Source organism: Acipenser ruthenus, chromosome 2 (assembly GCF_902713425.1).
Source record: "Acipenser ruthenus chromosome 2, fAciRut3.2 maternal haplotype, whole genome shotgun sequence".
Classification (NCBI taxonomy): Eukaryota; Metazoa; Chordata; class Actinopteri; order Acipenseriformes; family Acipenseridae; genus Acipenser; species Acipenser ruthenus.
The window spans coordinates 66,215,336-66,276,283 of NC_081190.1; the positions used below are offsets into that span (position 1 = coordinate 66,215,336).

A 60,948-nucleotide genomic window follows, 5' to 3' on the forward strand; every position below is an offset into this window, starting at 1 on the left:
TGGCTATACCCAAGCATTCTGTTTTCATTTCTGATTGCTTCCCTGCATTGTGTGGTTCCTGGTGGTGATTGATCTATTACAGCACTGAGGTCTTTCTCTTGGTGTGCCTGTTCCATTTATTGCAAGAAGTTCCTAAGAGGGGAATGTGTATCTTCTTGCTGTTGTCTTTCAGAGCAGTGGGCCGTGGCTTTCAGAGTGGACCAATGGCCACATTCAAATTCACTATTACCACCTATACTCTAAAAGACGTGAACATGGTTCAGAAATGTAATCATATACTTCCTTTTCTTATGCACTGGCTAAAAACATCAATTTATCAGCAATCCATCAAGTCTTTTTCACAAAACATCAAGTCATACTTTATTTAGGGACTGGTTAAAAGCCTGTTTTGATCAATTGAAAAAGTTTTTGTCCAGTGTTTGTTTGTATTTTTTACAGTAACATACTAAAATGTGAATGGTAAAAGTGAAACATTACCTACTATCTGTTCATGAGGTGAAATTATTATTATTATTATCATTATTATTATTATTATTATTATTATTATTATTATGATTAATTTCTTAGCAGACACCCTTATCCAGGGCGACTTACAAAAAATACAGGTTAGTGTTAATTTGTGAGGGACATATATTGAATTTTCTACAATATGTACATAGATTTACCAAATAAGTCAAAACACAATAAACAAATCATTCGATAAATTAAATTTAAAAAAAAATCACAACATTATACAGTGATACTGTAAGTATCAGTTTTATATGCAAATTACAGTAAGATATTATAGTAAAAGATAAATGTTAACTACAATACTGTGATGGATGTACAACCACGGACATGCTTACTGTTGCCATCCATGTAATTACACAAAGGCAAACACAATAATGACAGTATTTGATAGAGTTAATAACTAAAATCTGTGTGGGATTAATTTTGTATCAAGCATATTCAAATAATTGTTTTGTTCATTTTCATTCTTTTTTCTTTAATAACCCAACCCTGTCCTGTTTCTTATCTCCAGACTAGTTTATATTTCTATTCCCCTTTTGCCTGTTTAACATTACAGTTTTTGTTTGTAATCATCAGTAATGATGACTTTGAAGAACATTTTGTAATTTGGGTTCTAAGAGGAGATTAAGTGCTTGATCGCTCTTTAATCGTTTTCACTCCTATACAGTTTAAGGGTTCATAAACAGTGCAGTTCGTGAACTCTGTCATTTCATACTTCTTCTGACCTGCGCCTGTGAGACGTGCTATGCTAACTGCACTAGAGAAGGGCAGGTGCAAAACATTCTTTGCACACCTCAGGTGCCCATGGCATTCATTTTGTATTGTACAGTCTGAAGAGGAAACCTGAAGCCAACAGCGCAGTCAAGGGGGCTATCTCCAAATCTCAAAAAACAAAGAAACCCTGTTTTCGGTTTTTGTTGTCATTTAAATGCCATGTGGTATAGCTGCATATTCACAACATAGATAATCCGATGTCAAGTTATTTTTTGGCAATATTTTCTGCGTTCATAAACTCATATATACTGAATGTAGTGCAGATTTTTTTCAGTGAAATAAAAACAGCTTTTGGATAAGCCACCCAAATTAAAGTGTTATTGCACTAAAACCAGTGGAATCCCAAAGCTATATTAATGTACTATCTTAAAATATCCATAAGCTTTTAAGACCTTCTAAATCACGTTTTATGTAGATTAGGACATAACATTTTTTTGTTGTATTATTTTTATCCAAGATCCAGAAAAAGTCACTGGAAGAAAACAGGATAGCCCCTTGTGACAGAGGACGAATGATTCTTGGTGTTAGATCTACCTCCCGACATGCGAGGCAGCTGCATAAAGGGAACAGAATACCCTGGAGTAAATGGCACGACAGTTTATTCCCAGGATTAGGTGGAAGTCAGCCATCTAGAAAGGGGGCAAAGCTACAGTATATGAACTCAATGACCTGGACGGGAAACGGCGTGGCATCCACGGATTGGAGGAGCGGATGCACTCGTTGACCAAGGGGTCATGGGTGACGTTATAAAAAGGGGACTGTGACAGGGTGGCTGGGCAGAAGCAGGAAGGAAAAAATACTGACACCAAGTACTGCAGATTCAAAATAAGACGCGGCGGCACCGTTTTATTTAAATAATACAAAAAATAAATAAAAGGTTTAAAACACAAAACACTTGCTCACAGAGCGAAATAAAAGGTTTAAACAAAACAAAATCACGAACACAAAATAATAAATAATACCGGTCAGGCTGGGCAGTAGCCTTCACTGATCCTGTACATTATTTTTAAGTTTCGTTTTCTCTCGCTCCTCTCGCTGTCTCCGCTCTCGCTCCTGACACACACCCACCCGGAACATGGAGAGCTGCAGGCTTTTTACACCGTGGCCGAGGGGTTTAACTAGCTGGCAATTATTCTATTACCCCTCGGCCACAATCTGCATGAGTTTAATTATTCCTGGCAGAGGACGAGCACCAATCTCGCCTCTGCCAGAACACGTTTTAAAATAAAAACAATAATAAACACACAGCGCTTCGCCGTCAAATTTAAATACAAAACAATAACAAAACCTGCAGCGCTTCGTCGTCATATATAAATAAATCATAACAATAATAATAATAATACAACAAAAGAATAAACTGCACAGGGGTGGAGGGGGAGACCCCATTCTAAAAATAAACAAAATCCATGTACAGGGCTCCTTGCTGTGTTACAGGGACGTAGTAATGTGATCTGTTCCTTTGTGAATGGTTAAAATAAATGAGCAGAAGGAGAACCTGTGTTGTGAAACATGTGTTTTGCTTGTTTTTGTTTGTCGTTAATAATACTGTGTGTAATTATTTGGACGGCTAACACGATCCGGAGCTGTCACCAAAAGCCAGCACTAAACCCAGATTAACAACACTGCACTCTGTTTTCACTGAAGAACTGTATTCACCACGAGCACTAGAGCACACACTGTGGAATGGTGTTTGTGTTTGTGTATGTGTTACGTGTGGGTAAACTAAAAACAGGACTGTTATTTCTGGTCCAACCTGTGGATTACACATAAGCAATATACGCCGCTGTATTGCTTCATTACCATTGTTATTATTTACTGTTGTTTTGCCATCAGGCCATTGGATTTAAAAAACCATTAAACAACATTGCACCTGGATTATAATTGTCCGTCTGTCATTGATCACCTGCACACTGTTAACCACTTTGCCACACCCCTCCATATCAGAAGAATGGAACACCTAACCAGACAATGGAACATCAAACTAGACAACACCATTTTCACTATTTTGATTGTTCTCATCATGTCAGGATTATCAAGATTATCATTCGTGTTGGAGAATAACTTGGGAGAGCTTGTTCGTCTGTGAAATGTTAAAACAATTATGACTTTTAGATCTGAGATCTAGCTATGTATCTGCCTAACTCAGAAACTATATTTGGATCGGTCATTTGTGCTTAATGTGAAGCATGTATTGTCCTGTTTTTAATGTTTTCCCGTTGTATTAAAACTCACTTGTTCTGTGACTGAGAATGTTCATTGCTTTGTCAATTCTGGCACAAATGCTAAAAAGAGCAATCCATAATTATAGACAACCTTCTGAAAAGACTAACAAAAATACTACCCCTTTCTGATTTTTGTAAAACACGGAAATCGAAGCAGATGTACTTGCAGAGTGCTTGATCGCTGCTTACTGCAGGACCACTGCACATCTCTTTGGATCTGCAATATTGCTACCAAATTGTGTAAGTCTGCAACATTTAGTGAGGCATCTAGAGCAGGGATTCTTGGCTTTACTGGCTAGTGACCCTGTGAACATGCACAGGTATAGAGGTGAGGCAGTGATTATAAACAACAGTCCAACAACCGTTCAATGATCAAAACTAAGCTTTGTTGTTGCTTTTAAATAATCCGACTAACTATACACAACAATGTGCACAGCCAGTCCAAACCACGGGGTTCAGTCCTGAAATAATAATACAATAACACACACTTTAAAACACCTACATGATCACCAGTCCAACAGTGAGTGCTCCAGGTGCAAGTGGTGTTTTGAACAGTGAACAGTGAGTAACAGTGCAGTGCAGTCCAGTCCAGGTTTGATGCTGGCTGAATAGCGACAGCTCTCGGATATTTAGCCGTCTACAAAGACAAACACAGGCAGTTAGAAAAACAAACAAAACACTTAACACTATTTATTATGACCGCTCTCTCAACGGGTCCTGGGGCACTTCTCCTAAATACCATCCGTCATGCTCTCTTTCGGTGGCACGGCCAATCGCGTCTCCTCCAATCCGTGACTGACACATCGCTTACCGCATTAAGGCGCTGACTTCTGGTATAGTGGCCCCGCCCCTCTTTCTGGATGGCTGGCTTCCGACTGACCCTGGAATGAACTGCCATCCATTACAGGGCACTCTGCTCCGTTTATACAGTGTCTTCACAGGTTAGGAGTGAGATTGTTGATTAGGATTCATTTGCTCTGTCACAGGCCCTCATTACTTTAGGCTACCTAACTGAGGACCACCCAGGTAATCTGCTCCTAATCAACCCTGTAGAAATGTTCATTTCAGGGTGTTAGGAAATATAAATGAAGCTTATAAATGTACACCAAGGTTACATTGAAGATAACCCCAGGTATCTACAGTATCTACAGTTTTTTGTGAAAGGACAAAATGCAGAAAATAAAGAGATTTCACTACACAGACTAGTAAAATAAACTGTCAAACATTCCTGTGGATTTGGGAGTTGTTTATTCAACATTCTTATTTGCGTGGCTTCACCACTAACAACATTTAAAAAATAAAACCTAAAAACAGCAGCTTTAGTACTACAGCAACAACATAAAAACAATCTAAATAATAACAATGATAAAAAAAGGCCAGTTATTTGTGTGTACAGTGTTCCAATATCAGGTGTGATTCTGTAATAACAAGCAGGAGAACAGTCCCAGTGTGGACAAAGAAACAAAGATTTTCTGAAAACAAAGCAATCAGTGAATCAAAGTGCAGGTGCTCCAGAAGTCAATTCCGTAGCATAATTTCAATAGACTGCTAATACAGTAGAGCTATATAAAGTGACACATCGGGTACAGTATGTAGTCAAAACACAGAAGTACAATTCAGATTTGATACAGTCCTAAACATACGTTAGGGTTAATCTGCTTCTAGGAGAACAGGTGTAGATCACTACATAAGAATACATTGCCTTACATGATCTAAGAGGTTATTAGTAATGTACATTACTCCATAAAGTACAGCAAGCTGATTTTGTATAGTATAGATAATAAAGATTTTTAACTGATGGCATTTCCTTCTCTCCAAAGATAAACATTAACCCTCTATTACCTTTTTTCTACCTGGGCAAGAGCATCTCTTAAAATTGGACAAACATTTGTTAACAGTCAGACAATACAACTGCCTTTTTTGCACTTAATAAAATAGTGTCAAACGTCTATATAGCCTATAAATAAAACAGTTTCTCAGTTTCAATACAATAACCGACATCCAGGATTTCAGTTGTCTTACAGCAGGTGAAACAAAACATGGCCCACTTACATGAAAATACCAGTGCCTGTATGTGCATTTGTGTCATATTCATATCTATTTAGAAAAGGACAGTCATTTCCTTTTACCAAGCATATGATTATCTTTTAACCAGAGAGGGTAGAGATCTCATAGTCGCTAGCGGACGAGACCTGCTTCCCAACTTTCCGAATGTTCTTGGCATTGGTGATTCGAGTCGTGACGGCCACAGGCTTCTCAAAGTAAAAGACTAAGGCTTGTTCCGTCAGCAGGGAAGCTAGGAACTGCTCGAAGGTGATAGCCCAGTCCTTGTCGATGCTAGTGCTGTGGGGCAGGGAGCTGCCGTGGCCGCTGCGCACCAGCACAGTGTCGTCAGCAATGTCCTCGCACTGCAGCTTCTCGTCCAGGTCATGAGAGCCGGCACTCAGCACCGAGTAAGAGGACACGGAGGTATCGTCCTTGGTCTCGTCGTCCGAGATGAGCATGGCTGAAGACATGCCGTTATCCTTCGGGGACAAGTCCTCGAGTTTAATGTCCTCCATCTGGGAGCACAGAGGCTGCTCACTGCCGCTGCAAAGCTTCGATTCCGATCTTTCCTCTACAGCCAGGCCAGGGATGAAGGCATCTCTCTGCTCGCCAGGGATGAAGACGTCTCTTTGCTCAGTCTGCTGGTTGTGAGGGTTCTCTTTAGTCGGGCACAGCGGGGGGTGTGTCTTGTCTGCAGGGATGCAGAACAGTTTGCCCACCTCGCCGATCTCCAGCAGCAGGCTGGTGACGGTGGCAGTTGCATGATACAGCTCCTGCTCATTGGGGTCCTCACTGAACATGTTGTACAGGGTCTTGCACAGTTCAATAAACTGCTCCTACAGGAAACCAGATCAATACCTTCTTATTAATGAGACTCTGGAAGGTTGGAGAAAATACTCAGTATATCACTGTCGGCAGTAAATAACCTTGTGCCAGCATGGTAAAAAGATACACTTGTGATAAAAAAAAAAAGATATATTAAGTGAGATTATCTCTTCGATAGGAACAACTGATTTATGAGGGCATATCTTTACACATTTTAAAATGAGCTTTAAATAATATTGCTTATGTACACACAAGTCAAAACATTACAACAAAGTTAAGGGGCAAGCCATGTGAAAAATTACCTGGTTTAGTTTAGGCAGCTCCTTCATATTTTCTATTTTGGACTTAGCCTCTTGATTCCATAATTTTAAGTAAGTCCGGTAGTCCGGGGTGTGTGTCTTTTTAACTGCAGAAAGAAGCACACCAATTTATGGTGAAATGCAGTGGGGCTGCCATTTCATTAAATATAATTGCAGTTATCTAGTTCCTGTTAAATGTTCCAAACAGTGTTGTAGAGATCATTTGTGTATAATTTAGCCATAAAAAAGTTTTTGCTCAAAAGAGCCACCTTCACAACAGTTTGGTATGTTTAACAGACCTTTGTCAAGGGAAAGTGTGTTTGAGGCATGTAGGCTTTTGATGTATATAGTTACCATGTAGGCCATGGTAACTATATACAGTCAGCACGCACATATCCAACCCTATAGTTGAGACAGTTAAAAGAGAGCGACGCATATCTGATTATTTCATTTTGGCCCGTTCCAACCCTTGTCCATTTTTCAGGGAACACAAAAAAGATACAATGTCAAAAATACATATCTGAAAGAACTGTGTTTTAAAATAAGCAGGCTTCCATTTAGATGTACTATAGTTGGTTTTGTTGGTACAGTACTATATTTTCAACAGAAGTATTTTAATTCAGAACGATATGATTCTGAAAATATCACTTGCCAAAAGACGACTGTGGACACGTGGACTGTAATACAGTACAAACTTTTAAATCCGGTACGTACTGTAGCAGTATGTAAAATTTCTCATTAACGACCTAACAGCAAAATGAAATCAAAATGTTACCCATGCACAGAACTGTGTAAAACATAAAAGGCAATGCAATTTAGCAAAAGATAAAAAGAAACCAACACAGTTTCCAGAATTAAAACAGTATCCAAAGTCAGTATTCAAAATTGCAGAATACAGTGCTCGATAAGGCCCTAATGCCACAGTTCACTTGCAAATGAAAATGCACAAAAGCAACTAAAGATCACAGATTTTTTTTCTTTAAATACATCACAGTATCTAAAACTGTTTAATGATTAATTATTACATTAATATCTATCTATCTATCTATCTATCTATCTATCTATCTATCTATCTATCTATCTATCTATCTATCTATCTATCTATATATATATATATATATATATATATATACACAATGGAGATTGATTTTATTCTTAATACAAGGAGGGTAAAACGCTACTGACGTGTATCTGAGTGTCGTATATTCGAGTGTTGACTGTCTACATTGTTCAGTGTGGAGAGAATTTATTTTAAAGCACGGAGCTGAAATGTACAATATAATTTTCTTCTTAGCCAGAGCCTGTTTCTACTCTTTAATTTTATTTTGGGATATTTTAGGCTTTAACTTGTTAGAACATCCCAATAAACTTTTAAAAATAAAATCTTACCTTTCTCTGTTTTGAAGGTGACGGTTACAAAACCATCATCTTTATCATTCTTAGATCTGGAATCAAGTCCTACGACAAGGAAAAATCTATATTGTTTAAAAAGAAATGTGGCACACACTGTGGCATACACCCTGATCCCCACTGGTATTCCTGTACTTGAAGTAGAATATATGTGATTAAATGTAATTCCATTTATAGATGTTTATACAAATACAGTAAATTTGTCAAGTTAAAACTGAAAATAACACACAGTTCAGTGTAACAACATTTAGTTGATATAACCGTTATATACAAAGCTAATTTCAACATAACTACATCAGAAAATAATTAATACTAAAGTAAGCTAAGAAATAATAATGCTAAGCTCAAGTTTATTGATAACAGATTCAATATGAACAAAGCCTACACTATGTCTTGCCCTGCAAACAGATAACAACACTGCAGTTAATCGTGAGTGACTGTTAACTTGTAAACCATGAAGAGGCTAAACAAAACTTAAAAAAAAAAAAAATACAACTTGTGGAAATTAACCAATATTACAAATTAGCAAAGAACTGAATGAAACTAAGAAGGCATTTAAGTTGTGAATAAAAGCTCCTTTCAAATGGAGTTACGAGCAGCACTAACATTTATCTTCAGAAAAAACTGACAAATATATACACACCGTGCGAAGTCTCTGGTGTGAGATCTTCAAAGAAATACTGAGTTGCTTCAAAAGCAGAATCAGGTTCCTCATGTTCAGGGGCTGGCTCTGTGGCATATGAAAAGAAGCACCTAATTACATCAAACCTGCACGTTACTGAAAGGCAACAGTACATACTGGATTCACTTTACAACTTCAATATAAAGTGTGGATCACTAAGGGTTTAAAGGGCAGAGCTAATAAAATAATAACAGCAATTCACTTTGTAGGTCTGACATTTTAGATTTGCATGTGTATTACATTTTTTTCACAGCCATTTAGAATAGAAAAAAATGTATATATAATATTGACAACAGAACTGGCAGAAGGCACAGGTGTCGTTGTCCATCCATCAACAGTTCAAAGCACCATTGTTCCATAGTCCAATTTCTGTGTTCTTGTGCATATTTTAGCCTTGTAGTCTTGATCCCCTTTCTTAACAGAGGTATTCTTACTGCAACACATCCTTAAAGTCCTGGTTTTTAGAGTGACCTTCGTACTGTCGATTTGATGGACAACGACACCTGTGCCTTCTGCCGGTCCTGTTGTCAATTCAACGCTTATCTTCTTTCTACTCCTTAAGGATATTATCTTCAAGTATTGCTCATCCTTGTTAGACAGCTTTTTGGGTTTTCCAGTCGTGGGTTTGTCAATTACAGATGATGTTTCTCTGTACTTGTTGATTATGCTTCGGATACCACACCTTGAAAATCGAGTGAAGCGAGCTATTTCACTCAAAGTGTTTCCTTCTTTATGCAAGTCAAGGTTGTTATAATAGCAGAAAACACAATATATAAATAAATCAGTGCTTGGAAATTCTGGCCTGTGATTGGTTAAAACCTCATCATAGGAACCACAACAGATTGAACTATTGCCCAACATCCCTACACCACAGGGCAATAATCACCCTCTGACATGTGATTGGTTCACATCACTGTCAGCCCCGCCCCTTTTCAAAAGGGAACATAGCGCCCTTCCCCTGCACTCCTCACAACAAGAGAAAATGGCTGAAAGTGAAACAACTGCTGAACAGCGATTCTGTGACTTAACAGAAAATGAATTACAAAACATACTACAAAAGATGCTCCACTATGACCCTCCTCATTCATTCTAACTAACTAACTAACATACATATATTATATATATATATATATATATATATTATTTATATTTATATATATATATATATATATATACACACACACACACACACAGACGTGCTCAAATTTGTTGGTACCCTTACAGCTCATTGAAATAATGCTTCATTCCTCCTGAAAAGTGATGAAATTAAAAGCTATTTTATCATGTATACTTGCATGCCTTTGGTATGTCATAGAATAAAGCAAAGAAGCTGTGAAAAGAGATTAATTATTGCTTATTCTACAAAGATATTCTAAAATGGCCTGGACACATTTGTTGGGACCCCTTAGAAAAGATAATAAATAATTTGATTATAGTGATATTTCAAACTAATTAGTTTCTTTAATTAGTATCACACATGTCTCCAATCTTGTAGTCAGTCATTCAGCCTATTTAAATGGAGAAAAGTAGTCACTGTGCTGTTTGGTATCATTGTGTGCACCACACTGAACATGGACCAGAGAAAGCTGAAACTTGCAGTCTGGAGAAGGCACCCATCAAACCTGAGACAGCTGGAGCAGTTTGCTCAGAGTGGGCCAAACTACCTGTTAACAGGTGCAGAAGTCTCATTGAGAGCTACAGAAAACATTTGATTGCAGTGATTGCCTCTAAAGGTTGTGCAACAAAATATTAGGTTAGCGGTCCCATCATTTTTGTCCATGCCATTTTCATTTGTTTTATTATTTACAATATTATGTTGAATAAAAACTCAAAAGCAAAGTCTGATTTCTATTAAATATGGAATAAACAATGGTGGATGCCAATTACTTTTGTCAGTTTCAAGTTATTTCAGAGAAAATTGTGCATTCTTCGTTTTTTGTGGAGGGGTACCAACAAATTTGAGCACGTCTATATATATATTATATATATATATATATATATATATATATATATATAGTACACAAGAGCCAGACTACCAAATTTATAACACACAACAAAAGCCAGATTGACACAGTAATTTGATGCCATATGTACTGTATATGGCAGTCTAGTCAGGATGGTGTGATATGCAGTTCTTAATTCAAGTGTATGCAATGCTGGAAACCTTCCAATTACCCAAGGTTTTCTGCATTCAGCCCTTAAAATGATTTTGTTAGATGCTCAAATGCATACCCATGATCCTGAAATGGACTTGATTAATTATAGCCTGCTGTAGAGTCAGACATTCATTTGGACCCTAGTCTGAAAACACTCAAGTCAGCAAGGGCTGAAACATTTTCAGCAGACATTAGTTTATACCACACCAATGATATGTGCATGAATATAACATCAAAAGCCAACACACAGCAAGAGCAGGCTAATTTCCACTGGGACTCGTGTATCAAACACAAGAGAGCAATTTACCTGTTTACTATGTTTCTAGTTCAAGGTTTCACAGATTTTGTTTGAATTACTCTTGCTCTAATTAAAACAGGCAGCACAAACCAAGTGTTTCATTAGCATAAACAAAATCTTAACCACTCTCCTGTTGTGTGGCTTTCATACAGTTTATATTACATTATAAAGCATATGTTTATTGGGCCTAAATATGTGTATAGTGTACATACTAGCATATCCACAAATATTTTAATGTCCACATACTGCAAAGGAGGTTTAACCAAACCAAATATTCAACATCCACAAAACATGCAGGATCTCTATTTCTAATTTATTCCAAACTTACATCTCCATTTGTAGCATAATTTAGAAATGATTTAAACGAAAGAAGGTCACTCCCTTTGCTTCACAGCTAAAGCCACAGCAGTTTGTTAAAACGATTCAATAATTTGGGAATGGAATGTTGCACCCCTTCCCAGTTCTAGTTACGTTTATCGGGTTTTTACTTACCAGTCAGTACGTGCATTTTATACAATAGCTTTAGTTTTTCAGTCAGATCTCCGTGACACAACACACCTACAAAATACAGATACAAATACATATTTTATTTTAATATGAATAAATAACATTTGTATAACCAATTCCTCAAAGAATATGCATCAGTTATGGTTTAAGGAATACCAACATAACCTGCCAACCTTCTCAACAGTTAACGTCAATGTGAGTAGCAGACTTTATTTAACTCATGGAAGAGTGTTAGGAGTATTGTATTTTATTGTATACATTGGGAGAAATCTGGGAAAACAAATTTGCAAAACATTCTTTGGATGAATTCTAATGTAAAATGGATTCCTCATGTGTTGCAGCTGTACACAAGAGAAACTGCAGGATAAATACATTGGGAGGAAAAACTAAATTATTCAAAACCAAATTTACACAGAAGGGAAAAAAACATCAAGTCTCAACTATAAAAATATAAGTCTACTGTATGTAGTTTCTGCAGTTTTCAAGACAAAAGTAGACGCTGCAATATCTAACATACTTAAACCGGTGACAAACTCTCTGAAGTTGATGAAGGAGTCGCCGTTCTGGTCCAGGACTCTGAAGAAGCGCACTGCGAGCGAGTCGGAGTGCACCCCACAGGCCCATGGGAAGAGCAGTCCGAAGAGACCCTTAAACTGCACCAAGTCAATGCGGTACTGCTCCAGGTAGGGCAGGCTGGGGTCGTGTCTGTCTGTAGGATTGCTGTTTCCGCCCCAGTAGCAGCTTGTCAAATGTTCAGCCTGCCCAAGAAAGGAAACAATATACAGAAAAAATGTACCATGGAAAAAAAAAAAAAGCTACGCACATTTCAATTTGTTGAAAGGTGTTGTTTCACTTGAATAGGCAAAACATATGAAACATATATAAGTAGAACAATCTAAGACTTTTTATGTGAACAGGTTATATTCATTGTTATATCCAAAGAATTTCATCTTTTCACTTATGTTCAATTATTTATGCTTCAGCATTTCTTTTTTTTTTTTTTTAAAGAAAAAATTAAGTAAATCTCAATACTGCAACTGTGAGGTTACATGTTGACACACCAATTATTCAAGTGCTATGGCTATGTGTTGTTTTAAGTTTCTTTGAACTTAATACAAGTAGAAATATTACTGTCAACCATATGTAACTTAAAACGTACTGTGCATCAAATGTATAACGCACTGTAGTCTGCTGCACTGTATACTTAAGTATAATTATTTTTAGAAGGGTAAAGCTTGAATTAAGCTTTCAGACCCTTCATAAACCCATTTCATGTTGACATCTAACCACTATGCAAGACCAGACAGTTCCTCTGTCTTTAGGCAGGGCACATGTACAACTGTCAGGCCACATGTACAACTGTCAGGCCTGGTGAGATGCAGAGTCCCAGACACCAAAACCAGGCCAGCCAGCAGCTGTGTTTACAGGTAACCAGTGTGAGGGAAACGTAAGGAGACTGACTGACACACACACTTCATCAACCAGGCACAGTACAAACACACACACACCCCTCATCTAAGCACTTACTAAACTGATATCAATCTGCCCTTTGTCCGTATGTGACCCAATAATCATCCTCTACAAACTGTTCCAGAAATTGGAAGTGCTAGTGCACTGAAAGCAGACAGCCTGTCTGAAAGAACTCCAAATTACAGAAAGAAGACTCCTAATTAAGGAAGCATACTGTACACCAATTACATTCCAGTGTCACATATGGCAACTCAAGAAGGAGGTTCACACAGTTCCATTTGCCCTACATTCATCTCAGTACCAGGTACGATAATCAGTGGGCTGTGACATGCCACTCTAATGTCCTAATCAGAAGCAAAGGAAAAGGCACAATTACCAATAGGGATAAAATCATTGTATTTGTGTAAAACTATCAAGAAGCTATTAAGAACAATATTTTAATGGCTGGTTACTGGATCTTAGTTAGTTAGTTCTTGTTAGTTATATACTATTGCAAATTGTTTATTCCTCTCAGAAAATGTCCCTTTGCCTTTCCACTTGCTTCAAATGTAACCTGTTTTCCGTATTTCATTTTCGACCCTTTTTTACTACAGTGTACCACTGTGTATTAGTGAATCTATTTGCATAAGACCTGTGTACAGACAGCCTTCCATTTTGCGTCATATTGTAGGCCTGACTTGTTTTTCTATAAGCAATCATTGTCAGCACAAAATGTTCAAAGAAAGGTATTAATCGTATGATGTACTGGTGCTCTATCAGTTTTCACATAGTTAACATTTCTTTATTTATTCATTTTAATTCTCAATACTGAAATTGCATGGTGAGGTTAGATGTTGTCACACCAATTATTCAAAGTCCTATTGCTAGATGATTGGCTTTCAAATATATTACTATATATCGGTATCAGTATCAGTTTATTCTGTTAATTCTGACCAAAAAACACCAAAAAACAAAAAGCACACATGCGCAACACAGCTTGGCTGTTGAATTCAAGGTGGCTACCACTCATGGTCATGGGTATCTTATATGGCTTCTGATGCTTTCCTAAAAAAACATTGTTGGAAAGGTCAGGTCCTCCACAGAGTAAATACAGAATCATGTTTGAAGCCAGTCCAAACATATTAGTCAATATAGATTACCTTGAAGAGGACATACAGTTCTTCAAGCTCATCGATACTGAATGCTGTTTCAGTCACAATAGTTCGTACCTAGAAGTAACAAAAAAAAAAATCATTACCATCCAAATCTCTTTTTGCTCAGTTTTGCACAATTCAATCAGACTCTCAAGTTGTTGTTCAGACTCACCACGTTGCGTTTTGTGGTGTCTTCAATTGTCTGGATCACCCTCAGCCTCTGTTTAAATCGCATCTGTTCAATTACATCTGCCCTGATGGTCCCAAATTTCTAAAAAAAGAGAAAAAAAACCCTACTGATTAGAATTGTGGGGGTTAATTTAATATAATACACCAAAAGAATTTCAGTAACACAAAGCTTGATCTAGCTATCTTGCTGTGTGAGCGTATGGCAGAGTTCAAAATGTTGCCACACGAGTGGCGCATCCAGTAAAGGCACTGCGTGGAGTGCAGAATGTGCCCTATAGCCTGGAGATCGCAGGTTAGAATCCAGGCTATGTCACTGTCGACCGTGACCGGGGATTCCTAGGGGGCGACGCACAATTGGCCGAGCGCCGCCCAGGTATGGAGGGCTTAGGTTGGCAGGGGAATCCACGGTTCACCGCACACCAGCGACCGCTGTGGCCGATAAGGCGCCTGCGGTTCTGCAATGGAGCCATCAGATCTGTGTTGTCCTCCAGCACTATAGGTCTGGTGGCCTCGCTGTGGATCCGCAGTGCGAAAATTGACAGATTGGCAGGAGCACGTTTCGGAGAACGCGTGTTCCAGCCTCCTTAGTCGCCAGGGGGTTGCAGCGGTGAACCGGGATGCAAATAACAATAGAGCATTCCAAAGTGGGGAAAAAAACTGAATAAAAAAAAAACATTGGCGGAGTAAAAAAATGTTGCCACAAAAAGCGAAACAAATAAAAAATACAAGGCATGAACAGTGCTTTGTTTTTAAGGTTCAAGTGCCTTGTTTGAAGAAAATCATGCATCATTCAGGACTTATGCTATTTTTGTCACTGTCATATTTTGCGTCACTGTATCAGTTACAGTTAGTATACAGCATTTCAAACCATTTCTTCACTTGTTTTACACAAGGTATTTGTATTTGCTTATGTTAACCATGATTAGATTTTCAGTATCTTTCTTGACAGTTCAATAGATGGATAAAGGGAACATATTTTAGGGGTGCAATCCAAGTGGTGCAAATTATCACTCACCTTCATTTTTCAAATAGGAAGGCCTGCGTGAACTATCTCATCCTACAACTATCTACGTTTACTGACAACAAATTCACTTCAGTGCAGTGTCAAAACAAACTAAACTGGTCATGTAAAATAACCAGCAAGAAACACTAGTGATTAAAAAGAGTAGCTTAAATTATCATACTTTGATACTTTTTCATTAAAAAAAAGTTGCTTTATTCCTTTTAAAAGAAAAGAAAGGGTAAAATGTTACAAACTAAGTGAATCTGGCCCAATGATTCTTAAAAACACACCCTGAATGGAGTTTGTGTGAAATGGAAAGCCATAATGTAATTGTATGTAAAAATAATGTGATATCTTGTAACAATTGTAAGTCGCCCTGGATAAGGGCGTCGGCTAAGAAATACATACATACATACATAAATAAATAAATAAATAAAAATAATAATGTACCAACGTAACTGCTATCAATTAACCCAATTACCTATGTCTTTTTACATTTCAGTACATTTTCAGATATTTGCATGTCTTCATTTACCCATTCCCAGTGCCCAGGATCTGCATTGTTGTATTAAGAGATTACTGAAAATATTATTCAGCATCCAACTGCCATCATCTGCTCCAAAGACCCTTATATAACAGGATCATTCAAGCCCTGAGCATGTGATTAATGCCTGTAGTCTGAAAAATATCTAAAGATTAGATTGTTTCCCCTATTTTCAATTCCAGTGGATAAAAAAAACAGCATCGGGTTTATTCAACTGATCTAAAGACCGACATGGTTTAAATCATTGAAAGAAGGAGACTTGTGTGAAACCCAACATCTAAACGTAAACAGCGGTTGTATTTAGATCTTCCACTGTTTGAATAGCTCATTTTAAACTCATTCAGAAAAATCTTGGTTTAATATCTAGGACGTTTTTATGTGAACAGACTATATTTATAGTTATATCCAAAGAATGTAATCTTTTCACGTAGTTATATTCAATTATTTATGCTTGAACAATTTTTTTTTTTTTTTAAAGAAAAAAATGTAGTAATCTCAATACTGCAACTGTGAGGTTACATGTTGACACACCAATTATTCAAGGTGCTATGGCTATATGATGTTTTAAGTTGCTTTGAATTTAAAACAAGCAGAAATGTAACCTTTAACCATATCTAACTTAAAACATACTGTGCTTCAAATGTATAATCCACTGTAGTCTACTGCACTGTATACTTATGTATAATTATTTCTAGAAGGCTAAAGCTTGACTTAAGCTTTCAAACCCTTCATAAGCCCCTTTCATGTTGACATCTGACACCGTGTTGTTCATGTTGAAATCAGAATTGTGTGCAATTGTGATTTGAGTGTATTTATTTGGGTTTCATAACAAATATTGTTTCATCTTTTTTTTCACAATTGACATAGGTGATTAAAATGTAAAATGTATCTTGAAAAAAGGCAAATAATCTACATGCAGGTAAGGCAAAAATTGTGCAGAATAACCTGTAAAAAAAAAATTCCAACACATTTACTCCCATTATAGTGGTTTGATGTTCCTTTGGAAAAATAAATGAATAAGATGTTATTGGTGACTGGAACATCAAAGAGGAAAGACATATAGGGACAGGAAAATGAGTGGTGTAGCCACTATAAAAGATTTTTCACATTTATGAATGTATATTTTCTGTAATTAGAACCCCGTATGTCCAGGCTATTCCTTTGCTGACCGAGGACGGGAGCTTCCAGGGGGCGGTGCTCAATTGGCCGAGCGCCGCCTTATGTCGGCCAGGGTGTTCTCGGCTCACCGCGCACCAGCGAACCCTGTAGTCTGGCAGGGTGCGGGCTTGCCTGTAAGCTGCCCAGAACTGCGTTGTCCTCCGACGCTGTAGCTCTGGGTGGCTGCACGGTGAGTCTGCAGCGTGAAAAAAAGCGGTCGGCTGATGGCACACGCTTTGGAGGACAGTGTATGTTCTTCTTCGCCGCTCCCGAGTCAGTGCGGGGGTGGTAGCGGTGAGCTGAGCTAAACAAGAAATAACTGGACACTATTAAATTGGGGAGAAAACAACAAAAAACTAAATTGGCGACTACTAAATTAAAAAAAAGAAGAACCCCGTATGTGAGCAGGCCAGTAAATTATTTTTTTAAAGTTTTAAAAAGATCCCCACCTCGTATGAACTCCTCACGAGCTTGAAGATGTCAACTTCAGGGTGTGGCTCCCCATCGTCAGTAAGAAGGGAGTGCAGGTGAGGGATCGGCGGCAATGTGCTGTCCTTGTTAGTCACACTGTCCAGATACCTACAGGAAGGAATCACAGTGTCCCATTATGGAAGTAATAACACACAACATTCTGTACATACGTACTGTGTTATATAGACACCTGGGGTTCAACCACCTTGAGTGGGTTAGTGCAACGTGCCGGTTAGTGCCTACAGTACTTCAGTGTACGCTGAAAAATATACAAGCCAAAATGTGTCTACTTGACTTACATCCTTATTTTATTCTGCTTTTTAAGTTTTGAACAATGTGTTACTGCAAACAAAGAAATATAATAAACAGCAGGGACTGCCTTAAGCAGACTCTCCACCTGGCATACCTTGCAGATTTACCATCAACAGACACAACCGTGGGCAGACGAATCCTTACCTTCCCAAAACAGTCATGGCCTCCCCGTCGTCCTTGCAGTTGAGCAGCTTGTCTATGTTGGAGTCGAGCACAGCGAGGGCCAGCTGGAAGATGACTTTGATCCCCTCGCAGAAGAAGCAATCCACCACCACCACGGCACTCTCGAAGGGCATGACGCTGAGGAACATTGTGAGGAACCAGGACAGGGAGATGGTGGAGATCACGCCCAGGTCCTGCATGCAGTCGTACAGCTGGGGCACATACTCGCGGGCCAGCTCCTCAAACACACCCTGATCCACCAGCGCACCTGAGAGACAGAGGGAGGGCGGGAGGATGTGAAAACATTTCCTAAACTATTATAGTATAGTTATACATTCTGTTTTCATACATAACTGGGACTTTTTTTTTTTTTTTTTTTAAAGTAATGCAATGATGAATTATGGAGCTGTACTTGCCAACAACCCTTGTGTTGTAGTAGTCTGGCAGCATCCTTTCACAAAGAGCCACAAGCAGCCAGAAGGCCTCCTCCTCTTTTGCATACAGCAGCAGCACAGAGGTCACGATATTCATGGCCTGTCAGGTACACAAGCAGGGATAGAAGAGGAGAGGTTACACAAGGGCACAGCATCTGCTGCAAACAATAACAATGTTCCTTACCAGAGCAGGTGCACAGGCATGGCAAAGGTGTCAACTCAGTGGCAGAAGAGAACAGCAAAAAAACAAAACAACAAAAACAATGGTGTCTGTATCCTCTTCAGAACATTTTATGGGACCGAAGGCTAGATTCTATGCAAAATTGTCAAATCGGCATGTTTGAGTTTTTTTTTTCTGGCTTAGTAACTTTATTCTGCACATCCTTTCTGGGGGGAAAAAAAACAGACATCTGATATAGGAACTTGTAAGTAGGCAGAAGATAATCTGACCGAGTGGCTAATTAAGGGATCCCATGAAGATGATTTTTCATCCAGGAGACCCTTCATGCACATTAGCTTGAGTCTACTTGTTAACTTTACTTTTACCTCAAAATTTATAGTGTTAAAGGTATGGCTGGATTTACCTGACAATATCCAATGTTGGGGTTCCTGAAAGCGTACGCCGTTAGCACCCGTCTCAAGGCAGCGATCCCCATTTCGTTCTGGAAGGCGGGGTGCTCAGGAAGCGAGCGGTGCAGGTCTCTCTCTATCTCCTCTGTGGCCAGGTTATACTTGCCCATTGACTTCTCTACCAGATCTTCGTAATAACCAGGGTGGGTGGCCATCTCATTGATAGCACCTGCAGAAACATCAGGGCGAGCCAGGTGCGTGAGACATCACATGCATAGCACATTATGAAACACCGGTTTGAGTGCCGGGAATGAAATAGAATGAAACGTTGTTTTAAATGACTTTAAAAGAGAATGAACAAGATTTAAATAATCACCTCATTTTAATATCAAGTTCTGGTTTCCTTCCTCAGCTTCATGATTTATTTTCAAAAGCTGTAATTAATGAATCCTAGTGTAACTGGCACAGGTGTTGCCAATCAAGTAGCCCTTGAGATGCATTTTTATGACACAAAGAGTAATTTACTGTTTTTTTTTCCCCCAGTAATGGATTTCTGAAATAGCATTTCAGCACTCACAGCTGTAAAATGAAAAGCCCTTAGCATTCAAAAGGCTTGAAATAAGCGCCCAACACACAGACAGAGAAAGCAGCTACCATATCACAGATGGCTTCAACTGAGGTGCAAAAAACACACACACGGCTGCTCACAGCCAAGCACAACAAATACTGAAACTCTATATCTAAAAATATACATTTGACTGCAATTAGAAGACGCACAGGATCGTTACAAAAATTAACATAAGAAACCACATTGACACTTGCGTATAAAAAGGACAGTATTATTAACAAACCAATAATAATACTAAGGAGTTGTAGTGAACTGTCCAATCAGAGAGATGGATGCAGTTACTGGGTGGAGAAATGATTAGCTGATTCCCATTTGACAGTGTTTAATGACAAGCAGTTGGAGAACGTACGCAGTGGAGTGACTGAGGAGTGTAAGTACGTAATACATATCTAGATTTTAATTTCTTTAATTTATTTATGATTTGTTTAAAATAAATTAGTCTTATATATCTCTTAAATATTTTATATAGTCAAGTCATCAATAAAAATACATTTTTAAATATATGCCTATTTTCTGAAACTGGACTTCCTGTGTAGTTTTTATAGAGAGAGAGAGAGAGAGAGAGAGAGACGCAGTCCCATTCTCAACCTGTTGCATGCACTTTGTTTAGCTAGACTTATCTTGTCATGTGAATTCAACATAAAAAATCCAAGATCAACTAAGACTAGCCACATTTATAGCACGGGCTTCAGGAAATTGTATTTTACACTACATTTAAGGACAAAGCCATGGAAATGGATGCATTTGGGAAGTATGTTGCATTGGAGGCGGTACTCTAACAGTACATTACAAAAAGGGCATACAGGTTAGTGTGAGGGGAAAAAGACTAGTGCATGCCAATGAGCATTGAGCACCCATACCTCTGCTTCGAGCGACACACGTGTTCAGAGCAGACAGTCCCCTGCTTACCTGAGAAGAGAAGCCAAAGATCTCCCCTCATGTTCTCCGGAATGCCTTTCAGTACAAGCTCTTTGGTCTTCTCTGTCCGATACATGCACACACCCTGGCCATACTCTGCAAAATGGTTCTTCCAGGCCTGTTCTTTCAAAAACTCTTTTGCCTATGACAGCAAACACATGAAGATTAATAAGCAGTGTTCTGCACACAGCAGCATTCCAGCACAATCACAGCTGATCAAAATGAAATATTATTTTCATTAAATTCTCCTACAGTATTTAGGTCAACAGTATTTAGGTCAACTAATACTAGCACGGCTTTCCATTGTGAGCACTACGAGACAACATTTATCACTGGATTTAAATGTATGGCTGCATTGATTATTCAGATACATGTAATGTCCAAACTCTATTATAGTGCACTAAAAGAATACAATAAAGATTTTAGCTATGAATCCCTTATACAGTATCTGCCATGTAACAATAATGTGCATTTTAATATATTCTGTAATTTCATGTTTAGGTGTGTTTAGGAATATATTATGTATGAGTCACAAATTGTAGAACAAACTTGATCCACAATCCACTTCTGTTTGTTACAAACAGGGACTAATACCTTTAAAATGCAAATACAACCAGAGCTGTTGTGATACTTACCACAGTTTCAACGATAACTGAAAATAAACTGTTATTGTTATCTAGTATTTCTAATTCTCCAAAAACAAGATATTCTTTCCTTTGCAATGTTTAAATTACACTGCAATTACATTTCATGTATAGAAATTCTTCATAAGGGCTGTTAATGCGGAATAATTACTGATTAGAATTAATCTTAACAATGCAGTTTACAGGGTTGACCCTTATAAAAGTTTACCATGGCAAATCTGCACAGTAATATTGCCTTGTTTACAATATGCATTTACTGCTTTGCTGTAGTTGGTGAAAGCATGGTAGAATACAGGCAAGCACAGTACATCAAACTTGTCTATCTTGGTACACTACTGCATTAAATTATTTTAAGGGGAGAGCAAGCAGAAGATGAATGCTGTGACAATGACCATGCTTCCAGGGTGGGAAAAGGGGAACAAATGACACTGGCCAGTTAGTCAGTTCCTCATCTACCATGGTCCTTTTTCTGACCCGACCAGAAGGTCTTGTGGATTTGGCTCAATAACAGCCTTCAAAACTGATAGCGAGATACTGATACCAACCACCAGATACCACATAAAACATGTTGAGATCCTAATACAATGTTATGACACCTCTCACTTCCTTTTGTCAAGTGTGTGCAATTCAGTGCAGAATTGTAAGATGAGGTCCAGGGAGATGAACTGAAACCCGGTGGTTTTTAACACTCCCTTGGGCAGTCACATCATGTTTTTAAAGTTTTGCATTTGAGTATCTGTGTTTATCTCCGAGTCTGTGTGTACAGCATGTGAGTGTTGGGGAGCTGACATTATCAAGAGGTTAAACTGTTTTAATGCCCCAGATATTGAAAAAGACACTTGCTAACATGTTTGTCGCAAAGTTTCTTTTGTTTTACCCTTAAATATAGCACTGTTTCCACAGCATTTACATGAAATGTACTTCAGCTATAACATTAGACAGGATTTGCCAGGAACTGATAAATGATCATAGTGAAAGTGTAGAACATTATGCACACACTGAATGGAGTGTGATTCACTAATGTAAAATGTATTTATTCATTTATTTTACCAATTTGGGGTTAAATTCTTCAGGTGACTTTCTGCGGTACATTGTCATCAGTGCCTGCGTGGCTGTCGGGACGCTGTTGTCGTTCAGGTTGAACTGGCGCTCCCCATCGGCCTCTGAGCCCAGACTCCGCTGAGGGCTGGAGGAAAGGAGGCTACTCTGCCTTGAATACACCTACAGCACAAGATAATCATCTGTCAATGCAGCTACGCTCTGTTAGGCTTTGCTATCAAAGAAACGGGAATGACATCTGGCAAAGGAGCAAGCTGGAGCAGGGTTTGAGATATCCGATGCTCTGTGGCACAAATACTAAAAGTAACATAAATACTGAGTCAGGGGTTTACTTTTAGAAAATGCTCTGACTAAATTAACACTTTGGGAAGTTCAATTATTTATTTTTTTGGTAATTTTTTTTTTGTTTTAATACATTTTTCATGTTCATATATTACTCCAGACTTTTTTTTAACTCTCGATTTTTGAAAGGAGAAAATCAATTAATTCTTCTTTGTAAAATATATGTAAAATATAAAATGAACCTTATGAAAGAAAAAAATACCAGATTTCGCAACCATTTCCGCATAACAGCACACATAACCAAACCAATAACTTATTTATAGGATGCTCTGTATTGAAGCCAGATGTTGCAATAGCAGGCAGATTTTTTTAAGGGGATAAGAAAGTGTATGATTGTGGATACCTCATCATCTGAACTGCTGCAGCTCCCAGTGAGTTCCCTCTCAAAACAGATCTTCGAGGTGGTTTGTTGCAGGAAGTCAGAAATCCTCTGGACAAGGAAATCCCGGTCTTTGAGGTTGGCGAAGAGGAATGTCATTCTGTTTTTGGTGCTGATGGACAAAGGACTGGGCAACACATTTGAACTGTCAGCCTTCTCCACTATTGTCACCTGGTATAAAAGAGCAATGGCAATCAAACTCTGCAAAGAAAGCAAATCTACAGTGCAGCAGCCACCGTAGAAGGGGTCCTAGTAGTATAAAAGCATCTGACAGCCAAGCAACATTATCATTATTATTATTATTATTATTATTATTATTATTATTATTATTATTAATAATATCATTATCATTATTATTTATTTATCTCTTTGAAGAGGTGAGTCTTAAGGAGGTGTCGGAATGTGGTCAGGGACTGGGCAGTCCTGACATCTGTAGGAAGGTCATTCCACCACTGCGGAGCAAGGGTGGAGAAGGAGTGGGCTCTGGAAGCAGGGGAGCGTAGCGGAGGTAGAGCTAGTCTTCTAGTGCAGGCGGAGCGGAGAGGTCGAGTGGGGGTGTAGGGAGAGATGAGGGTCTGGAGGTAGCTGGGTGCAGTCTGGTCAAGGCATCTGTAGGCTAGTACAAGAGTCTTGAACTGGATGCGAGCGGTGATCGGGAGCCAGTGGAGAGAGTGGAGTAGTGGAGTAGCGCGGGCGAAGCGAGGCAGAGAGAACACCAGGCGGGCAGCAGAGTTCTGGATGAGCTGGAGCGGACGGGTGGCGGACGCAGGGAGGCCAGCCAGGAGGGAGTTGCAGTAGTCTAGGCGGGAGAGTACCAGGGCCTGGACCAGGAGCTGGGTAGCATAGTTGGTGAGGAAGGGTCGGATTCTTCGGATGTTGCTCAGGAAGAATCGGCAAGTGCGTGCCAGAGTGGAGATGTGCTGGGAACACATCTCAGCAGACGCCCTTATCCAGGCCGACTTACAATCATTACAAGATATCACATTATTTTTACATACAATTCCCCATTTATACAGTTGGGTTTTTTACTGGAGCAATCTAGGTAAAGTACCTTGCTCAAGGGTACAGCAGCAATGTCCCCCCACCTGGGATTGAACCCACGACCCTCCGGTCAAGAGTCCAGAGCTCTAACCACTACTCCACACTGCCGTCCAAGCATGCACTTTTAAACAAATGCCTTTGTCCTGACAAAAGAAAACATTTCTGTAGGAGCTGTGTATTTTAAGAGGTCCAGTCAATAATTGCACAATGTTGCTATAGGAATATTAAACTATAGAATGAGCATGGCCCTTTTCTAATGCATGTAGACATTCTGTCACTAATGGCTAATGGCACAGTGACATATTGGATTCCTGTTACTAGCTTCAGAAACAAAAACAAAAAAAATATGTAAGGCTCAAAAAGTGTAGGAAAAACTGTTTAAACTTTCATATTTCTTTGTGGGTTTTAAACTACAAATTATTTAACAAGCCCTAGCTGTTTGTGATATTTGTTATATACCAAGATATTCAGTATCAGCACAGGGGTAAAAGCAGGCAATTGCCCATTCCTACTACTTCTAAAATATTGCTTATATTTTGGGTTTTGTGGATCTTGTCAGACAGCTTGCTTATTAAAATCTTTTCATATATCAGCAGAGGGGATTCGTCTGTCCCAAAACGTGTTGTGGATTGCATACACACCTCTCTGAGCGGAATGATGAGGCTACACAGGGTCTCCTCTTTGCTAGTGAAGCAGATGTAATTAGTCGAGACAAACATTTGGCCCAGAATGTGCCTCTTGTTGAAGGGGGTCCAAAGGGTGCAGCCTGTGTGCCCATCGAGCTTCTCGTCTTTGGGCAGTTGGAACAAGGCCCTGTACCGCTCGCTCTTGGCTCTTGCATCAAGGTCCCTGTAGAAACAGGCAATGAGATCAGTAAACCATACAACAATCCAATTGGTAATCCGGACTAGGGAGAGCACGCCTTTCATTCACTGTAGGTCCCAAATTACTGTATTTCAGTCACTGTATGTATTCCATTTTTTACCACCAGCCACTTTTGCCTGTAATGTACTGTAGGAGTGGATCTGTGATGTAGACTAGCGTCCGACAAAGAGTGAAGCACTAAGAGCTAGCAAAAACAAGCTCAGCACCTTACTCGTAGTGTAACCTGAGCAGGTTATAAAGCTCTTCCTCGGCCTCAGAACCTCCTTACTGTGAATAAAAGCAGAAGCAGGGCACTGGTGGAAATAGCGCATAAGTACCAGTAGTTATTCAATACTTATTAGGAGGAGCAGGAGTACAGTATTCTGTGCTCAGGAATATGGCACACAGTAAACCGTTGGCCAATGTCACACGACCCGGCTGCCTCGTTTCCATGGTTACCCACCTTTTGAGTATAGACACTTTCTTGGGGGATTTCTTCAGTTTAGGTAGAGACCTGTCCTGTTCAAAGCCCTCGTTGTCAAGCAACTGTCTCATAGCGATGTTGGCCAGCTGCTCCATCAATTTGAATGTCTCGTTAATGTTGAGGAAGACAGAGAATATGTGGTCACTGGACCTGGTGCTGACTTTAATGATTTCAGGCAGGAGCAGGGTGGCATTTTTCTCCAGTTGTGTGATGTCTGCCCACCGGATCACTAATTTTGCTAAAACACAAACAGACAAGCAATCAGAACTTTTCTGGAACTTTCCAGTATTATTTCTGTTTTATCTATGTTTCAATTGATTATAAAACTAGTTTTAAAAAGGTGTGATGACATGTTTTAAAGTTTCTTATTGTTTTAACTTTAATTAGGGAAATGCATATATATATTTTTTTTATAAGTACCAGTCCTTGGATTTGAAATGTTTAAGCTACTGCTATCTGGTACCTAATGTTAAATGTCGTAACAAAGTTTCATAAACAAAGTAATAAGCAGCTTTCTATAACTCAATCTAAAAGTTTGACCAAGGTGTGTTCCCCTCTGCAGGAGATAATAAACACTACATCAGCTGTTAACGGCTGACTGATGAAAACAGTATAGCAGTATGTTGTTTAGGCATAGCGTTTGTTTTTCAAGAAGGAGAACAGCTTCTCATGTTTTAAAGACCCATGTGCTGAAAACACATATAACAAGCAGCACAGGTATACAATCCAAGGAGAAGGAGGGGCTCAGGTTACCTTCTTTCCCCAGCAGGAAGGAGTAGAAACTCAGGTGGTTGATGCTGAGGTAGACCCAGCCCTGCCGTGGCACCTTGCCCTTCCAGTAGCTGCATGAGTAGTAGTTGACCAGCTTCTCCTCCTCTGGCATCCCAAACAGTTTGCAGAACTTAGCGATGGCTTCCTTGAACTTGTCAGTGTCATCATCCTCCTTGATGTCATGGTTCTTATTGTACTCCGCTATGATACCCTGCAGAGAGAGAAAAACATTGGGCTACGTTCCCTCTAGGGATTTTTTTTTAGTTAGCCACTGTGGCTAAAACATTAGGTTATTATCATAACCCTGGTCCCCTGAAATAGAAATGTAACCATTACCTCATGGGTATTAATTCGTTGATACCGTCTAACCTGAATAGATATTCCAAAGCTGCACATAGTGCCAGTGACACAGTTGAGCCCCGCCCCCAAGGGCATAAAGCAGCGACCTTGAAGGTTTATGGTTTCTATTTCAGGGAACCAGGGTTATGATAATAGCCTAATGTTCCCTTTCAAGTACGAAATGTAACCATTACCTCAAGGGTAGACATACCAAAGCTGTTGCAAGGAATTTGCAGACCAATTGAAAGCTACAAGGCAGGCCAAGGCCACCTTGCTCATTACCATGAGGAATCCAGTACAAGTAACAAGGCTAAAAGGAACTCACCTCCAATTTTATGCTGTAAGGGTTGAGCTCGAGGCCGCCCTTGTTCCAAACCCAGGGTTTTGTGGATCCACAACATTCAGCCAATAGAACCGCGTAAAAGTGTGGGGAGTAGCCCACATCGCTGCATCGCAAATCTCTCTGACAGTTGCACCCTGGAATAAAGCCCACGAAGTTGCCATGCCCCTGATCAAATGGGCAGCGTGCTTCCCTGGAGGGGGCAAGATGGCTTGTTCATATGCAGTCTGAACTGTATCTTTTTTACACAGTGAGGGTCTGGAACCAACTCCCCAGTAATGTTGTTGAAGCTGACACCCTGAGATCCTTCAAGAAGCTGCTTGATGAGATTCTGGGATCAATAAGCTACTAACAACCAAACAAGCAAGATGGGCTGAATTGCCTCCTCTCGTTTGTAAACTTTCTTATGTTCTTAAATGGCGCCGTTCAGGGGCCAGACCCAGAGCTGTAGGCTCGATGGGTCGGAATGCATACATCACCCGCGCCTGACTGAGCAGGTCACTGCGTTTTGGCAGACTCCACGGCTAACCTTTCAGGAGCTGTATCAGAGTTGAAACCCACAGTCTCCTGGGCCAATAAGGGGCTACTAGTAACACCCTGGCCGGGTCCTGCCTGATCTTTTCTAAGCACAGCGGGAGCATGGCTAGTGGAGGAAAAGCATATAGCAGCTGCCTCGGCCACTGGTGCGCCAAGGCATCTATTGCCAGCGGGTCCCCTGCTCCCGTTACTGAGAACCAGATGGGACAATGAGTTGATTCTTGGGAGAACCAGAGGGGACAATGAGTTGATTCTTGGGAAGATGAAGATGAGAGGAGGTAACGGTGTGCCCAAAGCAACAGCCTGCGGGCAACTCGGTGGAGACAGGGGGACCTGAGGCCGCCCTGGTGGTTTATGTATGCCACCACAGTGGTGTTGTCTGTCCGGACAAGCACATGTCTCCCCTGAACCTCCTCTAAAAAATTCTGCAAGGCTAGAAACACTGCCTGCAGTTTCAGAATATTTATATGGAGACCCTGCCACGGGGGTTTCCATACTCCTTGCACTCCCCTGCCATTCCACATGGCGCCCCAGCCGAGGCTGGACGCATCCGTGGTTAGAACCTCCCTCCTGGTAACACTGCCCAGTGCTACACCTAAGTGTAGGTGAGTGGGCTGTGTCCACCAGGACAGAGCCTGCAGACAGTGCCAAGATACTGTCAGCTGATGGCCATGGTTCAATGCGGGCTGAAAAAACCCTGCTTTTGAACCAGGCTTGGAGAGGGCGCATGTGTAGAAGACCCAAAGGAAGGATCTGGGAAGCTGCTGCCATTAAGCCCAGGAGCCTCTGAAACATCACTACTGGGGGCTAAAGAGAGGCCGAACGGCAACACCTGAAACTCGTACGCTATCCCTTGGAAAGCGAATGTACCATGCTCTCTCCCTCCTCCTCAGCCAAGAACCTTGGAGTAACCCTGGACCCCTGCTTCTCCGACTCCCAGCACATCTCCACCCTAGCACGCACCCGCCGATTCTTCCTGAGCAACATACAAAGAATCTGACCCTTCCTCAACAACTACCACGCAACTCCTCGTCCAGCCCCTGGTACTCTCCCGCCTAGACTACTGCAACTCCCTTCAGGCCAGCCTACCTGCGCCCGCCACCCGTCCGCTCCAGCTCATCCAGAACTCCGCTGCTCGCCTGGTGTTCTCTCTGCCTCGCTTCTCGCACGTTACTCCACTGCTCTGCTAACTCCACTGTCTCCCGATCACCGCTCGCATTCAGTTCAAGACTCTTGTACTCGCCTACTGATGCCTTGACCAGACTGCACCCAGCTACCTCCATACCCTCATCACTCCCTACACCCCTACCCGACCTCTACGCTCCGCCTGCAATAGAAGACGCTACGCTCCCCTGGCTCCAGAGCCCGCTCCTTCTCCACCCTCGCCCCGCAGTGGTGGGACGACCTTCCTACGGATGTCAGGACTGCCCAGTCCCTGACCACCTTCTGGCGTCTCCTCAAGACACACCTCTTCAGACAACACCTGTAAAACTCAACTCAACTCTGGACAATATAGCACTCTGCCTCACACTTATCTGCTCCGTGTTTTACTGTATTTAATCCTGCACTTAACCCAATCTGTAGTATCTTGTATTTCACTTGCACTCGTATCTAACCCTGATGTAACTATCAACACTGTTATCTGCTCTTGAACTGCCCCGATATCAAATCGTACTGGGTTTTGTATTTGCTCTTATTAGGACTGAAGTCATTATATTTTGTATCTTGCTCTTAATTGTACTGTAATTCTTGATATGTATTTTTTGTATACAACTGTAAGTCGCCCTGGGTAAGGGCATCTGCTAAGAAATAAATAATAATAATAAATAATAATAATAATAATAATAATAATAATAATAATAATAGGTGGGAAGGTTAATATACCTGAACTTTTCCTTTAACAAATGTGGTGATGTCATTCTCATTCTCAAAGATAGACAGAGTCTGCAGCAGGTTCTGTTCCAGCCATTCCCAGTGTTCTGTAATCTCCTTCCGAGAGCCGCCTGGGACGAAACAAAAAAGATCAGTTAGGATTCCTTTTGTAACTAATTTCTGACTATCAATACGTCATTTTTTCAAGTGTCAGGATGAGGCCTGTAGCTTCAGACTGTACAGTAGTTACTGCTTCCATCCAGCTGACCTACATACACTGCACAGCATGTGGCATAACAGTAAGAGGTGGCAGCAGGTCTAGAACAAAACCGAGATGTGCCGTGTTTGAACTAAACCATGACACATCTGACATGTCTAACATGCAGCTTTGAAGTATAAATGCATGGCTATTATTGCATATTTAGTAGTATAACTGCACTGTATGTACTCTAATATTTACATGACTGGATTTGTGCTGTTGCAGTGTAGTAAATCAATGTCTATCTGTGTTCCTATTGGCTGAAACAACCTTAAAATGTTGTAAAAACAAAATTCAGGTCAACAACTTCATGCCTTTTCTAAATTATTAGGAAGTGCAAGTACCGGTACGTGAAATTGACCAAAGGCTAAGCTTGTGTTTTTAAGAATGTTACAGTAAACTGAAGATGTCAAGTTGCTGGAGGGGCTTCACTTGTAAAGGCAGGCTTGCTATATTTTTTAAATGTCAGGGACCTATTGTGATCTTTTAAATTCTGTGAAAGGAATGAAAAAAAAGGAGTGAAACGATTTTTTTTTTTAATTAACTGTCAGAGTTGTTTCAGAATAAAATGATCTTCAAGAAAACAAAATCATTCCATGTATTGTTATTAAACTTACAGTACCCTATATTATGCTCAAAGAAACAGAAGGCCCCAAAAACATTCTCCAAATCCAAATAAATACTTGTGACAGGGTTTCAATATCCACATGCTTATGCATTTCCTTTAACTTTTTTTTTTGTTATGTTTTCCAAAAAAAGCAGATTTATTTTCTCACTCAAGTGAAAAAGCTGTAACTGATGCTAGTGTACACTATTTGTTCCACTGTAAACCAAAGGAAAAACAAATTCATGCAGAATCTAAAAAGATCGAACAGGTGCATTTCAAATCTCTAATTGAACTCTAATGGACCAACTTCAAAGAATGCAATAACTAGAGAAATCCATACACCCCAGGATGTACTTACAAACATTTTCAGATCTCTGGGCTCCCAGCCCAACAGTAAATTAACATGCATTTAGCTGCATTGGCGGCTATGTCTTTGTTCCTGCACAGCAGAGAATTCTTCATATCATGTGGCAAAGTTCCATGGCAAGGAATGATGACAGTGCTGGCTGTTTGTTAAAGATTATTTTTTTTCTAACACCCAATGCATTGATGTCTTAAAATGTCTTCCTACATAATGCGCTTTACACTGTGTGTTGTGATACCGACAGACTGTGCTACCCACTGTGAAAGGAGGAGACAGCAATAACACTTGGCTATGAGAGCGTGTGCTGATTTTTACCCTTATGGACTTTTATTCAAATTTTCAGCTCCTGGTTTAATTCTTCAGAAAAGCACTGATATTTAGTCTAAGTCAATTCAGAGTACATGACGACTTAAAATTCAGAGGATTCATAATGAAATGGGCATCCGTAACTGTGCAGGGAAGCGAAACATACATTTATTTAAATAGAGCATTAGTGTTGGAGGAAGTTTTTTAAATAAATGTCCCTGTTCCTCCATACCACAGCATAACAGATATGGAAATCCACCCTTGCTCATTGTAGATGGAAAGCTACACAGTCTTTTACAGTATAACGGAAGATGTCTGGGATTTACAGATATTCTTTTCTGGGGGCGGGGGCGGGGGGGGTGGTTATAATACAAAGGCATTTAGTACATTCACAAAATGTTCACTTATTGTTTTGAAAGAATCTTGTGACATGGGGAATGAAAGGCTCGTCTTTAGTAAATAACAGATACTGTACCAAGGCCTTACATTTAACAGCAATGAACTTGTTATAGGAGGCTGTGTGGTCCAGTGGTTAAAGAAAAGGGCTTATAACCAGGAGGTCCCCGGTTCAAATCCCACCTTAGCCACTGACTCATTGTGTGACCCTGAGCAAGTCACTTCACCTCCTTGTGCTCTGTCTTTCGGGTGAGATGTAGTTGTAAGTGACTCTGCAGCTGATGCATAGTTCACACACCCTAGTCTCTGTAAGTCGCCTTGGATAAAGGCGTCTGCTAAATAAACAAACAATAATAATAATAATTGTACACCTTCTGCAAGACGCTATCACCACATCCCATGTCTTGCTTCCATCTTTCACTACGCACACCAAAGCAAATGCAAGGATCATGCTAGGATCAAGGAAGATGTGCAAGGGTATACATGCAAGTTTAAAGCAAGAACTATACAAGCATTATACAAGGATAAGGATTGATTCCATGCATACCTTGCACAAAAAATACCTAGGTTATACTTGGATAAGAAAGAAAAATATGACTGCAAGGATTATGCAAATTTTATACAAGGCATGCATGAATGTCTCTCTTATCCTATCAAATTTATTATTATTATTATTTATTTCTTAGCAGACACCCTTATCCAGGGTGACTTACAATTGTTACAAGATATCACATTATTTTTACATAAATAATATACAGTCGGGTTTTTACTGGAGCAATCTAGGTAAAGTACCTTGCTCAAGGGTACAGCAGCAGTGTCCCACCACCAGGGATTGAACCCACGACCCCCCATCAAGAGTCCAGAGCCCTAACCACTACTCCACACTGCTACCCATATTTGCATAGTTCTTACTTTAAACTTGCATTTTATGGTCTTATAAGTCTTGCTTTATCCTAGCATAATTATTGAATTGTATTGGTATGGGTAGTATTGAGTCTGAAACATTTTTCAATCCAACCCAGTGACTCTGATGGGGGTATGGATATAACAAGTTCATATGCAACTGACTCACAGTGACATACTGTAGGACAAGAGGACAGTGCAAATGGTTTTATTTTTACCTTAAAACAGAACAGTCTGTATTGTATTATGTTTGACATTGCAATTATGTCACAGTAAACGTGTGAGTCAGTGCAATCTGAGTTTATTAGGGAGACAGCTTTTGACTTTTTCTGTAAATGTCTAGTAGTAGATTCAATTCCTTGCTGATGGAAGTGGTGTCAGTTGGACTGTGGACACAGATCAAGCTGCGATTGAGTTTATGAACTCAATTCCAGTGGCAAATTAAAATTGTCATTTAGGAATAAAGCTTTAATTATTTTTTTTTTAATTTTAAATAGCTGTGTGACAAAAGTGAAAAAAAAAAAAAACAGTAACACATGCAAGCAGTTACACAAATGATCAGAATATGACAGTCCTTACCGCAGGCAATTGTCCAGTATATAAGGGAGTCGGGGGTTTGGTACAGGATTCTGTAGGGAGCAACTCTGGCACTGGAGTCCAAGACGACATCAAGGGTTCCCACCAGCAACCCTGCAGAGAAAAACACGGCACAGGGCTCAGTTCAGAACTGGGAGCGAACAATCATTTTTCAAAAACACAAACTGCTTATTGTAAATCACTGGTTACTGTGTAATTCACCCTAGCCAAGCCAACAACAAAAAAAGAGAAAAGCTTTTTGTCTTTCTCTGGGCTTTTATGTCTAGCCCATAATAACAATCTCTACTGACTGACACATAATCCCCTTACAGCAGTAATGAACCACAGTTCCAGTATTATTGGAAGTGATTAACCATCTGAAAAAAATATTGAAAAAAAAGTATTTCTCGCAGCAATATTAAAACCATATCATAGAAATTAACAAAAATATAAAGCACAGGTTTCCATTAAGAATGCACTACATTCAAGGTAATCTCACCTCCCAAAGTTCTTTAAAAAGAGGAAATCTATTTTGACCCTTCATGAAGTTTCATTCCTACTGTCTGGCAATCTGAGAACCCGATGCACTCACGTTATCAAAAAAGTAGGGGACAGGATACTAGGAAGTAATCTAGAAAGTATTGGAGGGGTAAAGGTTTTAAAAAAGAAGGGATTTGCAACAAACCACAATTAATGCTGGGTTTACTTTGAATCAGTCCTTTTAGATAATTCCACTGTAAAGGGATATGGTTGTTCAGTTTTGGTATAGGATTACCTTGGTTACTGTGGTGGCTGAACAGATTGTAATTGGTTCTCTTCAAGCAGTAAGGTGTCACACAGTAAGCTGTGTGGTTGTAGCAGTTTGGTTAGGGTGTCCTTAAAGTCAGCATCACTTTCCTATTGAAAAGTGTATCTAATTGAACTGCTGCACTGTACATGTACAGTAGGTAGCTAATGATTAAAATATCAGATACACTGAATTGCAGCACAGAGGCGGTATTAGATTTTAAACAAATAATGTTGCACACTTCTTTGTGGTATTACAGTAGCAAGCTGCAGTCCTTGTCTAGGCGGTGTTGCTTGCTTTACTGTAGTTGATGAGTCATCGCAGCCCTATTCCTGAATTAGACTGGGAATTAAGATTCAGCCCTTCCTGGCAGTTTTTATGTGATCAGCATTGCCTACTGCAGTGCCTGTTTACTTTCTTCAAAGTCAAATGCTTACTTGCAATACAACGGAAAAATAAAACAACTTATGGGTGTTCCCCCACTACTGATCTGTGCTCATGAAGATGCCATACTGGAGGAGTCCTCTGTTTTTCAACAGGACATCTAGAATACGTTCTGGGGACCCTCTCAAAACACTGGAAATGTGCATGGTAATTTGGCAGTTTCACCATGATGGAAATTAAACTTATAAATGTATGGTAAGAGCTACTGTCAAGGTAGTATTGTAAGTGTTACTCTCAAAATAACCCCAAGTGCACTGCACTTCATGGATGGACATATGACTCCTATTGCATACAGTAGCAGTTTCACTCATTCCAGATTTTAATACGAGCTTTGTTAGGTAATAAACTAAGGTGTTTTATTAAACTTACAGTAAAACCAGGAATGGATCAAACTGCTATGCAACAGAAGTCTTATATCTGTCCTTGTACTTTAATCTATCTCAGTATTACTGCTGCACAGTATGTATTGTCTACACATTCATGTAGTACTAGGATAAAGTCATAGACATACAAATGCAATTGGGAGGCTTGGGACAGAGTCCTGTGCAGGTCCGATGAAGGCTGAAAAGCTCAATTATCCCAATATGCAAGATTAGGATAAGTGTGGTTGAAAAGTAAAATTTCCAAATGCCAAACACCTTCAAGTTCAAACTATTCCTTTATCACTGTTTCACTAGGAAATGAACTGTTTGCTGAGGCCTCATGAAAATAACAGATAGACAGTACACGCTGCTGGAGCTTAATAAGCTTAGACAAATAGGCTATTGTGCACCATTTATAGTATTAGCTGGGCATACCCAAACACCTATCAGTGCTGTCAATCATACCGTTTGTCTGCAAACCCCAAGTTCCTGCTTCAGCAATACAATACAACCGATCAAGACACTCTGTATTTTTGCATTTGCTCTTTTGATGTGCATTGAGAATGCATGCAGTTTTTTCCCCGTTTCCGGCCAATTTAGCAACGTACAGTAATCTAATTGACTGAATCAGGTTTAAACCTGCAGTCTTTAGACAAAGAGGCTTTTTACTGAGTGTGAAAAAAAAGAGAAAAAACACAGTGAAAGGTCTTTACAGCCAGATGCCTTATGAACAATTTTACTCTAACTCTAAAGCATGAATTTATAAATACTAGTTTTTTCAGTCATGTAGAATAGTTACAAAAAAATTGTGAATATTCTTATAGAAAACTATTTTTCAATGTTTTGAGAAAATGAATGTGTTCTAATATTTCAAATGTGTTTATCATTTTCAAATCCTTCCACGAATTCCCATTCTACATTGAATCTAACGACTTTCATTCTTTGTTTCTTGTTTCTGTTTTTTTTTTACATTGTTTTGTTGTAAAATTCATTATTAGAATTGCTTTGGTGTGTGACAAACGTAACACAAACTGAAATAACATTTTGTTATATTTTTTTTCCAGACAGCTTGAAGTTGTTATAAAAACCTCCTATTGATGCAAACTATTTTTTGTAGTATATTTATTAATACAGTTGGTGGAAATATAGGAAGCTTGGGTTGCTCTATCTATAGTTTTGGGGAATGTAAACACCTTAGACTTTCAATAATGTAGTACACCCATCCCTCGTTATATCGCCCCTCGCTATACTGTGGATTTGGATATATCGTGGTCCTGGAGTTGGCTCCCCATTTTTGCTAACTGTGCATGCCTTAGCTGCAATATACAGTACATAGGCAATTTCACTTAGAATCACTGCTCTTTTTATTTTGTACTGCACATCACAAAAATATACAAAACAATTAAAAACAAAAGCATTAATATCGTACTGTTATCATATACACACGTATTTGACAATAACACAAAGCAAATTCAATATCTACTTGCTGAAGCGGTGTTCACTTGTGGCAGCAATGCACTAGCAAAAGTCACAGGGCAGTGACGTCTGCTCCCTAGCAACAAGCCTCCTATGTTGGGCAATGGATTAGTTCAATGCAGCGGGTTTATGCATTTGAGAAAGGAAAGGAAGAGTCATTAAGTTCATTGGAGAATTAAGTTGATGAGAAGCAAGATGTGCTGCTTTTTAAACGGAAAATGAAAAAAGGCGGGTTGCTTAGAGGATTTATATAGGACCCTGACGACCCCGATAAAACAAGGGAGTGGTTGTACAGTATTTGTTAGCCTATTTGTTTTTCTGTGGGTCTCTCGTAGAGGTCTTCACAGGTCTACCCGGACCCAAGGGCCTGAGACCCGACCCATACCGAACGGGTTGTCGAGTGCAAAATTGTCACGCAACACTCGGGTCGGGTCCGATTTTGTTTACTCAGTAATACACAAACTGTCGATTACTATTAAAGAGAGATGGCCCTTGCTCTCTTTGCTACTAAAAATGATTGTTTATAATTCCTGTTGCGCGGATTGGCTTCCCCAAGTAGCACATGACACGTGCCTTGCAGAGCGAAACAGCACACACGTGACACACATCGAAGGTGTTTCTTTCATTCTTAAAAGTCGGAGTAAAGGATTTGTTTATGAAGGACATGAAAGAAAAACTTAAGAAAAACCAATTCCATCAACAAAAGCTCACAGAAAAATGCAAGTCTGCGGTGTGGGAATCATTTTGTTATTATTGTGGACAAAGAAGGAAAACAAGTTGGTCCAGCAACATTTATTGATTGCGGGAGCCTGCGTCGATTTGATTAAATTAAATTTAAACAGGAACTTCGAGTCTTTTGAAACATAAAAGGGATGCACTAAAGCAAAGACATCAACCCAGGCTCCTGTTACCTCATTTAAAATCACCAGATCATGGTACAGTGCCTACAAAATAGAAGGACTCAATAAAAGATAAATGCCTTAATCTGTGCAAAAGATTTACAATAGAATGTGAAAGCGAGTCTGAGAACTTGCGCAGTCACTTATCTGAAAATCAAATGAGCTGAAGTACGAAGTATTTAACACAAGAGCAAATGGAATTGAGATGTAGCATTTGTGTTACAAAATAAATAACAACAATACTTATTTCCAATCTGTAATCCAAGCCTCCACTAACAACCCACGTAAACTATTCTCTACCTTCTCCTCCCTCCTAAACCCTCCCCCCCTCCTCCTCCTCCCTCCTCTATCTCCCCTGATGACTTTGCCTCCTTCTTCTCTTCTAAAATCTCAGATATCCGCAAACTCTTTAACACCTCTCCCTCCCCGGCACCCCCTCCTGCTCCAACCCCTACACCCACTACATCCCCTACTAACTCGCCCTCCTTCTCCACCTTCTTGCCCCTCTCAGACTCTGACCTCTCCTTCCTGCTCCAGGGTCACAAACCCACCACGTGTGCCTTGGACCCCCTCCCCACTGACCTCTTTCAAGCTGCTGCTCCTGCTCTACTCCCCTTCATCTCCTCCCTCCTCAACACCTCTCTACTTTCTGGTATCTTTCCCTCTGCCTTCAAAAAAGCCTCTATCACTCCCCTCCTCAAAAAACCTACCCTCGACCCCACCTCCCTCCAGAGCTACCGTCCTGTCTCCCTCCTACCCTTCCTCTCCAAAACCCTCCCTCTCCAAAACCCTCGAGCGGACTGTACACCGCCAGCTCTCTGCTTTCCTGTCCAACCACTCTCTGCTTGACCCTCTCCGATCTGGCTTCCGCTCTGCCCACTCCACTGAAACCGCCCTCCTGTCTGTCACCAACTCACTTAAGTGTGCCCGAGCTGCCTCTCTCTCCTCTGTCCTAATTCTCCTCGACCTCTCTGCTGCCTTTGACACTGTTGATCACTCTATTCTACTATCATCTCTTGCTGACCTGGGGATCTCTGGCACTGCTCTGGCCTGGTTCTCCTCCTACCTCTCCAACCGCACTTACCAGGTAACCTGGCGTGGAGCAACCTCCACACCTCACCCTCTCTTAACTGGAGTCCCCCAAGGGTCAGTCTTGGGTCCTCTCCTGTTCTCTCTCTACACCCGCTCCCTGGGCCCCCTCATCGCATCCTATGGTTTCTCATACCAGTTCTATGCTGATGATGCTCAGATTTTCCTCTCCTTCCCCACCTCTGACTCCACCATCTCCTCCCGTATCTCTACCTGTCTGTCTGCTATTTCCTCCTGGATGCACTCGCATCACCTCAAACTCAACCTCTCTAAATCTGACCTTTTCTTTCCCTCCTCCTCCCCCTCCTCTGATCTCTCTATCTCTGTTCCTCTGGAATCTACCACACTCTCTCCCTCTTCCTCCGCTAAGAACCTTGGAGTCACCCTGGACCCCTGCCTCTCTTATTCCCAGCACATCTCCACTCTGGCACGCACTTGCCGATTCTTCCTGAGCAACATCCGAAGAATCCGACCCTTCCTCACCAACTACGCTACCCAGCTCCTGGTCCAGGCCCTGGTACTCTCCCGTCTAGACTACTGCAACTCCCTCCTGGCTGGCCTCCCTGCGTCCGCCACCCGTCCGCTCCAGCTCATCCAGAACTCTGCTGCCCGCCTGGTGTTCTCTCTGCCTCGCTTCGCCCACGCTACTCCACTCGCTCCACTGGCTCCCGATCACCGCTTGCATCCAGTTCAAGACTCTTGTACTAGCCTACAGATGCCTTGACCAGACTGCACCCAGCTACCTCCAGACCCTCATCTCTCCCTACACCCCCACTCGACCTCTCCGCTCCGCCTGCACTAGAAGACTAGCTCTACCTCCGCTACGCTCCCCTGCCTCCAGAGCCCACTCCTTCTCCACCCTTGCTCCGCAGTGGTGGAATGACCTTCCTACATATGTCAGGACTGCCCAGTCCCTGACCACATTCCGGCGCCTCCTCAAAACTCACCTCTTCAAAGAGCACCTGTAGAACTCCTCTGTTTGTATCCTGGGACACTATCACCCTTCATGTAAATGTGCTTTATTTTGCTCTTATCTGCCCCCTATTTTACTGCATTTAATCCTGTACTTCAGAATACTATAATCTGCCAAGTGTTTAACCTGTAGTACTTTGTATTTAATCACATCCTGATGTAACTATCACTATTTAATCATATCCTGATGTAACTATCACTATTATCTGCTGTATTATTGAATTGTGTTTTGTCACACTTGTACTTTGCTTGTATTTCTTGCTCTTATTGTATTACTTGTATTGTAACACTTGAAATGTATTTGCTTACGATTGTAAGTCGCCCTGGATAAGGGCGTCTGCTAAGAAATAAATAATAATAATAATAATAATAATAATAATAATAATAATAATAATAATAATAATAATAATAAAGGTATTATTTAAGAACACAACTATATACAGTCCGCAACGGGGCAAATGCAATTAAAGTAAAACGTAACATTTCTGTTTTGAAAAAAACAAACAAAAATACTGGATGTACTACTGAAGTACACAACACAATACTACAGTTCCAGCAATGTCTACTGTAATAGCTCAATTTTACTTTTTCAAACTTTTAAGTATTAAAGCTGTGAACTAAACACTTGCCTTTTAAAAAGATCTCCTGCATTAACTTTTCCATGTGCAGCTGTTATGTCAACAAGTGGATGCGCAACTTCTTGAAGACTGGCTTTCAAACATTCTATATGGTCGTACGTCTTTTGCAGATTTTAAGGCATTTATCTTTTATGGAGTCCTTCTATTTTGTAGGCACTGTACCTGGTCTGGTGATTTTAAACGAGGTAATAGGAGCCTGGGTTGATGTTTTTGCTTTAGTGTATTGCTTTTATGTTCCAAAAGGCTCTACATTCCCATTGTAATTGAATCAAATCGAAACAGGATGCCACAATCAATTTATTTTGCCGCACCAACTTGTTTTCCTTCTTTGTCCACAATAACAAAATAATGATTCCCACACTGCAGACTTGCATTTTTCTGTCTTATTTTGTTAATGGAATTCGTTTTTCTTAAGTTTTAGGATCTAATAACAAGAATTTTACACTGGGTCGGGTAAATGTCGTCGGTTTGATTAATTAAAACACACACACTAACTCAGGAGGGGGGGACGTGTTGTTAGGAGCTCTATTGTGTCAAGTTTTATAATTTCATGATTATTTCTAGTTTAAGCCAAAAGCATTCAAAATTGCATGTGTGTTTGCTTGTTTCATTGCTGGACACAATTCATTATTCAGTTAATCTCTTTCCCAGTGATTTCTGGGTTATTGCCTCGAGGAGCAGGAGATAATCTACCTTTGTTTTTTGTGTAAAGCAGAAACAGGAATCTGCACTCAGTTTAAAAAAGACTGCCTCATATCCTAGAAAACTAACACACACAAATAAGCTAGATCATTTGTCAGCTGCTAACAATTTACATATTTTTTTACCTTAAAAGCAAAGAAACAGTGTGGTATAGTTGTTCTGGGCAGATTTCTTATAATTATAATGAATAAATCACAGTTACAATCAGTAATATGGCCAGGGTGTGATATTGTAGGATAACATACTATGGATAAGAGCAGGGTAGCAGAATGTCCAAAATCTTCTACAACTCTTTCAGAACTAAATAATTACACATAACAAAACACAAAAGTTATAGGCTAGTCTTAATATTTCTATTTCACTTCGAATCTGATAAGAGATTCGATTAGCTGTGTAAAAAACAGCTAAGAAGATGCCGACATGAGAATGTTTCTGTCGGCTCCCAAAACATGACAGCTAGAAGAAATCCTGCAGGTCCCGACCAAACCCTTTGTTGTGTGCATGCGCAACTATTCTGAAGCTCTGGATTAGAGTAACCAAATCTCTTTTCAATCAGTGGAAAGCCAGAGTGCTACTCAAGCTTTCTAATTTGCATCTCACATTACATACCACTGATTGCAGGTTTATAGTCAATCTCGCTTTTAAAAATTAAGGACTAGATCTCTAACAAGCAAATACTACAAGAACCCCTTAAACACAATGACCCTTGAGACAGTACACCATTTTGATTAAGGTATTTTTTATTTTTTTTTGCTATGGTGATTGCCAGTTGTTAATGGATAAGTGTACAGCCCCTCCATGACTTCTCCCCTGGGGCCAGCCCTCTACCCATATGGGATTATATTACAGTACATTCCATGAACTCATTCATGCATTCTCACATTGTAGATGAGTGAGAAGTAATTTGAAGCTGTGCAGCAAATGTCTGCTTTAAAAGAACTTCTGTGTCAGGGTGGTGCATCCACTATGCCAATGTTCATAAAGAACAGAGAGTATTCTACACAGCAGGCAGACTAGTGGTGAGTGTGTGCACAGAGTGCCCTACAAGAGATTTACATAATGAGGACTTCATCCCCTGCACACTCTCCACAGGTTTCTTCCATTCAAACGGAAGCAGTGAAACTTTGCACTGCCAAAGTCACTGTGGAGAGTACAGTAGACTTCATTTAGAAGATATGGCAAAACAAACACGATTACATTCCCTTTCCCTGCTAATGTGTCTTGGACTGTGCTCGGTATTAGGGAGCAAAAATGTGAGAAGTGAATGCTAAATTGCAGAACATGCATTCATAGTGTACAGCCTCATGGGTTTACATCCTTAAATTCAGTCTTGTTTCGGTGGGAAGAGGTGGTCCACACAGAGCACCATAACGGGAAACATCGTTTCAGAAACCGAAGACAGCCTGGAACAGGAATAATGATCTCTCAACATCCAGATACTGGAATAATGATCTCTCAACATCCAGATACTGTCACCACGACACCCCAAAACATAACACTGACTGTTCCTACTGCACAGCTGTCTGCTATTCCAAGTGAAGGAATTCACAGCCAAAGCTATCAAATCATAGTAACAACTGGTTATTTTGTGTTCTGGTTATAACGAGAACAGAAGAGTCAGTTCAGTGGCATTCAGGGGCAAACAGGAGCCATGTCCACGATGCTTTATAACCTGTTCCGCATTTTAAAGCCCCTTTCACACTGGCATGCTCTACCCGGGTCGCGACCTGGTGTCATGCGGGTCAGCTATGCTATTTCACACTGCTTTTTGAAGAACCAGGGTCAACCTGGGTGACAGAAGCAAGTAAATGTGCAGCTTGTTACTGACGCTTCCATCCAAGCTTCTCTGGATTGAACCGTCTGCCCAAATGTTGATTAGAGCAAATGTTTCTTCCTCCCTGCTGCAATCTGGCACATGGTGTGTCACAATCAACAAAAAATATGGCTAAACAGAATAAACAGAAATGTTGCTTACAGAAGTGAGACTTTCACGCAAACGTGTCTGTTTGTTACTTCATCTGGTTACTAACGCCCATCATGCATTTTGTCTCGCTCGACCCAGGTCAAAGCGTGTCGACCCACATCCTGAGGTGGGTCGCTGCCGACACAGGTCAACCCTGGTACGACCCAGGTACATGGTTTCATACTACGTGGGATTGTGACCCGGGTAGCCAGAACCCGAGTCGGGACCAGGTTAGGAGCACCAGTGCGAAAGGGTCTTAAATTACAGTAAGCTCAATGCTCACTCACACAACAAATTTACTGTACGACTAAGTTAGTACATATCCTAATAATAGACTGTATTAAAATAACGTCAGGTAAAAATGTAATAGGAAAAACCAAACAGATACTGTACAGTAGAGGCACCTGCAGTTCATGGTTGTGCAGGGCTGTGTTTTCAAAGTGCATGTTCACTGTGCCCGCTGTATAAACACAGACTGTGACATTGCTTAGAAAAATAAACAAATAAATACATTAAAAAATTCGCGGTATTTAGATTTGTGGAACATTTGCTAACTACTGTATGGAAGCTTTGTTTTTCCTTCAAACACGTCTTTGGTTGGTTTTGATCTGTGTAGCAAATATACTGGGAATAATGTATATAATGACCGTATAAGACAAGAAAATACGGGATGCCTTTGTGTTATATTTGTATAGCATACAGTTTTAAGAAGTATTTCATTACTGTAGAGATGGTGGCTTAAAGGCTAAGATTGAGGGAGACAACAAGCCATGCTACTCCTGTGTGCATCACTTATGTTCTCAGGGAACATGAAATATTAATGTAGTTGGTTGTGTGATGTATTCTTAACTCACCAGCGAGTCCTCCTGCTCCTCCTCCCCCTTCTCCGTGTCCCTTTCTCCTCTGCAGTATGAAGTAGGGATTGGCTCTCTCGGTGATCCAGAGAGCGTTCGCCAACAGTACTTCGTCAGGATTAACCCACATCTTCACACAGGTATTTTATATTACAAACACATCAAATCCAAAACGAAAACATCCGATCCGTCAAAAAAGGAGTCCAGATTATGCCCGTAACGACGGCAGTACAAAAGACTTGTGGTGATGATGGAGGTGAATATAGACGTGATACGCAGTCAAAGACGAATCAAACATCACCTTGGTATTGTTATTGTTAAAAAATGACCAAGCACATTTGACAGCACATAGCTTAAGATAAATACGAAATAACGACCAAATTATTTAAAAAAGAAACCTATTTCTAAAAACAATATCTTAAATCAGTCCCAAGTACTAAATCTCAGCACGCAATGTATTTTTCTGAAAACAAATAAGACGAGCTCTTATCACTTGATTCAGTCAGTCGTTCACTGCAAATTTCAGATGTCCTGCGATACTATTTGACGAGCAACACATTCCATAATACAAACCCAACTGCACAGAAATACAAACAAATAAATAAATAAATAAAATAAAATTAAATTAAAAAGATCTGGATTCAATGGATCAGCCTTTGTTGTCGATTCTGCTCCGTGTACTCATTGGCTTGAGCCTGCAGCCAGAATAGTGGATTATATTGTACCGTCTATGATGGCAGCAATCGGTCACGAGTTTGGACTGCACTGTACTAGTATATAAACAAAATAAAGCTTAAGCCGAGGTGCCTTTATTTTAACTCGCCCTCCCTCTCTCTCCTACTAATGCAGCAAACCCCCACCAAACGACACTTTCCACAAGCAAACACAAACAATAATAAAAGCGCTCTTCACTGCACAACCGCACACTCCACAGCGCCGCACTGCCGTGTGCAGCCAGTATCAACAAAGAGCGCGTCATGGGGCGGACGTACATTGTCAAACGTGACTAAATTTTTTTGCTGAATGTAATTTGAACAGAGAAGTTGTTTATGTTAACCTAATATACGCTTTACGTTTTTAGTTTTTATCCACGAAAAAAAAATGTTTGGTTGCGTTTTGTTTTTCAGTGTGCAGTCCAGTTCACACGAAATTTCGGTCACGCTTTATAGTAAATAGCTATGCAGTTGCATATTAAATTAATGTTAAATTAATATTTAATAGATATGCAATTTATATTAAATTTACTTTCAATTATTTCTTGTTACTTTCCATTAACATTTAAGTCATTAACTGTATTTTTAATTAAAAACATGTAAACAAAGGGAAATGATTACATATTTTCAAGGGTAACAAAACGTAATATAAATGGACGTGATATGCAATTACATTTTCAATCGACATTTGGTTAACATTTAGCAAGAAACCAGCTATTGTATATTTATTAAATATTAATTTAACATTAATTTAATATGCAATTGCATATCTATTTAATATTAATTTATGCCACACAATATAAAGCGTTACGGACATTTCTAAACACCATAGACAGTATCATAGTTTCTGATTATAGAAACTACTATTGTGCAACAATTGTACTTGGAATTGAATTACCTTTGGTTGTTGTATACTTGTAGTTTTTGCTTGGGCTTATGTTGGTAATATTTTGTAATTGCCACTAAATGGGTATGTACCATATTAACTTATTGAGAAGCTACAGGAAAACAATCCCAGTTTATTGTAGTCTTCTGTTTCATTGCTGTAAAAACAGAAAGAATAATCTGACGTTTGGGATGCATAATAGTTGCAATAATAATAAGCAGATGAAAAATTACCTGAAAAATCCACGGGTGGCTTTTATTATTAGTCTGAGAGGGTTTTTGAGTAGAAAAGGGAAACTGAAAAATACAAATAGGATCACTGTTAAAGGCAGCATTTATAAGAGAGAGGGTCATCCCTTCATTTACAATTACAGCCCGTGACAAATCTAGAAAGACAGTGTTTTGTCACGCTGAATAACAGCAGATGGGCATAGGGAATAATGGGTCTGCAAGTTACATTAGGACTTAGGGACATTGATTGGGTAGCAACTTACAAGGGAACTCAAGCTGTGGTGTTTAAACTTCAACCTGCTACTAGAAATTTCATATACACTTATAATTTTAAATGGAAGACTGAAAAAGCTGAAACTTATGCATACAGTTTGTGTTAACTCAGTTTTTCATGCTAGTCGTCTTCATTAAGCCTTAGTTCCATGAATATAAAAGCATTTCATTCACAAATTAAAAAATAAAAACAGGCTTTAAATAATTGTGAATTCGGCCTTGTGTTCCCTAATTTCCTGATCTATACGGCCCTGTGCACAGAGTTTATAAGACTCACAATAGACACACTAAATAGTTGGTGGAATGAAACATTTCTTGACTATTTCCAAAGAGGTACTGTATAGGAGTATGGTACGAAGTAAACCAGTTAAATACTTTGACAAATGACTCTATCAATCTGTTAGTGGGCTCAGAGTTTATTTTAGGTTTCATAATATTATTTAACCCCAGTTACCAGTTCATTGTTCTGTGAATATGATCATGTTCATTATGTAATAGCAATAGCTTAAGACATGGCTTTTTTCTTCTTTTTTTTTTTTTAAAAAGGATTTTAGACTATTATCTATTCTTACCCCATTTTTGCTAGTTGGAAATCAGCATGCACATTATCTTGGCACCAAAGCATCAGTAGCACCTTATTATGGAATTGATCTAACAAAACGTACATAACATTGAAAGAAGCATCAGTCCCTTCCTTAAAATTCCAAATATTTCCATTGCATCCTCTCAACAAGCATCATACAAAAGTCACGTCGGCCCCATCTATGGGTGTGCTTTTTCATCTTTAGAACTAATTCAACACATTTCATGCTCCAGTAAAAAAAAATACAAAAGTTGAATTCATGAAAGGAAAAAAAAAGTTCTCCAAAAAAATATATAGCAATAATTTACAAGCTATCTTTTTACTTCTGTATTATAAGACAGATAATGAAAGATTACATTCAAACAACGTCAACTGCATGGGCAGTGGATTTTACCATCTCAGACAAAATATTCCTCAGACTGTATACTTTATTGGAATGTTGACAACCAGAGGGCTCATTTTATAATAAATAAATAAATAAATAAATAAATAAATAAATAAATAAAAATCACAAACACAAATTGAAAAAGAATTGAAACATTTACGGCTGGAACCGAGCAGTAGGTTTTGTTTACTAAAACTTAAAAGCTGACCAAATACAGGTAGTGGACAAAAAAAATGGAGACACCAATGTAAAGTCACTTAATAGGGCGTTGGGCCACTATGCTATCCCGCTCTGTGTAGCTCTCAGCAGACTGTTTTTGATGAAACTGGCTGCTCGCGCCACAGGTTGAAATTTGCAGTCAATTGATCTGAAGTTGCTCGCCTGTTTTGCCTTGGGGGGGGGAGAGACCAGTAAGACAATTTTGTAGTTTCTTTGCTGGACAACATACAACACAAAAAATATATTTTGCATGTTTTGACTTGGCACACCTAATAACCTAAATCACCCATACTTTAGTTTGTGCATTAACATTCTAACACGTTTCTCATTCTCAAGCCACACAATATCTACAAGCAACAGAAACGAGTACCTGTTTATGTAGCGTTATTAATGCACAACACCTCTGTGTGTCACCTCACACTTAGGTATCCTGCTTGAGAAAGTAACGAGAATAACCATATAATGTATTAAAGGTGAACATAGAAATCTTACTTTCTTTTGCTGCACCTTGCCACTAGCAATCATGATTTGGGGCAGCAGTGTGGAGTAGTGGTTAGGGCTCTGGTCTCTTGACCGGAGGGTCGTGGGTTCAATCCCAGGTGGGGGACACTGCTGCTGTACCCTTGAGCAAGGTACTTTACCTAGATTGCTCCAGTAAAAACCCAACTGTATAAATGGGTAACTGTATCTAAAAATAATGTGATATCTTGTAACAATTGTAAGTCGCCCTGGATAAGGGTGTCTGCTAAGAAATAAATAATAATAATAATAATAATAATAATAATAATAATCTCCTGGACTGATGGCCCAAGCTCATTTACATTACACTGGGTTGTATGTTAGAATAGTCAGTAAGAATAAGCATTTGTCAATGAAATGATTGTCATCTGACATGAAGAGAAAGGCAGAGCCAGCTGTTCTATCTCACTGATTCTTCAGGGTTATGGGACACCTGTATATCTCCAATGACTGCTCTTAACTGAACTTGCAATATCATATATGCAACAGATTATTATTATTATTATTATTATTATTATTATTATTATTATTATTAATACTTTGTTATCATGGCCAACAATGAATAACTTGCTGATATACTATTACGAAATGCAAACAACCATTCAAATCAAAACATTAAATCAGGATAATTCTAGCAATAAAACTAAATATGTATTTACAGTTAACAAATGGTTTGGTGCTCCACTTAATTGCTCAGCTGGCAAAGCGGGAAGATCAGTTTGCATCAGCAGTCTACAGAAATATTAAAGAGGGACCTTTGAATTGTTTAAGAAAATGCAGGACGCCATCTGTTGGAGAGAAAGGATACTGCAGGTACTGCAAGTGCTCATTGAATTGGTTCTGGCTGTTTGCTTGAGATGACCAGGATTTGTGGCTAGTAGAAATTTATAAATCACTCATAACAATTTCACAGTTATGCATTTGTCAAAATTTCAATACATCTTATCTTGTATATAGGTGTCATCCTCTAGAACATACCGCATAATTCTAAAGTTTTTAAACACCTATGATTCCACCCAGTGCACCAGCCTTAAAGTGAGACAAATTAAAGCAATGCTAGGTACATTGTACGTGTTGTGCCAAATTTTTTTTAGTGCAGGTGTAGTGTTAGAAAGTGGTACATCGTCAGAAAGTGGTACACGTACATAAGAAAGTTTACAAACGAGAGGAGGCCATTCGGCCCATCTTGCTTGTTTGGTTGTTAGTAGCTTATGATCTCAGAATCTCATCGAGCAGCTTCTTGAAGGATCCCAGAATCTCATCGAGCAGCTTCTTGAAGGATACCAGGCTGTCAGCTTCAACAACATTACAGGGGAGTTGGTTCCAGACCCTCACAATTGTCTGTGTAAAAAAGTGCCTCCTATTTTCTGTTCTGAATGCCCCTTTATCTAATCTCCATTTGTGACCCCTGGTCCTTGTTTCTTTTTTCAGGTCGAAAAAGTCCCTTGGGTCGACATTGTCAATACCTTTTAGAATTTAGAATGCTTGAATCAGATCACCACGTAGTCTTCTTTGCTCAAGACTGAATAGCTTAAATTCTTTAAGCCTGTCTGCATATGACATGCCTTTTAAAACCGAAATAATTCTGGTCGCTCTTCTTTGCAGTCTTTCTAGAGCAGCAATATCCTTTTTGTAACGAGGTGACCAGAACTGAACACAATATTCTAGAGTAGGTCTTACTAATGCATTGTAAAGTTTTAACATTACTTCCCTTGATTTAAATTCAACACTTTTCACAATATATCCGAGCATCTTGTTGGCCTTTTTTATAGCTTCCCCACATTGTCTAGATGAAGACATTTCTGAGTCAACATAAACTCCTAGGTCTTTTTCATATATTCCTTCTTCAATTTAATTATTATCTCCCATATGGTATTTATAATGCACATTTTTATTGCCTGCATGCAGTACCTTACACTTTTCTCTACTAAATGTCATTTGCCATGTGTCTGAATGCTGTCTAGATCATTTTGAATGACTTTTGCTGCTGCAACTTACTATACCAGAATCTAAGTCATTAATGTAGATTAGGAATAGCAGAGGACCTAATACTACTCCCTGTGGTACTCCACTGGTTACCTTGCTCCATTTTGAGGTTTCTCCTCTAATCAGTACTTTCTGTTTTCTACATGTTAACCACTCCCTAATCCATGTGCGAGCTTTCTGGAAATCTAAATAAACCATGTCATATGCTTTGCAGTTATCCATTGTCGATGTTGCATCCTCAAAAAAGTCAAGCAGGTTAGTTAGACAGGGACTCCATTTCCTAAAACTATGCCGGCTGTCTACTATTACCATATAGATATTTTTCCATTTTGGATCTTCTTATAGTTTCCATAAGTTTAGTAGTTACCTGGTTCGGTTTTGTCTCCCTTTTTGTGGATCAGTATTATGTTTGCAATTCTCCAGTCTGTTGGTACAACCCCTGTGTCAAGAGACTGTTGCATGATCTTGGTTAGTGGTTTGTAAATAACTTCTTTCATTTCTTTGAGTACTATTGGGAGGATCTCATCTGGCCCAGGGGATTTGTTTATTTTAAGAGCTCCTAGTCCCTTTAACACTTCTGCCTCTGTTATGCTAAGGTTATTTAAAACTGGATAGGAACAGGTTGACATGTGGGGCATGTTGCCCGTATCCTCCTTTGTAAAAACTTGTGAAAAGTAATAATTTAATATATTTGCTATTTTTTCTCTTCATCTATGATTTGGTCATACTAAAATATGACCTGTGTAACGCTAGCAAGTGGTACTTTGTCAGATTTTGGTATATGAGCAATCAATTGCGATGGGTGTTTCGCTAACGTGAAAAGGAGGTGCATTTTTCACTTTCTAATGAGTGTTCTGCAGCTGTGCATCAGTGGTACATGCTTATTTAACCCTTTCAGGACCATGCATTTTTCAGTGGGATGCTCCTCCAGAACCAGGCATTTTTTTGGCTGTATTTGACGGTCTTCCTATAGAAATTCACTAAAAATTAATTTTTTACAGTAGCATTTTGGAAATGGTGTCCTTTTTTCAGAACACTAGAACATTATAAAGTACTTCAGAAACCATACCAACTTTTCGCTTTTTTTTAAAGTATTTTTTACAGTATTTCGTTATTTATTTATTTATTTTTTACGTAAAGTATTTTTTTTATTATGTATTCTGCTTAGAGATACATGGATAGAAACGTGTTATTCCCGAAGGACACAACGCTTCCTGAAAGTTTTGTTGAAAAATTTTGATGCTTGGGCAAATTACAAGACATTGTTTCACCTGAGTGATTGCAATGACATAATACATGTTTATTCTCAGGGTCTTTATAAGCAATAATGGACAACTCTCGATTACTTTCTCAAAATAAATATTTTTCTATAAAACGATAGTTATTCATTCCATTATTATCACCAATAAGAAAAATGTACCTGATAACGTTAGATGCTTTCCTGAATCACAAAAACTGTCGGGGGGAAAAAAGTTGATAAATGTAATTCTCTGCGGGAGTTTAAATATTGGTACATTTTCTTTGCACACAGTACAGTAGCTACGTTTTATTTATATCCCGAGATTTGTTTAAATCGTCTGATTTAGCGTCCTCCTCCATACGAAGCTATAGAGCCATAAGGTTTGTAGTAAAAACACAAAACAAATGTTAAGTTAATTATAAGTATTTTTTTTTAAACAAACTTAAACTGGCAATACACACTCAATTTCTCTAAAAAGAAAAAATAAATTAACGACCAACAAGACAAATGAGAAGTCCACTGCAAAGTTGCAGAAGTAAAAAAAATGTACAAGACCCAATGTATTACATATGATACATATTAGTGATAAATTAATTTTAAAAAATATGAAAAAGACAGAAAACAGCACAACGTACCATATTTGAATGGGCACTTCCGTGTTTTCAAAGTTTAGGCATGCGCGAGCAAGCGCAGTGCGCTGCGGCAGTGCTTACAAAGGTACCGCGAAATGTTCCTGTCAGGCCACTGCACTCTGATTAGCTATCATATTATTGTTAATAAACCAATGAATAATCAATCCTATCCCTAAACCGAAACCCTAACCTTAAGGTCAATATCCTATACTGCAGTCATTACACATCTAAAGTAGTTCATGTTTGGCAGTTTTTGTTACTTAATAAAAAAAAGAAAAGTGACCGGAGGTGCGGACTTCCTCAGTTGTCCTGACAGGAACATTTCGTTGTACCTTTGCAAGCACTGCTGCGCTGTGTACCACTTTTTATCCCCGTACTTGAAAATAACACTATACCTATACCATATGCAATTAGTATATACGTGTTTACAGTTTAGAGATTACCCAGTTTTTTAACACACATTTAACCTATATCAGTGCCTATAAATACTCATCATCTTTTATTTGTATGACCTTATTTCATCATTAATATTTATTCTGTATATAAAAATAATACCAGCATGTGTTCCCTGATCTAAAATGAAAGTGGGTGTTAAATAGAGCTCCCTTCTTAAAAGCAGATAATGGAAATATAAATGTAACTACCTCGATGGCTAACCACACAGGCTCAATCAGCTCAGCACCATCCTGCTCTTTCCTGTTTGTCACGATGACCTATAGGTAGCCCTGAAAGTCAGTTCTGGTGGCCTGAGGTTTTTGAACTTTACCTCCGGCGACCACATGAGCTGGGGTAGAGGCGGCTGGAGGTAGGTGAATAACCTTGTTTGTCTGAGGAGACTAGGTCTGTACATCAGACAGGTTAGATAAACATCAGTTCATGATCTATACAGACACGTGTAGGTGTGTTTGTTTACAAGTCTAACTGTGGTGAAGGGGACGGGAACTCAGAATTAAGAGACAAAACCAATGAAACGTTGCTTGTTATTTAACAACACTAGCGCACATCTTAACTGTATAACTCTGCCATGAAAATAGGGCATTGAGATTTGCAGCCAAATCTTAATTAAGAGAAAACATAATCTGGAAAATTAATCTGAGGAGCAAGACTGGCAAAACAAATTAATTAAACAAACAAAAAACTGGAACCTTTTCAAACAAACACAGCATCCACCAAAGTTCATATAACATTTAAAACATTCTCTGTGCTTCTAATTTGTAAATTTTACAGAACCAACACAGTTTTGTTGCCTACAGTTGCATCATAAAAAACGTAAGTTTATCAATTAGAGCATTCCTATGATTACATAGACATGTTACTTAGCCATGTTTTTTTCCCAGCCCATTTCTAAAAGAACTGAACTTATTTAGTGGGTATAGATAACCACTGGGTTTAAAAGAGCTAGTGGAATGCAAGCCACTGAAAAGGTTTTTTAATGTGGGAAGTTGGGCTATAATGGAACCCCTAACCTTTTCAGTACCAACAGATTCTGTACAATTTTTTTTTTTATTTTTTTTTTTGTCAAATTAAAATGCTTTTGTTTGACCATGAAACGCAAGCGTTGAAATCTCAAAACACAGACTTCTAAAATACTACTCCTAACTGATTTCTTTGCAGCCTTTTGCTCTTTTGCATCCTTATTGTTAGGTTAATTAGCCTAATGACTAAGAAATGCAAGGGTCCAGATAAATAATCTTGGAATAGAGTCCCCTTAAGCCATATTGCTCTCTCTGCATGCTTTTTTCAGATAAGCCAGTTGGTTTTGTTATACTGTACTAATGAGTGTGGAGATAAACTTAAAAATTACTTTCAGCCAATTGAATTTCACAATCTCGATCCCAAAGTAGGTACCCCCCAAAAATGAATAAATAAAATAAATAAATACCTCTTCATACACACACACACACAACCAAGTTAAAAACTTAACTAGGATCCACAGTATGCATTTCTGCACTACTGGCTTGGACCCTTACCTATTACTAAGGTCAATTTTCTGGCAGGGGTGTTCCTGTACAGGATATTGATTCCTATGAAGAGGTTCTTAACATTTATAGGATCTAAACAGCTGGAGAGCTTAACAACACCATCTTGAACCATGAGAACCTGCTCTGTCAAGTACATCATTTTGACTGCATTTTAATGCATTTAGTCTGATGTGTAGTACCTTCAGTGTTCATTTGTCTTGCAGAAATATATACTTACCTCACCTGTGTTGACCCCCCCCCCCCGCCCCCGCCATTAAAGGGCATTATCTAACATACTTGTAAATGCCGCTATAGAATGACACCTATATAGCTGTAAATGAGCAGTTCAAAGCATGGCCGTAACAAGCTATGAGGACACCGAGGTTGTGTTTTTTTTTCATCATCAATGCTGATGCTCATGTAAAAATTCTGGTAAAGTACAAAAGACTCCTTAATTTTCTCTACTGGTTTGCCGTGTAACATAGATTTGGAGGTTGAATAGTAAATACCAAGCAGTCATATATATATACTGCCAGCTAGAGCTTGAAACCTCAGTTTGACCTCGGTAGAATGTCAGCTCTGGTTACAACGCTGGTTCCAAGCAAAACACACGTTATCTGTCTGAAGGATAGGCTCTCTGAATTGAATCGTATGCAGATCTTTTGCTGGGCTTACTGTCAGTATTCTTTCTTATCATTTTAATTGGCAGGACCGAATCACAGCCACTGGCATATACAGTATTTACAATTTCTGGTAGACAGCTGTCTTATTTACAAGTAACATTGCTTTGTCTTCCTTTTATTAAGTAAATCCAAATAAAACCATACACTGGTTTAATGGAAAATGTGACTACTGGGTACTAGTTAATAGACTTAAAAATCAAATGGTCTAATTTCAGTACTGGAAACAGGAACAATGCACAAGCAATACTTTCACTAACTAATTCTTATAGTGTATCATTTTTCTAGGTATAACTGACATTAATTCCCTTTAGCTTGTCCATTTTAACTGTACCCTGATTTACTACTTTTGATATTACATGTTCTTTTCGGTTCTCTACTGATGTCGGTAAATATGTACGTTCCAGTGGCATGTCATTGAAGTTAAGTAGGAAAGACCAGAGCAGATTGAGACATCTCTGTGGCACAGTGTTAAAATTCCCCAGAGGTAGGGGATTGATCAAAGACGTCAGAACGATTTCCCTAAACTCATAACTGGCTAAATCTGCCTCCCCTACTTAAACACACCCAATAACCTTAAACTTCTATATGTGACATCACCTCTGGGAAACCACACTTTTCCTGAGAAATGTAACCTACCAACAGCGTGGCTCACATGCATACAGATGTGTGAATAGAACTAAATAAAATCACGTAATATGGATTACAAATTGGACCCTGGGGGTTAAAAGTGACACAACACGTTGGGGTACAGTAGCAGTAAACATACAGTAAGCTTTCACCATTATAAGTCACTTGCTTCCCCCTTTATGATGGCTGTGTGTGATTTATTTTGTTGCACATGTCTAAAAATCAGAGGAACACCCATAGAATAGAATAGCAAAGAGGTAATGCTAAGATAAATCCGTCAAGGCTGAACTTGTTTAAATACTGTATCTATAGAAGACTTGGTTAAGGTTGTTAAGGTAATGCATCTTGTGGTATTTGACATAGTTACTGCTGTTACCTGTGGGAGAATACTGTAAAGCATATGATTAATATCAAAAGGGCTTTAGGAGGAGATGGGAAATCCCACTTCAGTAAATATTCTATAAATCAATATAAACTTCCATCATTGTGGCCGAAAGTAAGTGAGTTTAGGGAGAAAATAAATTATGGTTAACATTTAAACCCTGCATAGCCCTACTGCAAAATATTTTTTTTTGCGTGTGTGTGTGTTTTCAGTGATGCTATTTTTAGACGCCAGACGATGAGTCACAAGATGCTTTGTGTTCAATCTTTGCTGGTTGCTCAGTTATCAAGCTTGAGGTTTAATACTGTAGCTCTATCTGTGAGAGCATCGGCACTGCCCTGGGGATTCTGTTAAACCACAGTAACAGAAAGCCAGCTTGGAACAATCTATTCCAAGCCCAAGATAGAGCTCAGTATCAGCAGTAATCACATCTGCAATTTGTAAAAATGTATTAAAGCATTAAGTCACTTTGTGCTTGTAGAAGCCGAGAGGTCATTCAAAAGTCATCTGCTGGATTGTTATACGACCAAAGGTGCCGTACTCCCAGCATCCAAGATGTGGGATGCAACTTCGATGATTGAATACAGTCAATAGCCCACTTCTGCATGTACATTAATGTGTGGACTGTTCTGTTGATATCAGTTTCCACTTCATTGCACCTTTCCCAAAGTTGTTCGTAGGTAACCCACTTGTGACTTGTGTCTCAGGGTGCCATCTTGTCGCAGCGTTGCTGCCAGCACAAGAAAAAAAACAAAAAAACAAACTCATATCTCATTAAAACCACCACAAAGTGATGAAACATCTAATACCCTGTGCACATACGTCAACCACTGCCATAAAAAATGCAGTGTGGTTGACACAATTATTCGGTTTTTTTTTTTTAAATTGAATGAATACACTCACCTACGTGATATAACACTTTTTTTAAAAACTTGTTGGTATTTCAGCTTCCACCTTTGAAATGTGTCATCACAGAAATGCAGGTTGTCGGTTTGTCTGGTGAAAAGTGCCCCAGAAACCTGGTCAGGCAGCATCTATGCTTCCAGAAGCTTCTTCATCACTGATCATGTTAACACTGTTTTGTTTCAACAAAACAAATCTATTAACTTAATCTTAAGAATATTAATATAACTACCGGTTTCCCTTTCTCAAAATGTAAGGCTTTCTTCGGCCCCGATGTTGTTCAGTGAAAACCTACCCAAAACATCCTTATCTTCCCCTCCTTCTTGAAAACAAATGCCAATTTAAAAGCATTTGAAACATACTTAACATTAACCACTTTCAAAGAAGAAAAACAGCATTCCAAACCTAGACTCAAACCCCATCCTACATAGTGGAAGCCCATAATGCTGTTCCTTATGCCATTCAAAGGTAGCAACAGTAAGACCACAACCTAAAGCTTCAATCTACCCACCCGCCACAAACTTTGTGTCAATGTAAGGCGGGGGAATGCCTCTTCAATAATCTCTGTCTCTCATACTTAGAAACAAAAACAAAAGCTTAATCTCACTTATCTGACAAATAAAGACCACAAACCCCAAGCCAAATGCAATTTTATACACAGTAGCACAGGCCTGTGGAGAGCAACATTTAAGAAAACAACTTTTTTCCACAACCCAAATTTGTAAACAAGATGAAATACAACACACCACAGCGAACTTTAGTTTAGACCTTTTGGTGTTTTCATTATTATAGTTACAAACACAAGTGGCCTATTGTTCTCCCTACACTCTTACCACTTTGGTGATGCAGCTTGTTTTTATCACTCAATGGAAATTACAGGGCAAGAGTGGAAAGAAAGGGACTCCACCAGCTAGGTTAGATTACAGTGTCAGATGAATTAGTTGTTCCATTGTCTGGTGAGTTCAAAATCACATTCCCTGTTTAAAAAAAAAAATGTATAGCAATAATAGCAAGAGGGTTTACAGTTCTTCAAGAAAGCAATAATATACAACAGGGTTTTCAAATATGGTCCAATTTCGGCACGCCTAGTGGTGCAGCTCCTAGGCCTGCAGAGTTTGGACTGTATTTCAACTTCACAGGATTGTTTCTACACTAGTGTTTTTTTTAGAAAGGTATAACCAGTGAGTACCACAAGGGGACACTGTCTTGCCCTTAATCCACAGCAAGGATTCAATTTTTCTGCCGCAATTTGCCAAAGGGAAGCCTGCAAGAAATAACATTTGTTCAGTACAGTACACAACCTGCGGTGCTCAGCTGTGGTCTGATGAAGTAACTTGTTGTTCATGCACTAGGCAATTAGTATATGTTACAAAGCATTTGTGATAATTCCTTGATTTTTTAAACAGATGCCTGCATATAGTGTTTGTAAAATAATTTCTAACTTACTCTAAATGTCCAAATAAGGTAAGCCCCTTTATTATTATTAAGTACCACAGAGTGTTTTATAGTTGTGGATGAATAGCTATTTTAACATTCAGGCAACAAAGACTTTCATCATCATAAAAAGAACATAAAACAATGTCTTCATTATTTGCTTGCATTGTGTTTCTATATATATATATATATATATATATATATATATATATATATATATATATATATATATATATATTTAAGTAAATGCAGCATGTATGCATTAAGCAGATGTTGGCAACCTTGGCCTTTCCACCCCACCTTTTCATTCTAATCATGTCTTTAATTATTAAATTGACCTAATTTAACCTGTGGCCAGGTTTTAAAGTATTCAAACCATATAATTTAAGCTTTACAGCATCTGTTTGGAAAGATTTTTAACTGTATTCAAAATTTTATTACCCTGGGTGGATTCTTAGTGTACACGTAATCACTTGCCTCATTCATCAAGTAGTCTGTCTGCTAATATGTCCATTTATTTGGTTCATGAAATGATATAGTATAGCACATAGTGTGCAGATTTAAGCATTCCAACAGGCGCCAGTGTTCCTAATGCATACGTGGGATTCCACAGGGTGAGGTAACCCAATGCACATGTGGAGACTGGGCACGCCAGCCCAGATCTTAACCACTGTATAAAAGAGCCAGGCTCAATACAGACCCTGGAATTACCCACTCCCCAGCAATATGTATGCAATTATTTGATTTTATGTATGATTATGGGCGGCACGGTGGTCCTGGGTTCGATTCTGGCCTCAAGGGTGTCTATGTGGAGTTTGCATGCTGGCTAGGTGGATTGACCTCTCTAAAATGCCTCTTAGTTGCCCTGCGATAGACTGGTGTCCCATTCAGGGTGTAGTCCTGCCTTGCGCCCTGTGTCTACCGGGTCAGGCTCTGGTTCACCGTGACCCTCTATAGGATTAAGCGGTTACAGATAATGGATGGATGGATGATTATTTGGTGCCCCCTTGTGGTTAAATCAGATTTTGCTGTTAAGTTTGAATCTCCAGGTTACAAACTACAATAACTGTGGCACTCTGCAATAAAGGCTGGATTAAATTAACTCCACATCCATCCTCGTGAAAAAGTCTGCCAATGTTCATACTGCATTACAGCACTTCGTTCCTTGCTAAGGATCCCCCCCCGAGTCCAGGAAAGCTCTTGCTTTCAGTGGCAGCTGTGTTGTGTGTACAGTCCATGGCAACCGCAAGCAGCTGTGTGACAAGCACACCCTGGATTTCTAAAGTGTTTTGAACTGCCCAGGGACACTACAGCACCACCGCAGCATCTGGGTACATACAAATGTTCACTTTGTCACGGGTGACCTCGAACCAGTTATTATGTGTAGTAAGAAATTGGATTCCTTTGCATGGAGAATTTCAGTGGCTAGAGTTCACGGCTCCTCGATTGATTCAGATTCAGTTGTATTAAGTCTGCCCACTAATAATGTAGAGCAAAATAGGTATTGTGGTGTTTGCAGAGCCGACCCGAGCTGAACCCAAGACAGAAGTGGAGTCCTGCTGGGAACGAGCTGAAACATTGGACATGGACTGGATGATTTAAAAATGAAATGTATTAATGAGATGATATGTGCTGTAACCATTTGTAATGTTTGAATAATCTTTAGTCTGTAACGAATACTGTAAAGTGCTCTCTCTCTGTAAGACCGAAAAACAGAATCTGGTACACTGGCCGGCCTTGAGCAGTCTCTTATTAAAATTGGCACGATTCCCAGAATTTAGTGCTGAAATCTCTGTTAAGACTTTTCAGCTTGAATACAGAATAATGCTGTACTAATAGATGTATGTTAATATGTTTGCTTTAAATGGTATAGATTGTTGTGGTAACATATAATCATAGGTAGTGATAATTATTGTTAGTATGAAATACTATGAACAATTTTTATGTATAAGATCATATGATTCACTTTGCTTAATATGATAGCATACCTGAAGCTGTTTTCTATCAAGATGAGCAGTTAAAAACGGAGTCCTAATTCAATGAAAAGAATTACTGTGTGCTTACATTCAAGAATTATAACTTCTGAATATAAAGGGAAAAGGAGTTAGGAGTATTCTTAAGGGAAAGAGAAAAACAGAAAAGGATTAAAAGACCTCGCTTTGAGTAGGTTTCTGTTTGTAATTCAGTTTTAAAATAAGTAGGTGAGTAAGAACAACCTAGAGTAAAAGCAGACTCTAACTTAAGAAAATAAGCATTGTCAGAAGATACACCACAAATAGAGAGTAGGGAAATTGAATAAGAACCTATTGTAAAATTGCTGATATACTGCTGCAGAAAGTAATAAGGTTAGCAGCCATACGCTATAAAGAAGTAATGTACTAGTTTGACTCTGAAGTTAAAAGACGCAGCATAAAAAGATGTTGTGTTTAAAATACAAAATAAAAGGATTGAATAAATAATGAAGAATAAAAGCAGGTTTTAGGAGAGTAAACTCTATGTGACCTGTCTTCTTGAACTCTCTATCAGCCTGCCCTTGGAGAAATTAATATTAGCTGCTGGAAGGCCTCTTTGGTGGGAAGAACCCGGAATTTTTTTATCAGAAGGCTTATAGTATCGGGCCGGACTGCAAAAATAGGGAGTTAGAACAGATGGTCTTAGCACCTAAGATAGTTAGTTGCCGGGCGGAACAAGCACGTAAGATACAGGTGTAAGGAAAGTTCTAGGGAACATTAATCACTATTAAACTTGGCAAGAAAAGAGGTGTCTCCAGCAAGCTGGTTTTAGCCAGTATGAATATAGCTGAAACATACAGGGTCATCTGGATGTCAATTAAGTTCAAGCTACCCGGGGCCCATAGGAGAAAAACATTACAGCTTTACAGCTCAGTAAAATAGTTAGGTTTTCCACAAGGAGAAAACTCTACACTAAAAAGATATAAGATGGAAGTTCCCTATAATACCTGCTAAACACACACCTGTAGAAAGAAGGAAACTAATTTGAGAGTGAGATGACATGAGGGAATATATTTTTGAAAGCCAAGTTCATGTAATCAATTATAATCATTATAACTATAACTGCTATATTATGATATAACTATTGGTGTTGCATATATTCAAACACCACTCTTTTTATAATACACACAATTATTGGTGCTTCATATATTTAAAACACCACTCCTTTTTATAATGCACCCATATTAAGTAGTGAATCAAGGTTGCAGGGATTTTGTGAACTCTGCTTCACCTAACTTTTCAGATGAAGGAGGGGGGCCAAGAATGAGTGGATGAGAACATGGGCTAGTGTTGATTTGTTGGCATATGACTTTAATTGAGTCTGAGGAGTTGGTTGAATTCTTTAGAGATTACTGTTTGCCAAGAGATAAGGACTGTCAATATAGATTGATGACTGGATCTAATTGGGGTTTCCCATTGCTTTCAATGGGACGAAAATTGTATAAAAACCCTGGGCCGATCACACTGAGACCACCACAATCAAGCTGGGCAGAGCTATGTGGTCCATCCTTTGCAGATCTCTACAGAACAGTCCTTCTCTTTTGTTCACGCTACTCTTCCTTATAATAGGAGGTAAGCATATTAATGGTATTATTGTATCTCGCATTTATTGGTTATATTGCTATGAGGTTTTGAAACAATGTTTTAGTATTAAGAGTGTTATATTGAATGTGCTAAAACATAGCAGTGGGTGCTTGTAGGCTTTGTGCTTAACCAGCCTGAGGGCTGCACTGAATACATATAATTGTATTATGTTATTGAAGTATTAAATGCTGAAGCTTGTAATAAACTTAGGATTGCTAATTATTGTTACATGTTTTCGGGTTTTGGTAGTATGCGCAAACTACTAAACCAATATTAAAGGCATTTTAATAAAACGAAGGAGCGCTGATGTTGCTCTGATTCGTGAAACTTTGAATAAATGAGTCTGAGTGATTTTCTTGATTAAATAAAAAGGTTTTAAGGACACACCGCTCGTCCAGTGCTCGAACATAAACCACTAGGAGTTTTAAACATCTCTGTCCTCCTTAACGTCTCCCCTGAGTTAAGAGTGTGTGCAGAGCAAATAATATAATAAAAGAGAACGTGAAAAGTGAAAACGTGACAACTTCAACATGACCTTAACCATCCAGGGGCCTGCTATAGAAATGATGTCAGATCTAAAGACAGGACTAATAAAATAAAATACATTTAACCTCGTCCTGCTCTCTGGACACTTCCCCAAGCAATGGGGAGAGGGGCTCATCACCCCCATCTACAGAGGGGTTTGTGTGGGGAGTAACCTCAGTAA

General features: G+C 39.2%; 1 protein-coding gene and 1 long non-coding RNA gene across 3 annotated transcripts; one reads left to right on the top strand and one right to left on the bottom strand.

Moving 5' to 3' along the window:
- Positions 1-4,716: 4,716 nt before the first annotated feature.
- On the bottom strand, positions 4,717-43,977 carry tbc1d9 (TBC1 domain family, member 9 (with GRAM domain)). Of its 2 annotated transcripts, XM_034015472.3 has the most exons (21): positions 42,991-43,977; positions 32,808-32,918; positions 29,406-29,524; positions 26,288-26,516; positions 25,514-25,772; positions 24,828-25,035; positions 23,110-23,316; positions 22,416-22,586; positions 20,713-20,863; positions 19,190-19,404; positions 18,588-18,705; positions 18,154-18,439; positions 17,676-17,805; positions 14,505-14,603; positions 14,339-14,407; positions 12,247-12,487; positions 11,715-11,780; positions 8,730-8,816; positions 8,066-8,134; positions 6,680-6,783; positions 4,717-6,388 (listed from the first exon to the last, which is right to left on the bottom strand). In XM_034015472.3, exons 1-21 carry the CDS (start codon positions 43,118-43,120, stop codon positions 5,654-5,656), a joined length of 3,804 nt encoding a protein of 1,267 aa, XP_033871363.2. In that variant the 5' UTR covers positions 43,121-43,977; the 3' UTR covers positions 4,717-5,653. The 2 variants fall into 2 exon arrangements, with proteins under 2 accessions (XP_033871363.2, XP_033871364.2); XM_034015473.3 differs by lacking the exon at positions 22,416-22,586.
- Positions 43,978-59,016: 15,039 nt separating this feature from the next.
- LOC131701194 (uncharacterized) lies at positions 59,017-60,580 on the top strand. Its single transcript, XR_009308811.1, has 2 exons — positions 59,017-59,406; positions 59,654-60,580. It is a non-coding gene; the product is annotated as an uncharacterized LOC131701194 (long non-coding RNA).
- Positions 60,581-60,948: the final 368 nt, after the last annotated feature.

Coding starts and splice junctions, on each gene's coding strand:
- tbc1d9 (XM_034015472.3), bottom strand. CDS start 43,120: ATGTGGGTTAATCCTGACGAAGTACTGTTGGCGAACGCTCTCTGGATC. Junction 29,525..32,807: donor ATACTGGACAATTGCCTGCG/GTAAGGACTGTC, acceptor GTTTCGTCCCAG/GCGGCTCTCGGAAGGAGATT. Junction 6,784..8,065: donor CACCTTCAAAACAGAGAAAG/GTAAGATTTTAT, acceptor TTCTTTCTGCAG/TTAAAAAGACACACACCCCG.